This window comes from Clarias gariepinus, chromosome 13 (assembly GCF_024256425.1).
Source record: "Clarias gariepinus isolate MV-2021 ecotype Netherlands chromosome 13, CGAR_prim_01v2, whole genome shotgun sequence".
Lineage (NCBI taxonomy): Eukaryota > Metazoa > Chordata > Actinopteri > Siluriformes > Clariidae > Clarias > Clarias gariepinus.
The window spans coordinates 28,386,763-28,450,321 of record NC_071112.1 but is presented as its reverse complement, the minus strand read 5'-3'; the positions used below and the strand labels follow the sequence as shown (position 1 = coordinate 28,450,321).

The 63,559-nt window shown below is 41.5% G+C and overlaps 3 protein-coding genes across 3 annotated transcripts; all 3 read left to right on the top strand.

Annotated features, from left to right (window-relative positions):
• The first annotated feature begins 7,596 nt into the window (after window positions 1-7,596).
• On the top strand, window positions 7,597-14,610 carry nrde2 (NRDE-2, necessary for RNA interference, domain containing). The gene is made up of 14 exons (XM_053509689.1): window positions 7,597-7,713; window positions 8,972-9,086; window positions 9,345-9,530; window positions 10,007-10,141; window positions 10,227-10,683; window positions 10,877-11,255; window positions 11,410-11,543; window positions 11,684-11,807; window positions 11,893-12,071; window positions 12,203-12,607; window positions 12,686-13,551; window positions 13,711-13,852; window positions 14,037-14,108; window positions 14,228-14,610. The coding sequence occupies exons 1-14, from the start codon at window positions 7,647-7,649 to the stop codon at window positions 14,351-14,353; spliced, it is 3,387 nt and encodes a 1,128-aa protein (XP_053365664.1). The 5' UTR covers window positions 7,597-7,646; the 3' UTR covers window positions 14,354-14,610.
• Window positions 14,611-15,010: 400 nt separating this feature from the next.
• Window positions 15,011-19,365, top strand: efcab2 (EF-hand calcium binding domain 2). Its single transcript, XM_053510159.1, has 7 exons — window positions 15,011-15,295; window positions 17,285-17,369; window positions 17,472-17,544; window positions 17,638-17,717; window positions 17,965-18,007; window positions 18,465-18,531; window positions 18,716-19,365. Exons 1-7 carry the CDS (start codon window positions 15,271-15,273, stop codon window positions 18,832-18,834), a joined length of 492 nt encoding a protein of 163 aa, XP_053366134.1. The 5' UTR covers window positions 15,011-15,270; the 3' UTR covers window positions 18,835-19,365.
• A 3,911-nt stretch (window positions 19,366-23,276) lies between these two features.
• kif26ba (kinesin family member 26Ba) lies at window positions 23,277-61,458 on the top strand. The gene is made up of 15 exons (XM_053510293.1): window positions 23,277-23,597; window positions 28,915-29,304; window positions 41,266-41,772; window positions 44,467-44,603; window positions 46,751-46,934; window positions 47,239-47,448; window positions 47,560-47,653; window positions 50,314-50,576; window positions 51,054-51,237; window positions 51,562-51,724; window positions 53,027-53,198; window positions 53,453-56,825; window positions 58,492-58,694; window positions 58,877-59,027; window positions 59,177-61,458. Exons 1-15 carry the CDS (start codon window positions 23,544-23,546, stop codon window positions 59,323-59,325), a joined length of 6,234 nt encoding a protein of 2,077 aa, XP_053366268.1. The 5' UTR covers window positions 23,277-23,543; the 3' UTR covers window positions 59,326-61,458.
• The last annotated feature ends 2,101 nt before the right edge of the window (window positions 61,459-63,559 follow it).

Below are 63,559 nucleotides of genomic sequence, written 5' to 3'. Positions count from 1 at the left end.
AATTCATGTAATTTAAAACAGATTCAAATTTAGCTTAATTCATTTTTTTTTACAGTCTTGAAAATTGTTTAAATTTTGGGATTTATGAAATTTATGAGTATACTACCCACATTCATAGTAATTATATTTGAGTTCTATATCCACTTGTATCTTGTATATGTGCTCCACTAAACAAAAACAGAAAACAAGGTCAAAGGTCAGACTGTAGAACCCTGTGTACAGATCAAGTGTTGAGTTTCTGAAGCCTGAGAGGTGTGTGTGTGTGTGTGTGTGTGTGTGTGTGTGTGTGTCTGTGTGTGTGTGTGTGTGTGTTAGAGCTGTAGTTGCTTATGGAATTTATTCAATATTTTATTGACCGATTTATTTAAATAAATGAATGATCAGTTTTTGATTCAGAATCAATTCCTGCTTGTGTATGTGTATTTGACATCATTGACGTACTTCATATTCAGGACTTCCATTGGCGAAAAAGTGTGATTAATGAAAAATAACAAATCTGCATCAATCAAAACAGATTCATATTTAGCCTAATTGAGAATATTTTACAGTGTAGAGAATTTCTTTATTTTATTTTGGGATTTATGAAACGTATGAGTGGCAGCACTGATCACTTCCCACAATAATATTTCTTATATTTAAGGGGCCACTTGTATCTAATGTGCTTGGCTTCATGGCTCCAAATAATAAAGAGAAAATTAGAGATTTCGAGACTTAGGGATGCTGTGATACTGGACTTATTTATTCCTACTCTTAAAGCTGTAATAACACTTTAGCTCTGAAAGGCACCCTATGCAGGGTCTCCTCTTCCTCTTCTCTTCTTCTCGTGTCAAAACAGGGGTTGAAACTTTGATTAGGAGATAACATGGAACCCTCTTTCTGCCGGCCGCTTGTTGTAGAACTGTGCTGTTATTTATGACAGGTAGTGGTGTTACCGTAAAAACTTTATTCATTATTATTACACCACAGTAATGTGTTCAATCGTTACAAAATACCATACATCTTCTTCATTTACAGTCACAGTTATTGTGTTATATGTTGCTTAATCCTGACCAAGCAATCACAACATAGGAAACCTCCTGACAATGGAGACTCCTTTGCTAAATTAAATAATGTTTTCTCATTATATATATTTATTTATTTTATTTTATTTTTATTTTTTTATTAATGAAAATGTGCATGTGCTGAGTGTGCTGTTACTATGGGCACCATCAAAGCACCTCATATATAAAACATGCATTAATATAAAACTGATTTGTAGTTTAAAGGATTTTTATTATAGTAAGGATATAACTTAAAGGATTGTTTTCCACTCCAGTGTCAGGTAGCACGTAACACACACCCCATTCTTATTATCAACACATAACGGTGTGTACGAGGGCAGGAGACAGGAGATTGTCCATCTGTACAGAAACAGAATCCGCAGTGAGTTCGGATTGAGAGAACGCGCGCACACACACACTGCTCTCAACACTCATTCATATATGTACTCCTGCACTGCGAGGTCAGGTCACACACAGGCACACAAACACACACACACACACACACACACACTGATGCTGAATGGGGAAATTTGAGCAGACCCTGTGCTAAGTATCTGTTAGTGGATGAATATACACACACACACACACACAGGTGATGGTTTGGAGTCTTGCTGTTCAATGAATATTTCCTTGTAATTGTGTTTGTTTCCAAGGAAACACATACATTTTGTTTGTAAAACAGAGAGAGAGGGAGAGAGAGAGAGAGAGAGAGGAGGCAATAATTCAGCTAAACACACCACAAATGGCTCGTGTAGAAATAACTCCCCAGGTTAAAACCTTCCTACAGAGCTTTCAGTTTTACATTTACATTTAGTCATTTGGCAGACGCTCTTATCCAGAGCGACTTACATTTTTATCTCATTACACATCTGAGCAGTTGAGGGTTAAGGGCCTTGCTCAAGGGCCCAACAGTGGCAACTTGGTGGTTGTGGGGTTTGAACCTGGGATCTTCCGAACCGTAGTCCAACGCCTTAACCACTGAGCTACCTCTGATCCCCTCTGCTACCTCAGTTTTGGTGAGTCCTGTCTCCAAAACACAACACAACAACACTTCTCACCCCAGAGAGACACGACTTCAGTTGTTGTTGTTGTTGTTGTTTAGATTTTTGTCTTTATTTTATTTTGACTACATACAATTCACACACAACATTGGACAGGGTTAAATAAAACAGAGAGGTGGGTCAGGGAGGTGAGGAGAGCAGGAGAGCAGAACATCACTGAGTCTTCATCATTTCTACAAACTCTGGAAAACAAAAGCAGAAAACAGGGTCAAAGGTCAAACTGTGGAAACCTGTGTACAGACTGAGTGTCGAGTGGTGTGTGTGTGTACAGTATGTGTGAATGTGTGTGTGTGTGTGTGTGTGTACAGTATGTGTGAATGTGTGCGTGTGTGTGTGTGTGTGTGTGAGGTGCTAGAGCTGTGTGATATAATTGACTATACAATTTAATCAATATTTTATTGACTGATTTATTTAAATTAATTAATGGTCGGTTTTTGACAATTTAAGCTTTTAAATGTAAAATTTTCTAAAAAATTTAATTAACTTAATGGATTGAATGAATTTAAACCTATTCCACAGTCTTTGTTGAAAGCGCAAACCGCTTCCCTTTCCCACATTTTGCAAGAATATCACTGCGTCTTCTACATTTAGGTTTATGGCTGGTTGGTGCAATGCCACCACCTACTGGACTGGAGTGTGGTGCAGAAAATTGGCAAAAAAAGAGGAAATCACATTGCATGAGATATATTAAAAATCAACAGCATAGCATTGTAGTGTGTGTGTGTGTGTGTGTGTGTGTGATGCAGAGAGAGTGAGACCTTGGAAGTTGACTTGTCCATCTCCATCCTTATCTGCCTCTCTGATCATTTCATCCACTTCCTCGTCTGTCACTTTCTCCCCCAGGTTGGTCATGACTGCATGCAGCTCCGCCCCACTGATGAAGCCGTTCCCGTCCTGACCCAGAACCACAGACAGAACCAGAACCAGTAAACATAATAAATGAACAGGTAGCTGACAATGAGCTGTGTGTTGTGTGCAGGAGAGGAAAGTCAGTGCACACACACACACACACACAGACCTTATCGAACACTCTGAAGGCCTTGTGGATCTCATCCTCACCACCCGTATCCTTCATCTTCCTCACCATCATCATGATAAATTCAGGGAAGTCAATCGTACCACTACCTGAGAGAGAGAGAGAGAGAGAGAGAGAGATCACTAATAATTTGTAGTATTTAGGTTTAGGGTTTAGTGTGTAAGGGGAAACTGTAGTGTGTAGGGTGCAGTCATTAGTTTGTGGGGTGCGGGGTGAAGGGTGTATAGTCTATGGTGTACGGCCACACTACATGTAGGCCGTAGCATGTAGCGTGTAGTCTATAGTTTATAGTGTGTGGGTGGAGGGTGTTGTGTGCAGGGTGTAGCCTTTAGAGTGTATTGTGGAGTGTGTTGGGTGTAGTTCTTAGCGTGTAGCAGGTGTTATTTGTAGGATGTAGTGTGCAGGGTGTAGGGTGTTGTTTGTAGGGTGTAGGTGTGTTCCTCACCATTAGCGTCTACCTCTCTGATGATGTCGTACAATTCGGTGTCAGTGGGATTTTGCCCCAGAGAGCGCATCACTGAGCCCAACTCCGCAGTGCTGATAGAACCATCTCCATTCTTATCAAACAGCATGAACGCCTCCCTAAACTCTGACACACCCACACAGTATATATATACACATGTGCACACACATATACACACTCTACATATTTATATATGCTCTATATAATTTCTAATGATCATAAGACACACACACACCAGTGATCTGCTCCTCAGTGAGTTGGTCACCCTGATTAAAAAAAAACATAGAAAAACATCTAATCAGGTGGTGAGACAGTTACTACTCATCAACTTAGGTATAATATAATATAATAACTGTAAAATCTTTCGATATAAGCAGTATAGAGCAGTAGAGCTAAAGCCATTAAACTAGCAGTTATTGTACCACTGATTAAACAGCTGGGCATGACCCTTGACCCTTGCCAGCTGTCCTACATGCAGCCAATAATAGATAATAATATTAAAAGGCACTGGTTAAAGAAGCAAATGACAGAACACTGACCTGGAATCAGTGCTGTCTCCATACCTGTCTTTCTCTCTTGCTGTCTCTCTGTCTTCCCTTCTGACTGTCTATCTGTTTGTCTCCCTTTTTGTCTGTCTGTGTCTCTATTTTAATTGTAATCCTTCTCTTGGTCTCTCTCTCTCTCTCTCTCTCTTGCGTTCTCTCTCTCTCTCTCTCTCTCATCCTAACCTTTATATTATTCAGTTGGATATCAGTCAGATCTGCCACCAGTCTCTTGGCCTTCGGTTCGCTGGCCCACACCTCCAGGCTTTTCATCTCTGCTTTTTTCACGCCTTCACCTCCACCTGTCTCCATGCTCTCTGTTATCTTCTTGTCCTCTCCTTCACCCTTCCTGCCCACCATCCTCCTATCCTCCATCAGTCTGTGTCTCAGGTTGACAAGGCAGTGCGCAGTGAGGGCGGTGTGTCTACGGAGTCGTGAAACATCAGCATGAACCCTCTGTAGTCCGACCTTCAGCTCCTGGAGCTGCTTCGTTAGCCGTGCCGAGCTCATGTCCACCATCCTCTTCATCAGCGCGGCGACTCTTCGCTCCTGCTGCTCCATCAGCTCCACATAAAAACACTGCTGCTGCTCCAACATCTCCAACACCACCGACACACACACAGAGTCCTGGCTGGCCGCCATATACACGCGCTGGGGCATCATCTCTGCAGCTCCAGCCGTGTGTGTAAGTGTGTGCATTTGTGTGTGTGTAAGATCTGCTTCATCCTTTTCAGCATGTCACTGTTAACACTGTGCTAAGGTTACACACCGGAGATCATTTTACTGATTAAATGGGTCACAGGAGAGCCAAGGCCCTCACTGTAATGCACTTATACTGTATATTCTAAGATAAAGATTTTAAAACGGCTCTTGAAGCTGACAGCATATAAGAAGAATCTTTTTTTGTGGTTCTTTAAAGCAATTCCTATTCCTACATGGAATATTCATTGTGATATACAAAAAAATATTGGTTTATTGTAGTAACATTGAAAAACAGCCAAACAATCATGAACCGGAAGAACAAAAAAAATAATTCTACAGTATATGGACCAAAACCAAGTTTTTCTTCTACAGCAAAACACTGAAGAACTTTAGAACATAACTAACCATTTGCATTTTTGCAAGTTTACAAAATGATCATTCTTCGGTGAGAGAGCTGGTTCTGTCCAACATAGTTCTGATTCTTAGGCGGCCCTCAAGGGTTCTTTTTATAGTTCCTAAGGTTTTGTAGGTACACCACTCTCTCTCCCTCTCTCTCTCCCTCTCTTTATCTCTGTGTGTTGAGCTACACATGGTTTTGCTGAGCAGCCAATGATCTAGACCCCCTCTGGACCTGTCTAAAACATCCCAGTACTCCGCTTTTTGTTGGAGATCTCGTCGCATGGAGGCCCCTATGTTTTGCTTGAGATGCATGAGGTGACTGTGAACAGGCCCATTTGAATAGGAAGATGGTCTTGGGCTCAGCTATTGCTGACATATGTTCTCTGATGGCTTGTGACTGCTGACGCTCAGTAGTTCAGGATTGAAATTCCTACAAATAGTTTTGTACCCAAGAATCCAATAATGAATTGGACAACATATTAACTTAAACACATCTTATGTTATAGTTACCTTTCAGTATAAACTCCACAGTATAAATTATTAATACCGTACTGCTATACGGTATCACCCAAATGAGAATTGGTTCACTGTTGACTCTGGTTCCTCTCAAGGTTTCTTCCTGTTGCCATCTCAGGGAGTTTTTCCTTGCCACCAGCACCCTCCACTTGCTCATCAGGGACAATCTGATTATTTTTCTTAGTTTTATTATTTTATTTCCATTTTTTTAATTATTTTTATTTGCAAAGCTGCTTTGTGACAATGATCAGTGTTAAAAGTGTTATATAAATAAAACTGAATTGAGCTAAAGACTAGAACCTTTACCCTAATTCATGGCAGAAGCTTCCTACCAAAAACACCTGGGAATGAATTGTTGCTCTGTGATTTGCTGGAGCAGAGTGTGAGGTGTCTCTGATTGGTCAGTGTAATAAAACTCTGCACATCACGGCTTTCAAGGTCAGATGTGCTTTTTTTTTTTTTACATTTGTAAAACCGAAACGTCATATTGGGTAAGAAATATACAGCACCTTGCATTGGTGGCTCAACCAGTTAAGGCTGTAGATTACTCGGTTACTAATTGTATGGTCTGGGTTTGTTCTGTCCATGAGCAAGGCTCTTAACCCTATCTGCTCCAGGGGCGCTGTAACCTGGCTGACCCTGCACTCTGACCCCAGCTTCCTAACTGGGATATACAAAAAAATGTCACTGTGCTGTAAGGCACAAGCGACAAGTAATTGAATCAGATGTAACGGACAGACGAAGAGATAGACGGATAGATATATAGACTGGCAGACAGACAGAAAAATAAATAGATAGATTCTGAAGTTAATTCAAACATCCAGTAGCAAATGAAGAGACAATCTTTTAAAAAGTATTAAAAAAATATTTTTTTTAATTGAAGTTCAATTATTTATTGATAATAAACAGTTATAGTAGTGTGTATATCTGTAATTTCATTGTACATTTCATGTGTAAAGTGAATTGACCCCTGTTATGGTAAATAAATGATTAAATCATTGTGAGTTCACAAATCTTTTAAATTTGTGTTTAAGCCTCGCGGTCATGAAACAAGGTATTAAAAATAAATTAAACCAAGATAAAAATGACTAGTAAAATAAAAGGAAAAAATCAACAGAAAAAAAAAAACTGTAAAATGCAGCGCGAGCTAAAGGTAACTGAGAGAACTTTTTTTAAAGTGCAAGTGTGAATAATTAACTTCCACATTAAAGTAGGACATTATGATAGCAAAAACAATATAGGAGGACAATAAAGTATGAAAGTAAAAAATAATTATAATGCAAACTGAATATATAAAATAAAAAGGTACAAATGTCTTTAAAACATCTCATTTAACGTAGTATTCATCATGTCATTATACAATTTCACAAATTTGGCACTTTTTTGGTATTAATATTTTTGTGTGTTGTAGATAGTTGAGATTGCTAATATAATTTTGGGAATGTTAAAGAAAATGTACATTTATAAATATAATATTTTTCTAATAAAATAAACAATTTCCTATCTGTTCTAAGGTATGTTTACACTAAGAAAAATAAGTTTTGATAGTCAGAACAAATTATCTCAACATGGGGGCATTAAAAAATAATAATAAATAAATAAATAAATAAATAAATAAATAAAGATGATTAATAGATTCAATAGTGACATTACAGAAATTACAATTAAAATGAGGATTACCAAATTTGGATGTAATCTCATTGGTGGGGTATATTTTTACAATTTTTTTTTTTTTTACAATTATTTCAAACAAACAAAAAAAGACATTTCATTAAGTCAACAAGAGAAGACTTTTACACCTGAAACAGCTCGACGCGACGCTTCTGACGTCATATCTGTGCGACAGTGCTTGGTTAGCAAGTTAGCAAGCAGGTCTTAGGCAGGTTTATGTGCAGTATGTCGTTATTTCCTGCGTTTGGAGGAGGTTCAGATGCTGATAGCGCTAAAAACACAGGTGAGGTTAGAACCATGAGCTAATTTTAATATAACTTTAATCTGAAAGCGATAAAGTGATTAGCGAACCAACACAATGCTAATGCAGACATATTCATGACTGGATAGAGTTCAACTTACTTCTGTTTTTTGTTGTTTACATTGTTTTATTTGTTGTAAATGTGTGTTTTATTGTATTCGTATTTATTGTTATTTTAACATCAAGGCACGTTTTAATGTAATTCTTATATCACTAATTTTCTTTACTGTTAAAATGTGTGTGTATTGAGTAAATATATAGTGTTCATATGTGTGTGCAGTTACACATGTTTGACCTGTTTACAAATCAGAATGTGATGTAATTAGTTTATTAATTATAATTCACACAACAGCACGGATGAGTTCTGATTGGTTAAAAGTTTTTGATTAAATCTCTGTAACAGCAGCTCTGACAGTACAACAGGGACTACAGGTTATATTAATGCACTTGTATCATCTCTATAATAACACCTGTTTGCGTAACATGTATGTAAGGAGTCTCCAGTGTCAGAGCTTTGTAATAGCCAGTGGTAAAGCATCTTTAGGACAGGGGAGTTTCTCAGGAAATCTAACATGTGTTTCACCATGACTACTCCCCCTTGGTTGAAACTTAAAGTTCCTCCAGCTTTATTAAACACTAGCATAAGTGGTTGAAGTTGACAGTTAAAAGGTTAAAATAAGATGATCATCCTTACTGTAATCAGTAATATTATTATTTCAGGTTGAAGTCCATGTACATGTCTGTTTGTCCTTCTGTACGGCAGAACCACAGTATCTGTCTAACTTAATAATACAGTATTAGTATCTTATGCCTTGTTTACCCTAAGTTGTACTTTTTTTGTTGTTAGCCAAATACACTCCCTGTTGGGTAATCCGAGAATGAATCAAAAAAGTAGATCGGATAAAGATTACGTTTTTTCTTAAAACGACTCCAGCACATTAAAATTCACTTACACTATTTCATTGCTGTTATCTGTTGGTGCATGTGTTTGTTTACATTGAACAAGTATCGTATTAGCATCTTATTTCAGCATATTACATTTTACTTCAGGCAAATACCTAAGGACTGGCAAAGTTTCATTTAAAAGTCTTGCGTGATGTTGTGACAAAATGTGGCTGGACAGACATACAGACAGAAATTTTTCGGAGACTGGTTTCAGGTTCTGCAATGAATGAATGTTATTGTGCTTATTAAAGATGTATTATTTACTCTTTGTCTGTGTTTTTGTGTGTTTTTACAGACCTAGACTGGCTCAGTAATCACAGTTTCAGCAGTGCGAATGCGTTATCTCTACACCAGCGCACCATCCACACAGAAACGTCGGAGTCGCACACTCCACGCCCCACGCACACCAGGTCCTCACACACTGTACAAACACATGATCAGGGGATTAGCATTAGTGTAATGAAGACAAGAGGTGTGACAGTCATGATTGAGTGAAACAGGAAATGTGGTAGTAAAGGGGAGACACACACACACATACACACACCAACATATCAAGGGTGGGCCAGGGGTAGCCTAATTTAAAAATTAAAGTCGCTCTGGATAAGAGCGTCTGCCAAATGCCCAAATGTAAATGTAAGGGTCTTCAATCGTTTTTTGTGATTTTACAGTGAACAGAAATCTGAGGAAGATGATGGTGATGAGAATGATGACATCAGATCGAAGAAAAGGAGAAAGAAAGAAAAAAAGAAGAAGAAGAAGCAGAATAAGCGCAGCAGAGATGGTTCCGGGAGCAGTGATTCGGACACAGTTTACCCGAGTGACCTTCTGAACCAACAAGTAGAACCGTCAGAGAGGTGTGAGCACTGGTCACAGACAATAAGTACTAAGGGTACTTAAAGGGAAATAAAATAACTAGGGAAAATCATATTAAAATGTCATGAACAGCTTTGTATCCGAGTCTCCATTAAGGATGTTTGGTGACCTTAACAAAGTTGGCTTTATATTAACTTCAAATAAAAATAAAAAAAACACAAGGAAAAAGGGGTCGGAGCAGTCGTGATGGCAGCCGACCTCACTGGCGCCATCAACTTAAACACACTTCCTGTTATAGTACTGTTCTTTCCACCTTGTGACAGTTATAGACAAGATTGTTTTATGCATTGTTTTATCCGAGATTACAGAAGTGATTATAGGTTCCCTTTTTCAATGTCCCCGGTCACCTTGTTTCACCAGTTTCTCATCACCTCGGCTCGCTTATTAGCGACAAACTGATAAAACAGATATATATATTTTTTTATATCCAGAATTGTGTGTGTGTGTGTGTGTATAGACAGGAGGACTTAACTAATGTTTCTGGAGTTTTGTGGCTTGATGATCTTCAGTCAGAGAAGCAGTTCTATGTGGACAGGAAGTCAGACCCTGCGAACTGGGAGTACAAGTCACTGTACAGAGCTCACATTGCCAGGTACACCTGTCTGTCTGCCTGCTTGCCTGCCTGCCTGCTTGTCTTTTACTGGTTCCTTCATGTTTTCTTCCATGTATGTGTGCAGGTATAGGAGGAAGGGCAGCTCTGCACTCGGATTAGACAACAGGACTCAGATTGTGCGTTGGGAAGACTCCGCCCCAGACAAGAAGCATAAAGAAAAAAGAGACGAGCGTTATTTCTCTCCCTCCAACCGACGCCTACTCAGCTGCGAAGCTCCACCCATTCTATCAGCCCCTCCCACTGATTCCACCCTATCCACTGAGCCTGCTTCATTTATCCCCCTTTCTCCCTGTAAGGAGGAGTCTGACCCCACCCCTCAGACCGGTACCAGCACCGATCCACTCCGAGTGTACAACCCTGCAACCTCATTATGGTTGGAAGGCAAAGGTCAGCCTGAGGTCAAAGGGCAGGTGCAGGTTCCTGTGTCGAACCTGTTAACGATGCGAGTGGAGGAGTTTAACAGGAACCTGCGGGAAAACCCCACTGACGTGAACACGTGGCTGGAGTTCATACAGTTTCAGGTATATTCTTTTATTATTTATTTATTTACTCCTAGTAATGTAATTTGTAACATTCTCTTCAGGTAAGCACTCAGGAAATGAACTGAAACATTATAGACAGCGCGAGACAGGCAGCGCAAGACAGGCAGCGCGAGACAGGCAGCGCGAGACAGAAAGCACAAATTAAAATGACCTGGGTTGTGTTTGTGTTCAGGACGAGGTGGCCAGCTCCCTCTCAGGGCGAGGGGCGGAGACTGAGCGTGCTCTGTTGGACAGAAAGTTGAGTGTGGTGGAGCGCGCACTGGAGTTGAACCCCGGCAGCGTGGAGTTAAAGCTGCACAGACTCCGGCTGGGCCGGGAATTGTGGGATACCGCAACACAGCTAAAGGAGTGGAAAAAGGTGGTGTTCATCCACCCTAACAGCGCCCCCTTGTGGATGAGCTACATCCTGTTCACACAGAGCCAGTTCAGCTCTTTCTCTGTTCCCATGGTAATGGGCGTATACAGGAAGTGTCTGAGCACCCTCAGTGCAGTGCAAGACGGACAGCTGGTGTCTCACCCAGCGCTACCAGGGACAGAACAACACCTGCTTGGTGAGGGAGAATTATTCGCTTAACTGATTGATTGATTTCTTAATGAGTATCGGAGCAGCCGGCCAATCAGAAACTCGATTTCATTGCACACTGTCATCAGCCTCACATGCTGTCTTTTTCTCTCTTTCCTTGTGTGTGTGTGTCCGTGTTTCAGATGTGTTTTTGCGTCAGTGCCACTTCCTGCATCAAGCGGGTCACTCCGAGAAAGTTGTGTGTCTTTTCCAGGCTCTGATTGAGTTCACCTTTTTCAAACCTGACAATGTGAAAAAACTAACTACTAAACAGCAGGTACAAACACACACACGCACGCACAAACACTAGCATACAAAGATGTCTATGTACAAATTTTAGTTTATGGTGAAAACGAACATGTATCAGGAATGAACATGTGATCCACTACCCACGTGTGTGTACATGTGCCATTTCAGGTGGATTTCTTTGAGACATTCTGGGACAGTGGGGAGCCGAGGGTAGGAGAGGTTGGGGCCAGAGGGTGGAGTGCCTGGATGAAGCAGCAGGAGAGGGGAGGCTGGGTACAAACATCTGATACAGGTATACACACATCTAACCACATAACACACACACATCTGCTAACACACACTTGAAGCTGAATCCACAGTTTGTGCTGTTGTTCCAGAGGAGGATGATAACGATGAGGAGGACGATGAAGATGGAGAGATCAAAGATAAAAGCCAGCCCCGGTGGAAAATCTGGCTTGACGTGGAGTCATGGAGGGAAGCCAATCAGTGGTTACCGTGGAGACCAGACAAAGCCAAAGACCATTTAGAGGAGGAGTGTGAGGATCCAGACAGACAGGTGTGGCAGCTCCACTAGTCTATACCTGACCATAACATCCACAACCTCACCCACACATGTACACAGAGACTCTTCACGTATAAAGAAATTTACTGAATAAGACAGTAACGTGTTGTGTATTACCTGCGCAGGTGCTGTTTGATGACATCGGACAGTCTCTGATCCGAGTCGAGTTGCCGGAACTGCGTCTTCGTCTCTTGCTTTCTTTCCTTCACTTACTGGGCGTTCCCATTGGCTCCGCCTCCTCCTCCATATCCAGCCCTTTAGTGGATAACTCCACCTTCCTGGACGACTCTGCCCTCTTAGATGAGACTCTTGACCCTGAGAGACCTTTGACCTCTTATGAACTCCCAGTTACTGGTGTCAGTGCTATGGGTCACATGTCCTCTCACCGTACCGCTAGGAGGAAGAGGGCGGGGCTATGTAAGCAGGGGGAGGAGTTTGTCAGGAACATTCTGGAACAGACCCTCCCACTGTTTCCAGCTCAAGACAGAGCAGAAGTGACTCTCTGCTGGATGCGCTATGAAAAACTCAAGGTCTGATCTTGTATGATCTCTTTTGATCTTATGTAATCTTATCTGACCTCTGATCTCACTCCTGTGTGTGTTTTGCAGGTGCTGCAGTGTGTGCGTAGTGGCAATAAAAAGTGTGCTAGGGTGCAGGGGAAGTGCACTAAGCGTTTATTGAAGCGTGCACTGAAGCAGCAGGAGAATCGTAGCTCCCTGGCGCTGTGGCGTGAGTACGGCCATGTCGAGTGGTTGTTAGGAAATGTCGATGAAGCACGCAGGGTTTTTGACTCTGCCCTCTCTTTGGGTGGGGCCTCGGGTCTACGTGACTCCACCCTCTGCAACCTCAGTCTCCTGTACGCACAATTAGAAATGGAACTCATGTGTCGGGGAGGGGCTGAGAGTGTGAAGACCACACCCACTTCTGCGACTTCCTCTCGGGCAGTGTACATCCTGACCAAGTTAGCAGAGGGCGCCACCTACAGGCCTTTCACAGGAGAGATCAGCGCCGTAACAATACTGAAGGCACGCAAGGCATATGAATGTGCTGTATCAGAGAGCGGAGCTGGTGAGAAAGCCTGCGCTCTGTCTCGCTGCTTTGGACTTTTCCAGTATTTGACTGTGGGCGTAGACGCGGCTGATACGGTGCTCACTCAGGCCAGAGAGCGTATGAATTGCGATCAGCAACGTGAGGCTGTATGTGTCCTGCATGTGGCGCTGTTACATCACCACTCGAGCATCAGGGCCTTCCCTCTGCGACGTGTGAAGTCAGCATTGACCGATGCACTCACCCTACTGCCGCACAGCATCGCTATCTGGAGGCTCTACCTACAGGCCAACACCCGCTACCACAATGCTCCCTACACCCCCCGGTTTCTTAACGCCCTCGCCAAGAGCACCGACAGCGTCCTACCCCGGCTGTTCACCTTAACGACCGAACAGCAGAGAAAGAGCCGAATAGATGCTGTGCTTCGGTAACGTATTGGCGTCCTCCAAACCACACATACTTAAGCATTATGGGTGTTCTAGATAGTAAATATGATGTGGCTTTTAATGGGGTTTACTGGTATTTTATATAACATTTTAATTAAAATATTTTGTGAACCTCTGTGTGTGTGTAATTGTGTTTTCAGGTCGGGTTTTCCAGGAGATTCTCTTCCTGTCTTTCCTGAGACTGGACTTTGCCATCGCATCCGCTCACTGTTTGAGGTTGCTACAGCAACGGAGCATGGTGCTCACTGCCCTCTGCTGTGGAGACGCTACATCCACTTTATGGTAAAGAGTATTTCACTTTTACAGTAGAGCTAGATAAAGATATAAAAAAAGCAAAATGTGATGGCAATGGTTTGCTGATTATATTCATGAGGATAAATATTATTATGGTGACGATGGTAAAAAGTTTATGAATTTATGTACGATGAAGAAGAAAAAACTAATGATGACGATGATGTCTTTACAGGTCTGTAACAGGGACGTAGAGAGAGGAAGAGGAATCTTCTACAGAGCCCTACAGCATGTCCCCTGGGTGAAAGTGAGTACTTTGTCTCCACTCGCTTGCACACCTGATGAATAACGTTCGTCATCACACTGACCTGTCTGTGTGTGTGTGTGTGTGTGTGTGTGTGTGTGTGTGTGTGTGCGCGCACGCAGGTGCTGTACATGGACGCTGTGAGCTTGTTCCCTGATCATGTGCAGGAGGTTTTGGATCTGCTGATGGAGAAGGAGCTGAGACTCCGGACCCCGATGGAGGAGCTGGACATCCTGCTGGAAGACTAAAGAACTGAATATCTTCCCACGATGCACTGCGGCGCCCAACACATCTCCACACCACAGACTGTTTCTATCCATCAGATTATTTATTAACTTTTATTTTGGAAAAAAAGATAATTTTGTAATAATAATAAATGTAACATAATGGTTGTTTTGTGGACAGTAGTGCGTGTGGATACGTTTCAGGTTTGTGTGTGTTGCTGCACTGACACTCAGTCTAGTACACTGATGAAAAGGGGAATGTGCGATGATCTCAATAACACTGGTGGCCTTGTCCCAATCCAAATGTCCCGCTGACTACTAGTGATGTGTCGTTCATCAACGATTCGTCCTTTTTGAATGAATCTTTAACGTGACTCAGCAGAATGAGAGTGATTCGTTCATTTTCTACTGGGCGCGCATGCGCAAAGCATCGCAAAACCTCCGTAGTTTATGTACTGTACAGGAAACAGAATTGAACGGTTCCAACGATTCAAGTCCAGAGTCGTTCGTTCTTTTTTTTTTTTTTTTTTACGTGACTCCCATAGACACTATGCAGTACAATAGATTCAAAAGAACGAAGACCTTAGACTGGAAGATATAAGAGGTGAGCTACTCATTCTGTTTACTATAATATGTCCTTAGCTGCACTGTAATATTTTCTTTACTGGAACTATAGCCAAAATGTGTGTATGTAGACGTATTGGGGGTCTTTTTGTTGAAAATTCAACATTTTATTTTATTTCATATCAAAAGAACGAAATGAACTAAATGGCTCAAAAAAAGATTCGTTCATTTTAATGAACGAGATTTAAAGAGCCGAGTCACTAAAATGATTCAAACTTCCCATCGCTAGTACAAAATATCGCGAGACTTATCGCGGCTTTGATCTCGCGAGATCTACCGCTGTGTGATTCTGTATCCTAGCAACCGAAAGCTCGGGCATGGCGGACGATAAAGCCTCTGCAGGTAAGAGCGCCACGCGACAAGTGTGTGGTTTATATATCGTATTTTCTGAGATATTAATTAATGCATTGTATCCTATACTTATTTATTTTATAAGATGAACGAGCGCTCCGATTTTAGCCAACATGCTAACCGGGGGTTTATAGTTACAGAGGTAGCGGTTATATTCAGAGTGACGACACCTTTTACTAGGATGAAGTAATTCAGTGTAACAAAGTGTTTCTTATCAACACATGGGCTTTTTTTTTTTTTACCGTAGTACGCAGGTCGTTGTCATGGCAACGCGTGTGGTGTTTCGCGGTTTGTCCTGCGAACACACAATTTCTGCTTTTTCTGATTTCTGCTACTGTACCTTAACTCCCCTGTGCGGTGTTTGCACAGACAAGCTGGACAGAGAGCCTGTCAGAGGATCTCTATTCCTGGGCTCTGGAACGAGAGTGACATGGGGGTGGTTGTAGGTGACTTTGGGGTAGGAGTGGTGCCCTGGGATGGAGTTGACACAGAAAGGATGATGACTCATTCCTCTGTGCTTTGTAAGCACAAGGGAAACATCATTGTGGTAGAGGACTGTATGAACCTTCCGATGTCAGTTATTCAACTAAGAGCAGACTAGTTCTCCAGCATGGAGATGGCCACATGGTGGACGACCTGACTCAGTCAGTGATTGACTACATCCTGCAGAACCAGCTCTAGATCACCACCTCTAGATAGGGAAGAGGATGCAATCAGATCCCTATCTTTAACCTCTTTAACTAATGTGTGTGTGATTAACAGTACTCCTGCCACACTCTTACTCATACCATCGCTTTTTACATATAGAAGTTTTAACCTATCTTTCATCAACTCGTCCCTTATGCCGAATACATTTCATCAATACATCGTCCCTTATTTATTAATATGACTTTGTGTGCAGAAGAATTTGGTTTGCTGTAATTTTTGCACCTGCAACTATTCTGCCACACAGTTCTGTTCTTTTCTTTAGTGTGCATTCATGCATATGAAATTTGTATTTGGTTGCACAAAAAAGAATATCCATTACTTTTGTGCACTTTTTCAAATGTTTAATACAATGCTTTGAGTAAAAGCTAATCACTGCCATGAAAAAAAAAACATTCAGAGTGACAAAATACCTGTGTTTTATAAAACAAAAGCTCCTCAGATCACAGTACAGTTTAATCAATATATTTAATAAAATAACTTATTTAATAAAATGTGATAAATTAACTCTGTATAATCATAGACAGGGGTGATAATAATAATGGTTAATATTTTAATATTGTAACAAGACATTTTTTTAAATAATTTAATAAGAGAATAATTAATCATTTAAATAGAAAAAAAATCATGCTCACTTTAAACATACAGTAGTTGCAGCTGTTAAAATTGATATAAATGTGAATAATAATAATAATAATAGCAATAATAATAAAAGGAACATAAACTAGAATTGTTAAAGAAGGCATTTTACGTCATTAATATGCTGCCTGTTTATTGCTGTTTGTTTGGTAAAATCTCAGTAAGCTGGTAATTAATTAAATATGTAAAATGATATAATAATTAATAGAAACTGTAATTTATATAACATCCTAGATAAGGATTATTATGGAGCCCCTCCTGTGGCATTGGGGAAAAAAATATTCTGTAGCCGCGACTTACAAATGCATAAAAATGAGATGTTGTGGCCACGACTTACTCAGGCATGGGACTTATTAATGTGTGGGAATGAGATACTGTGTTGTGGCCACAGCTTAAGATCGTGTGCTAATGAAATCATTCATATCCCAGATATGACAGGATGATTGTGTTTTTGGAGTTGTGCTGTGTGTCAGTAAGTGAATAAAAGTAATCATTCATCTATACTAAGTACGGAGCCCCTAACATTAATGATTTATTAAAGCTTTGTGTGGATTTATTGAATCTTTTTATAAAACAGTGGAAGAAATTATTTTAAAGCTGTACAATGTGATACAGGTTCTGTGTGTGTGTGTGTAGGGGCTGTAGTGTCAGAACTGCACAGGAGAATCAGCTCTGCATTCGATGTGTTTGATCACGAATCGAATCACACTGTGGACGTCAGGTACAACACACTCTCCTGCATTTGAATTATTCATGACTCTTTTTGATTATTATTGTGTTAAAGCACGTGCAGCATGCAGTAAAACAATTCGTGTGTGTGTAGAGAGATTGGCACTATAATTCGTTCGCTCGGCTGTTTCCCCACAGAGGCAGAGCTACATGACATCATTGCTGAGGTCAGACTGATGTTTCTGCATTTGTAAAAATAAAAAATAAACGTTTATTATAGATCTTGTTAGACCATTAACTCTGTGTGTGTGTGCATGTAGGTAGAAGAAGAGGAGGCAAGTGGATTTATCCGCTTTGAGAAATTTCTCCCTGTCATGACCAAAATATTAATGGACAACAAGTGAGACATACACACACACACACACACACACACACACACACACACACATACTCTTACAGTGTTTACTGTCAATAAAAGTGTGAGGTTTATAACAGAGAACATTGCTACTGTTCCAGCAATATTTAAACTATTTATTAATATTTGCTTGTTTAATCACACTTTTATCTGTCTCTCTGTCTCCATGTCTGTCTCTCCATCTGTCTGTCTCTCTATTTGTCTCTCTGTTTGTTAATTTCTCTGTATTTAGGTTTCGTCCCATTCCTGAAGATTTACTGCTGCAGGCATTTGAGGTAGCAGTTATGTACAGTCTCACATACACTCTTACAGCCCTTTTCACGTTCACTCTATGTACACACTTACATCTGCCACAACATTGACTCTCAGATTCATTATCACATGCACTCTCATGTACACTTTTACATGCACTCCCATGTGCGCTCTGGCATCCACTTTCACATATAATTTCACACCTGCTCTCATTCACTATCAAATTCACAATCACTCTCATGTACACGCTTATGGCCAATTTCACGTCCACTTCCACCTCCACTCTCACCCACAAACATTTCAACATTCACTCCCATGCGTCTTTTTGGTGGTTCACATTTTTCTACATAAAATCATATGTACAGTGACTCCTTTTTTTTATATTGAGCACATCTGTGTTCCAACAACAGACTTTTGACACTGATAATAAATATTTTCTGTGTGTGTGTTGCTTTTATTCACATGTGGGTGTGGGTTCAGGTGTTGGACCAGCAGAAGAACGGATATCTGGAACCAAAGGAACTCGTGAAGTATCTTACACAAGAAGGTAAACAATGTGTACCACCAATGTGTTGACGTCTCTTTCTGCCTGGTGGCTTCTCTCTAAAGCAGTGCTGGTGTTCTTCAAAGAACAAAGCCTTATCAACACATTAATTATGAACATGGTCCTGGTCTCCACTCTGCCTTTGTGACTCTCTCCCTCTCTTTTACCCCCCATCACACACACACAGGAGAACCCTTCTCTCAGGAGGAAATGGATGAAATGCTCTCAGCTGCACTCGATCCTGATAAACGGCGTATCTTCTACAGAGACTTTGTAAGCATGTTGACCCTCGATGACCCGCAGTAACTGGAGTCACAACAGAGACGGTGTTCTCCACATTAACTTACACTATGTTGCGTTTATAACTCAGTTTTTCAGACATAAATGTCGTTTCTGTTGTTGAATTAGACTTCTACTCAGTTTTATTTCTGCTTCATTTATAAGTGATGTCATTATTAATGTGCCATTAATCACACATACACAAACACACACACACACAACTATTTTTTCCTGTCTGATGTTTATTAAAAAACTCAAAACTGTATTTAATCAGTGATTTTATTTTGACTTCTGATAAAAAGCCGAGGTGCACTTAAACACTGTGTAGTGCACTTAAACACTGGTGTACTAGATTAATCTGCTTTATGTCCTTTTGTTCTTAAGTAAAATTGCAATTCTTTATAATATGTTAAAATTAGTTTAGGGCATTGAAATTCAGTTTTTTTTTATTTATTTTTTTGCTGAAGCTGTATCCTTGTAGAAATTAATTAATATACTATACTATGTCACAAGTTGAAGCTAGAGCTAAAAAAGCAATGCAATAAAATGTAATGATCATAAGCATTACTGATAAGAATTCTGTTATTTAGTTTTGTAATAAATACATTTTTGAGCATTGATGTCATGTGAAACAATACATTGGGTTTAACATTATGTCACGTCAGGTGATATTACAGAACCGGGGATGGATAGAAAGTATCCCTTGGTTTTCTAAGGTCGGGTCATGAGACATAAGATTATAAAATGAGGGAGATCAAGACCAGAAAGAGATGGTAATGCAACATAGTGGAACAAAAAGTGGTGACAAAATTCTTAGAAATGTGGGTTTTTTCTAGGAATTCTCCATTAAAATGAAAGAGTCGAGCCTACTGAAAATCTTAACCTTTAAAAGAGCTAATATAAAAACTGTTAGAAGTAGTGAGGAGGACTTTAAGAGCCTTAGGAGTTTAAGATGTTCAGCTAGAAGTTTTAAAGATAAGTTAGGAGCTCTCTGAGAGGGTTCTTAGAAGCTTTATGAATACGATCCCTGAGGATTAAACATTTAGGAACTAAACTTGGATATTAAATATTATTTTGCTTATACAGAAGTGCACGAAACATTAGTTTACTTTAACATTAGGGCACTAAACATTAGATGGCTTAAACATTGCCAGAAGTTGTGACATCTTGAAACATGATCATTCTCCAAGTGTGAGCTGTGTTCCTTTTTGGCAGGAATAACAAAGCTACCTAAATGTATACTCCAATGACAAGTCAGAAAAAAAGCAGTCACACAGTCTAATATCTCATTTGATTGCCCTATACTTTGATTACAGACATGGCATTGTACAAGCTTATGTATAACATTTCACAACATTGTCACAACATTCCACTCTTTCACTATGTGTTCTGAGTTTGTGATCTTTAACCATTTAATTCAATTTTTAAAAAAATGTTCATATAGTATTAATATTGGTGATTTCTACAAAGAAGCATTACAGAATAAAACAAATATATAAAAGTTTTAATAAAAAAAATATAAGAAGATATGTTTAACTTGTAATCAGATTTTTAAACATGCAGCTAGCTGCACTATATCCTGCAACACCATGACTGCCCAGTGATATATGCATGCATTTTGTTTGTTAGCTTTTAATAATCCCACAAATCCTCTCCTCTAAAGCCCTACAGCTTTCCATACCCCCTACCATCTGTCAGTGGATCACCAGCTTCCTGACAGGCGGGAAACAGCAGGTGAGGCTGGGAAGAGGTCCTCCTAGTATACAGATAGTAGCACCGGTGCCCTCCAGGGATGTATCCTCTCCCCACTACTATTCTCCTTCTATACTAATGACTGCACATCCAAGGGCACAGCTGTTAAACTCCTGAAGATGGCAGATGACACCACACTCACTCGATCATTTATGATGGCGACGAGTCTGAAATCGACAGGAAGTGGGGCAGCTGGTGATCTGGTGTAGTAAGAAAAATCTGGAGCTTATCACACTCAAAATTGTGGACATGTAGATGGACTTTAGGATACACCCCACAACATTACGTACTCCTTAGCATCTCCTTAGTTGTTTACATTTGTTGAACGACATCAGAGTCAAAAGACAGGACCCTGATCCAGGTAGTATGTACTGTTGGAAGCCATGATGGAAATAGGTTTTGTTTTGTTGGTTTTTTAAAGCTCAAAGGAGCATGCAAGTCATAAGCGAAAGAAAAATATTGATCTAAACCGCATGTCTCCGGAATCAGAAGGAAACTCCATGGAGACAATCGTTTCACACTGTAATGCACACTGAGATTTTTAAAATACCTTGAAACTAAAGCTTGCAGAGAGCAGCAGACAGGTGTTTGTTTGTCTGTCTGTCAATAAAGGCAGTCCTGTGTGTCCGAGTTTCAAATATAATCTCTCTCTCTCTCTCTCTCTCTTTTCTCTCTCATCTTGAAAGCAATGGATGCTTAATACTTGCTGTGTTGGAATATCACCTGCAGAGCATTTCCTTTCTGGTACAAAACAGACTTGCTTAGAGAACAGCAAACATAAGGGGACAAAACTGGAGTGAGAATGTGTTATGTTAGTTTATTAGTATTAAAGTGCTGTGTGTAATATTTAAACTGCTGGGAATCTTTCTTTTTACTGCAGTTAGTCACACAGACAGCAGATAGTGCTGAACATTACACTGATTATTAGAGGGAGAGAAACCTTCAGCTAGGAAAAAAATCAAATAAATTAAAATTAGTGTTTCCTTGTTATATATATATGTATATATACTCAGCAAAAAAAGAAACGTCCCTTTTTCAGGACTGCGTATTTCAACAATAATGTTGTAAAAATCCAAATAACTTTACAGATCTTTTTTTTGAACCTGGGCCTTACACATAGCAGGCAAGAAACCTACTATATATATATTTGTCTGTGTCTGTGTAACTGGAGACAATACTTTATCTAAAGACTACACAAATTATTTGCTTTTAATTTTATTATCTTTTTATTGTTTTGATTAATTCTTATGCAAAAAAATTGTGGCTGTCCAATTAAACGACCTTCAGAAGATGTGGGCGCATGTCACACATTTTGGACCTGTTGATTCCCTATTGTAGGTAACCCTGGGTTACCCTTATAGTGATTTATCCCTATTAACACACATTTATAGGTCAAATTTATTATATAAGGGAAAACCTTTTTACCAACTTTTTACCAACTTGATCTATGCCTTAATTTTCTCTTGTCTAGATTACTGTAACTCATTATACACAGCGATCTGACAGTCTTTCTTTTCTCATGTCCAGCTGGTTCAGATTGCTGCTGCTGGTCTCCTGACTGGCCACACACAAACACAAACACATTTCCCCTATTCTATTGTCTCTTCACTGGCTCCCAGTTTATGGTCATTTAATGGTTTAATGTCCTCTTACCTCTCTGAGCTCCTACTCCCCCTACATACTCTCTAGGACGTTTAGATCCTCTGACCATATGCTCTTTTTTTTCACGAGGTTCAGACTCATGTTCATGCTCCAAAATTATGGAACACTCTACCCCTCTACATTAGGGCTGCACTATCACTAAATTAATAGTCCTCTGGTGTGTTTTATGATTGTCATTTAGCATTGCATGTCTCACGTCTTTCAGCTATAACAGCTTTCACTCACCTTGGAAGGCTATCCAGAGGATTTTGAAGTGCCTATTTATTCAGTATAGTATTTTTGAGGTCAGGCACTGATGTTGGACGAGTGGGCCTGGCAATCTCTGTTCCAGTTGATCTCAAAGCTTGATGTCTTTATAGTCATCATAGGTTATCAAACCATGTCTCTATAGTCCTTGCTTTGTTACAGCACAGTCATGTGGAATAAAAAGGACCTTTTCCAAACTGTTCCAAAGTTGGAGGCACAGCATTGTCCAAGATGTCTTGGTTTGACGGAACATTAAGATCACTGAGAATAAGGAGCCCCATTGAAACACCTGAATTCAATTATTCACAGGTGTGGTCAAATACTTTTGTTCATATAGTTAGTGTGTGTGTGTGTGTGTGTGTATTTTTGAAGAATGTCAGTAGGGGGCGCCGTATGACCGTGTAAAACATACACGGTCATACGGCGCCCCCTACTGACATTTTGTACACACACACACACACACACACACTGCATTATTACAGGGTGTAAATGCAAATTTGTGACATTTGTAGGTGACATGTCGAGTTTAAACACGGTCACGCGCTATTCTAAATGTCACTGTGTCCAATAGATCACCTCTTGTGTGTGTGGGGGGGGGGATGCGCCCGTGTGTGTGTGTGTGTGTGTGTGTGGAGCGTAAGTTTACGCCTACACATCATTTAATAAGCAAAGGGGCAGGAGTCCCCGCCCACATCCAGATGTGCGCCTCTGGGTTTAAATCGGAAAGAGAGAGAGAGGTAGACTGACTCTGCGTGCGCGCGCGTGTGTGCGCGCGCGTGTGTTTCGCATGCAGCAGAGGCGCGCGCAGAGCCGTCTGCTGTTCGCGCTCGTGGCACCGTTACTGCACGCGCGCGCTGATCCCGGGAGCTCGGGATTCTGTTGACGTTTTGGAATATTTTGGGGAAACGGGACAGAGCAACAGCGGTGTGTGTGTGTGTGTTGATAGACATGCGTAAAGATGATGGAGAGTTTTCCCGCATGGCACTGAGACCGAGGCGCGCGCAGGAATTCTCTCCTTCACGCGCGTGGATGTGATGTTAATGATTTAGTGAGAATATATTTGGGAGAATCTCAGCATGACCTCTGTGAGCGGGAATAAAGACAGGAGCGGCAAAAACCGGAAACACACGGTGAGATAAGGGGTGGTAATTAATTAATTTATTTTTCTTTTTCTTTTTTTTTTTTTATTTCTGCGTCACGCGCGCATGGACATTAATGGAATAATGCGTGCAGATGGATGCGCGCGCGAAGCCGAAATGCATGTAAAACAGTAGTGGAATTAAAGAGAGGTGAGACAGGTGACAGCGAGACAGGTGACAGTGAGACAGTTTGTTGCATTACACACTTTACACATTGCTCGTTTTCCCCTGGTAGAGCTTTTAATTCTCCTGAAAGAAAAAAATATATAAAAGTAAAAAAAAAGGTTTTGTCTGTACACTGGTCAGAATCCACTCTTTAATGATATCTTTATGCTTCATGCATTGGAGGACCAGAAACTCAGAAATAAAAAAAAAAATCTTTATGTCTGTATGAATTTAATGAAACTTTGCCAGTCCTTAGTTGTTTGCCTGAAGTTAAACCTGTGCCATAAATGAAATCAAAAGTTGAGTAGAAGAGAAGTTATGAGCAGTTTTGTGCCAGATTATAAACGGCAAGTTTCGACAGCGTACTGCTCAAATTTAAAATGTGGGCGAGTCTTAAATTTACCTCTGGACAGAATTGAATTAAACTTTTGCAGTACTTACTGTAGATATCTGCCTGACGTTTACCCTGACACTAATAAGCTATTTGCTCAATGTAAACGCCTTTTACTAACAAATATTAATTAGAAAAGCGAAACTGAATGTTTTTACTGTGATTAGTTCATATTGTCACTAATGAAATAAAAGCGCTGAATTTTAAGACAAAACTTAATTTTTATCCAATCTACTTTTTCAATTTCTCATCTGTCATTCACTCTCCGATTACGGAACAGGGAGTGTATTTGACTGACGATGAAAGAAGTACAACTTAGCGTAAATAAGGCGTAAGATATTCAACCTTACAAAACGTTATTTCTTTGTATTAATAGGTTAGAGAGTTCTGCTGTACAGACAGACAGACAGACAGACATGTACTGTACATGGGTATCAACCTGAAATAATATCATTGATTACATTAAAGCTGATCAGATTATTTTTCAGCTTTAATCCATTTCTACAAACTGTTTATCTGTCTGCGACGGGTACTTATGCTAGTAATAAATAAATAAAAGCATCACACTTAGTTTAGACACAGTGAAATTAATGCTAAATTCAGATGCGCTCTGTTAATAATGTAACCCTGAGACAGATACACACTTCACACCCTGCTGAGGTTTCCGTGAAGTGCATGAATTTCAGGAAGCTACTAAACTCAAGGTCCTTATTGCTAGTCTGGTACCATCCAGTGCATGCCTTAAGTACCTTTAATGTCTTTTTTTACAAACATGTGTATTGTACATGCAGGACTTTACTGTGCTTTTACATGCTCTTTAAATGTCACCTTGTCCTTGTGTCCAGCGAGTGAGAGACGCACCTTCATGCAATCTGTAGATGGAATAGAACTGAACCTGTTACACAGTTTTGCTGTATTTACCTCTTAATCTGCATAAGTTCAAAAATGAGATGTAACCTGTAGCTGAACGTTTATAGTCTCTTCTGTTTCAAGCTTAGTATCGCAGTGATCACCAGAAAACCATTACATTTCTAATCAGGTGCAAGCTGAGGGTCTATAAAGACAGCCTGCTTAGCTTGTGGTACAGTACTAGTGTTCCTTATAGTATTTCTGGTACTCACGTCCAGCCTGCATCAGTGTGAGAGCTATACAGCAACGAGATACCTGAGAGAAGAAGCAGCGAGAATGTGTTTGGAAATTGCAAGATTCAAAATCCAGTGTGTCATATCGATGCACGTGATGCTGAGGCCTGCTGCTGAATGTTAATGGTGTGTGTGTGTGTGTGTGCGGGTGGATGGGTGTGTGTGTGCGTGCTGTATCACACTGATCTGCTGTAGGTGACAGATTGAAGCCATATACATTTCCAGGCTGCAGTTTTATTGTGCACTTTAAAGCTGCTACAGAAACACAGAGAGAAAAAAGGGTACTAAAGGTACTGAAGGTGTAATCTCTGTTCTGTGACCCTCAGGGCTTCTCTCTTCCACATAAGAAACCTTTCCCTCTTTAATGTTCGCTGCTTTGATTCTGTTATTGCGAAATTTCTTTTTTTCCCAAAAAAATATTAGCCCCCCACAAGTGTTCAACGTATAGCGGAATGGAACGTATATTTTTTTTAAGCATTTAGAATTTAAAGCTTTTAATCCTCATTTAAGGTACAAATTTAACTAAACAATGTTTAAAAAAAAAAATTTAACCAACCATCCCATGTGTATACACACTGCATCAAGCTTTCAGTTTCTTTCACCTTTTTCACATTTTGTTATATTTTACGATTAAATCACTTTTTCTTTTTTCTCTACACACAGTACTCCATAATGACAAAGTAACAAAAGGTGGTAGGAGTGTTTTGTTATGTTAATTGAAAATAAAGACTAAAATATCCCATTTACATTAGTATCAGACCCTTTGTTACAGCACTTGCGGTTGAGCTGTGGTCCATCCTGCTCCTATCAGTGGTCCTCGAGACACTTGTGTGTGTGTGACGCCTCTGCCTAACTGACTTCATTAGACATAATTAGGAAAGGCAAAAACCTGTCTACCTAAGATGTCACCGTAAATGGTGTTTGTCAGAGCGAAAACAAAGCCATGAGGTCGGGAGGACAATCTGTACACCTGTGAGACAGGATTGTGTCAAGACACAGATCTGGGGAAGGAGAGAAGAAAATGTCTGCAGCACTGAAAGCACCCAAGAGCATAAAAGCCTCCATCATTCTCAAATGAAAGAGATTTGGGACAACCAACGGTCTACACAGATCTGGCAACGTAGGCAGACTGAGTGATCAGGGATGAAGCGCCTCGGTCAGAGAAGGAGCCAAGAACCCAAGGGTCAGTATAAATGTGATTCTGAGTTCCTTTGTGGAGATGGAAATGACTTGAAGAAGGACAACCATCACTGTAGCTCTCTACCAATCATGTCGTTATGGTACAGTGACCAGACAGAAGCCATTCCTCACTATAAGGCATATGAAAGCCAGGTGGGCGTTTGCCAAAAAGCACCTGAAGGAATCTTAGACCATGAAAAACAAAATTGGGACCCAAAAGGGAACTACAGCCGTTCCCTCGGCATACGAAATTTCCTATTGCGAATTGCATTTTTCCATAAAAAATAATGTAAATGCAGACGGTCTGTTCCAGCTGCCCCCAAAAAATTACTAATTTCCAATTATATAAATGTTTTTGCATATAAAAGCAATCCAAACATTTAGAAAAAAAAACATGTAAATTAATTAAACTATTAAATAACCCATTTAACCTCTTAATTTATGATTCCCCTTGGCACCGGCTGCTTTTAAAACAAAACTGAACAGTGCAATGTAAACTCACTTCACTTGGCTTTCCACAAGTTTTGAACGGCTCCCGGACATACGCACGGCTTAGCCAGCGCACACTTCAACGCGGTTTGGCCGCTCGTATGTCAAAATGCTTTGCATGCCGCATGCAAAATGTTACTTCTCAAGGTGATAATTATTACGGCTTTTAAGGCTAAGAAAATTATTAAGTTTGTATGCCGAGGTAATACTGTATTTGGATGATGAAATGAGGCACTGCACATCACCTTATTAAAACCATCTACAGTCAGACACGGTGATGGCAGTATCATGCTGTGGGGATGTTTTTTCTGCAACTGGAGCTGGGAGACTAGGCAGTACAGAGGGAAATATGGATGCAAAAATAAATATATCCATTGTGAAAACCTTCTCCAGAGTGCTCATGATCTCAGGCTCAGGCGACAGTTTACACTTGAACACAGGACGGGTTTAAGAGGGGCGCAATAGGTTTTCCAGAAGGAAATATGTTCTTAAACCATTGTTCCCACAATGTTCATCCAAGTAAGGTTACACTTAGCGATATGAAACAAACACGCAGGACGGTTTCTCACAATACAGTATTAAACACAGACATCTGGCTCTGCAGTACAAACTCTTGTTCTACACTGCTGCTCATTAAGTCAAATCATATGGGGTCATCTTAGTGCCTCGTTATTAAACAGAAAAAAATGTTTTTTTTCCACTAACACGAATTGTTTTCTCTCACTGAAACCAACTTTCTTTCCATCAAGATCTCAGATGAGCTCACACAGCTTGACAATGTGCTACATAACCAGACAAATCAGAGACTGGAGGAAGGCCAATTCTTACTGGCTGATCCTGATTGGCAAGGAAACAGTTAATCAGAATTAAGCTGTCATCCAGCATGTTGAGAATAAACAAGGATTTGAGCCAAAATACAATTGTACAAAATAGAAGTGTGTATCTGAAAAGTATTTTCGCTTAAAAGTTCCAAACTATTATAACTAATTGACTTGGCAGAGCTTATGAACACACTTATACATGACTTGTTTGTCCCGTCCATCCCATGGGTGCTCAATCAGATGGGGATTTGGGCAGTTTGAAGGCCGGGTCAGTGGCCTTAAGTTGTTTCCCTCTCGAGCCCAGTGCATTGTGGGCGGTGGTGCGCTGGGTGTTCTGGTGCCTTTCTATCACAGCCAGCATTGACTTTTTTCGCCGATTTGTGCTGAATTGGCTTTTCTGTGGGATCAGACTGGACAGGCTGGCCTTTGGTCCCATGGGCATGGGTAAGACTTGAGTGTCCATTATCCTGTCACCACTTTACTGGTGTATAATTGATAATCAGTTTAAATGTGTTGTGTGGTGTTAATATTATGGCTGATTGATATCAGCAAACATTGATCAAAATTGATCGACAGACCCTTTAATGCAGATTGAATTTCCTGTAAAGTTGCGGTGTGTTTCCTGATGGTTTGCTGTAACAACATTGTGTGTGTGTGTGTGTGTGTGTGTGTGTGTGTGTAAATGCAGTATAAGTTACCGAACACTCCCAAGGGTTTAATTAACATGAAGTTTACCATGAACTCTAAAGCGTCTGTGTTACCACCAGGGATTTTACACTTTATTATGATTTTACTCACTGAGGCTCTTCCTTTATTGGAGGAATTAATCTTGTTCAGAATCCACCACTGAGTAGTTTATCATTTTTATTGTGTTTTATTTTGACACCAGTGAGCACTGACAGATTAAAGCACATCGGGCAGTTCTCATACCTGTGTGTAATAGTGATTATTATAGAGTTGCTCAGGCAATGTGTAGAGCGTGGGGGGTGGGGGGGTATGTTTGGGAGCTGATGAGGGGAGTTTGGAGACTCTGACATGAATGACAGCTGGAATGAAAACACAATAAATTTACATGTTTCAGCTGAATCTTTTTGTATATATTTTTTCTGTTGTTGTTTTAGATGACGGATTGTTCTCCTACCAAATCGGCCTCGTTCTCTCCGGACTCGTGGTACCGTAAAACATGTGAGGAGTCTCGCTCTGGGTTCCGCCCGGTTCCTGAGGGAGCTCGCTCTGTTCCTGGTTCCTCAGGGGCCCCTTCCCCCGGCTCTGGAACCTCCTCTCCGGGTTCATTCTCCAGCTCTCCAGGCACCGTGTCTCCAGGAATCGGGACAAGTTCTCCTGGATCTCTGGGAGGTTCTCCAGGGTTTGGTACTGGTTCTCCGGCCTCAGGCAGTGGCAGCTCCCCAGGATCCGAGAGAGGAACATGGTGTGATACCTGCACCTGCCGTCTGGTGGAGCTAAAGAGGCAAGCAGCCAAACTGCTCCTCCCTGGACCTTACTCCTCCAAGGTAGAATTCAAACACACTCTTTAGGGTCTTTGTGTGTCTCTGTGTGTGGTTTAATCATCTCAGTGTGCTGATGACTCACCATCTCTCTCTCTCTCTCTCTCTCATTCTCTATCTCTCTAGATTTCTTTCTGTCTCTCTGTCTATCTCTATATCTATCTACCTATCTATCTATCTATCTATCTCTGTCTCTCTCTTTCTCTCTTTCTCTCTCTCTCTCTCTCTAATGCCTCGGCTATGCTTTTAATTCCGCTCAGTGATAGATGATGAGATCCATCAGTCCGTGAAGAACATCTGCAATGTGTGTGTGTGTGTGTGTGTGTGTGTGTGTTTTCTCAAGTGAATGAGGGGGGCGACTGAAAAATAAAATGTTTGCCTCAGCAGGAAGACTCAGTGTTTCACCTCATTAATAAATGATTACTGACTCGCCCCCTCCTGTTCTTCTTCCTGCCTCTTCCAGTCAAACACTATCCGATGCTCAGGCCCCGCCCACATATACACACACACTTTCTATGAATGTGTTTAAGATACTTAACAATAATAATGTTCTCGGACTAAAGCACCCTTGCTTTCTTGTGCATGTGTGCATGTGCGTGCGTGTGTGCTTGTGTGTGTGTGTGTGTGTGTGTGTTAAAACAGGACATTCGTTTGAGCTCATAAACTCTTCTGTAGACCCCTCTTTACTTTTACTGACCCCTAAAGGCAAAATGTTTACCCTTCCGTAAGGAGTGAGTCACGCACAGGATGTTTTTATTAACTTAGGATGAAATCACTTCTCTGTGCACCCTACAAAGTACACTAGTCTGTCTATCCCTATGCAGTGAGCTGCTTATACGAGTGCACTAGTTGAATATTTGATATCAACAATGACTTGTACACTCTACGTGGTGTGTGTCAGTGAAGCACAGAAAGCACAAGAGAGAGAAACAGACAAAAAGAGACAAATGCAGACACACACAGGCATGTTTAGTGGGTTCCTGCACTGACTCAGAGATCTTTAATAGGTGAGACAGACAGAGGATGACAGGAAGTTCTGTTCTGACCTTTTTATCTCATAAAATTAGAGGCCAGAGGTTACATTACTCCCTACAGAAGTGTGTGTAGAGACGTAACAGCAGGTAGTAATGGCAACCAGGATATATTTACTGCGGCTGGTTTACTACAAACCCAAAGTGTTGTTAGACTGAGTTCTTCTACATACCACTACAGTATATTCCTATAGTACTGTATGGAACCATACGTCTGTAGTAATAGATCGAACTACACTCCTATGTAGAACTAGGACTCTTATGTTACCAAACAGAAACATATCCCTATATATGGAACTATATTTTTATAGTATTAAATAGAGCTATAGTCTTAATTAACCATATTACTGTATAACTGCGTATATATACTACTTTAATACTATGTAGAACTACCCATATACCCATATTCATATACTACTGTGTAGAATAACAACATTATATACTACTACATAAAACTGTTTCTTTTATGGTACACTATACCATAAATAGAGCTATACTTCTATCCTACTAAATTAACAATGTTCCTATATAACTATTCCGCTATATTACTATGTAAAACTAAACTTCTATACTTCTATAGTACTGGATAGAACCATCCTCATATACTACTGTGCAGAATAATAACACTATGCTACAATATAAAACTAGTAAGTAGAACTATACACTCATCTAAAGGATTATTAGGAACACCTGTTGAATTTCTCATTAATGCAATTATCTAATCAACCAATCACATGGCAGTTGCTTCAATGCATTAGGGATGCGGTCCTGGTCAAGACTGAACTTGAAAAACTTCAAACTGAATGTCAGAATGGGGAAGAAAGGTGATTTAAGCAATTTTGAGCGTGGCATGGTTGTTGGAAAATGCCTTGTTGATGCTAGAGGTCAGAGGAGAATGGGCCGACTGATTCAAGCTGATAGAAGAGCAACTTTGACTGAAATAACCACTCGTTACAACCGAGGTATGCAGCAAAGCATTTGTGAAGCCACAACACACACAACCTTGAGGGCGGATGGGCTTCAACAGCAGAAGACCCCACCGGGTACCACTCATCTCCACTACAAATAGGAAAAAGGGGCTACAATTTGCACAAGCTCACCAAAATTGGACAGTTGAAAACTGGAAAAATGTTGCCTGGTTTGATGAGTTTCGATTTCTGTTGAGACATTCAAATGGTAGAGTCAGAATTTGGCGTAAACAGAATGAGAACATGGATCCATCATGCCTTGTTACCACTGTGCAGGCTAGTGGTGGTGGTGTAATGGTGTGGGGGATGTTTTCTTGGCACACTTTAGGCCCCTTAGTGCCAATTGGGCATCGTTTAAATGCCACGGGCTACCTGAGCATTGTTTCTGACCATGTTCATCCTCTGATGGCTACTTCCAGCAGGATAATGCACCATGTCACAAAGCTCAAATCATTTTAAATTGGTTTTTTGAACATGACAATGAGTTCACTGTACTAAAATGGCCCCCACAGTCACCAGATCTCAACCCAATAGAGCATCTTTGGGATGTGGTGGAACGGGAGCTTCGTGCTCTGGATGTGCATCCCACAAATCTCCATCAACTGCAAGATGCTATCCTATCAATATGGGCCAACATTTAAAGAATGCTTTTAGCACCTTGTTGAATCAATGCCACGTAGAATTAAGGCAGTTCTGAAGACGAAAGGGAGTCAGACAACGTATTAGTATGGTGTTCCTAATAATTCTTTAGATGAGTGTACTTACACTACAATATATAGTAGATCCATACTCATATACTACTTTATATAACTATAGTCATATATTACTATATATACCTATACAACTATTCTATTATATAGAGCTTTACTTGATACACTGTGTAACGGGTTCGACCGTATGTGCACGGGGGGCACCATGAAGTACGGAAACAAGGCAAGGTCTCATGGGAAAAAGGGTCATTTTATTTAGGTAAAAATGGGGAAGGAAAGAAGTGAAAGGTGCACGTGCAGGTCCGGAGGAAGGTCCGGTTCTTCTCCCGCTGTTGATGGCCGGCCTGGCCCCTCTCAGCTATCTCTGGACACTGCCTCAGTTGGAAGTCCTCGCTGACGTCTGTCGGCTTGGCGGCTTTCCCGGCTGGGATCGGGGGCCTTAACGCAGTCTTCCTAGCGGCCTTTTCCTCTTTGGCGGCGGGGACGTGAAGACGGGTTTGCCGCGGGAGTGAAGGTGCCGCCGGAGCTCACGCAGTTCTTTCCAGAGATCAAAGGGGCGGAATTATCGCCCCACTCGCATGCCACTCTCTCATGCTCCACCACATTACGTACTTCTCGGACCAAACTCCGCGCCTTGCTTTTATAATGCGGAGCAAGCCCAAGATCCAATTAACGTTAATTATCGTCAGTCGACTCGAATAGGCGCATACCTGCATACCTGCAGAAGGGGGTGCCGCCTACTTAGGGAGCCGACGGAGTGAGCGAGGAGCGATTATAAATTTGGGCACACGCCCATCACAGGCGCACGCCGTGACAACTGCTAATCAAAATTATACCCCTAAACTACTAAATAGAACTTTAACACTACATACTGTACTATACACAGCTGACTTTCATGTCTTAAAATAATAACTGACTGATGTAGGTTGTTGTTTTAGTTGTTTATTACTTAATAACATAATGGCATCCAAAATTTTGACTGGTGTGACTGATGGAACTGTAGTTATATGCTACTTCTATAGAACTACTGTATACTGCTCCATAGAACTATACCACTGTCCTGCTAGTATAGTACTGTACCATGTTCCTGTATCGTACTACACTTTACTACTTTATAGAACTGTACGACTATACTAGGGTTAGAAGTATATGAATATGGTTCTATCTAGTACTGTAGGAGGGATTAGGGTATAGGGTGGATGGTTTGAACAAGTGGTTAGGGTGTATGGTGGAGGGTTTGAGTGAGGGATCAGGGTGTATGGAGGAGGGTTTGAGTAACGGCTTAGGGTGTAGTGATTGAGTTAAGGGTAAGGGTGTAGGGTTTCAGTGTGGGGTTGGGGGTTAGGGTGGGTGGTTTGTATAAGTGAATAGGGTGTATGGTGGAGGGTTTAAGTGAGGGATTACCGTGAGGGATCAGGGTGTAGGGTTCAAGTCAGGGGTTAGGGTGTAAAGTTCAAAGAGTGGTTAGGATGTACTGTAGGGTTTACATAAGTTGGGTTATAATTAAATCAGTGATTAGGGTGTAGGGTTTTAGTAAGGAGTTAGGGTGTAGGGTATGAGTAAGGATTTGGGGTGAAGGGTTTGACTCAGGGATTTAGGGTGTAGGACTTGAGTGAGTGGTTAGGATGTAGGGTTTAAGTCGGGGGTGAGGGTATAGAGTGGTTAGGATGTAGGGTTTATGTCAGGGGTTAGGGTGTAGGGTTTGAGTTGTGGGTTTTGGTGCAGGGTTTTATTGAGGGGTTAAGGTGTAGGGTTTGAGTGAGGATTTAGGGTGTAGGGTTTAAGTGAGGGGTTAGGGTGTAGGGTTTAAGTGAGGGGTTAGGGTGCAGGGTTAGAGTTAGGATTTAGGGTTTAGATTGTAGAGGTTCAGTAAAAGTGAGTGACATCAAGAAGACTTTCTTTTTAACCCAATTCAATTGCAGGTTAGATGGAAGTTAGTCTGAATCTCAGTAAAAAGAAGAGAAACACTGAGAAATAAATTCTGGTGTTTATATTCATGAATCATTAATGTATTGTAGCTACTCTAGCTGTGTCCATGGTTCCAGCGTCGCTATGGTTACAGCCAAAGTTGAGTTTATTCCTCATATCAACACCAAAAGCACTTTTCTGTACAAAGTGTGATGTCCTGTTTCACCCCAGCTGTCTGTCTCTCTGTCTATTTCTTCATATCACACCATCTGTCTGTTTCTCTGTCTCACAGTCAGTTATCTGCAGCGTTGGTAAACTCAGTCTCCTTGAAACGAAGGGGGTCAAAGTGAACAGGGTGAAGTCAGAATGAGAGAACAGAGCGAAAGAGAGAAGAAGAGAGAGAGTGAGAGAGAGCAAGCAAGCTTTTGGACCTGTGAGTGTGTGAAGATGGATTACCAACCCAGCACAAAGCAATTTATCACTGTCAAAGGGAGAGAGAGAGAGAGAGACAGGGAAAGACACAGGGAGGGAGACAGAGACAAAGCGAGGACAACAGGCCAGGAGAGAAAGACAGATGGAGACACAGGTAGAGAGACAGGTAAGGAGAGACAGGATGGTTGCTTAAATTTGTTCTAAACTGTTTCTGTGTGTGTGTGTGTGTGTTTGTGTGTGTGTTATGTTAAGGAGGGATGAGTGTAGTGTAGACTGTGATGACATTTGTCGAGGTGGAAGATGTTGAGGTTTATTAGCCTGTCAGTGTGCGTTGTTTATGAGTGTTTTCATGTTATGGATTGCTGTGTGTGTGTGTGTGTGTGTGTGTGTGTGTGTGTTCAGTGTCAGTGTGAGCATTTTACAACTTAAGGTGAGCAAAATAGATGGTCTCATGTACAGTATGTGTGTAAATAAAAACATCTGTGTGTGTGTGTGTGTGTGTGCGTGTGTGTGTGTTGCCAGTATGTCTACATGAAAGTCGTATTAGAGTCGGATCGTTGTCATAGTAACCATCTTAAGTAATTAGGCTCAGAGTGGCATGAGTCTGTATCTAAATAATCATAGATTAACAATAGATTTTACGCACACACACACACACACACGAACAAACACACACACAGACACACATTTTGAAACACTTGTGCTATATTTGTTAATGTTGATTTGTCAATTAAATAAGATTAAGTCTGTGTGTGTGTGTGTCAATTTGATGCGCCGAAAATAGTGTGAAGGGAGTCTGAGCGAGTGATCGTCTGCGACGCTTATAGACAAACTTCATCTTAGTTCAGCATTATCACCATTAAATGTTCTAGACCAACTTCGCCCCATCGTAACTCTTACTTACTAGGGACAAGAATCACTGGGGGACGAGGCCGATACGTTATTATGACACCTGGGCACTGGCTTGATTTGTATTGCGATTGTATTAGTACCATGATTTTATAAATATCCCTATACAATATTCAGTTTTTTAGACTTTGTTGCAGTTCTAAACAAACAATAACACGAAAACACGTAGGATACTGTGCTGCCTGCCAATGTGGGAATAGTTAAAGAATGGCAACGTTTTACCATCTCAAATGCAAACGTATATGAATTAAAAATGAACCCTCGAGTGGCCCTATCGTCTGGAGATTATGAGTTTGAATCCCGGGTGATGCTGTAGCCTGGGAGGAACTATAGTGCTCTCAGATCAGTAGTGGCTCCAACCAATCCTAGGTGTCTGGGAGCTCAAGCTAAACCCTAGCTTTACACAATCAAAAGAAATTATGGAAGTTTGTAATGTGAATATGCATGAATCAAAATGATTAGATGATTGACTAGATGATAGATAGAATGATTAGTTACTGATGAGCAAGCCGAGGGGCGACGAAGAAAAAACTTCCTTAGATGGCAATAGGAAGAAACCTTGAGAGGAGCCAGGACTCAACAGGCAACCCATCCTTATTTGGGTGAAACGGATAGCAGGGATTGATCTGCAGTCATACTGTGTGTTAGAAGGCTGGAAGTTCAATATAACAGTGGATGTCTTTAAGTTAATATGGAGTCCAGTTCGTTATTGGAGGCTCATGTAGACACAGGTAGGAAACAGTCCTGACCTATCAGGCGACTGCAGTTACGAGTCCTCAGAGAACAGCTGTCTGCTTCAGCCGAGGCCAGGACCGTCTTCATGCTAAAGTGGAACCGTCCCCAGTCACCACACGCATCTCAAGCAGACCACACGGGGCATTCATGCGACGAGATCTCCAACCACGAAGAGTCAGAGAGGTCGAGAGGGCAGAGGGGGTCTGGATCACTGGCGGCTCAAGAGCTCCATGTGTAGCTCAACATAAGGACAGAAAGAGGGGAAAGAGAGAGAGAAGAGAAGAAAGCAGAAGAGACTAACTATGGCAGCTCAATTTAAAGGGAGAGACAGAAGGAAACACAGACATGAGGGCTCCCTGAGATGTAACAAATGGTGTGTAATGGTGTGTAAGCAAGCAAGTTCGAAAAGACGCAGTTGGCTGGCATCACATGTCTCAGAGGAAACACGTGATAGCCTTTGCCCTCCCTAATTGGTAGTTGTAGCCTAGACGAGGTTAGGCCCTAATGACGGATGGGAATTGGCTACGGTTAAATTAACGAGAAAATCTGGAAAAAATATATCAAATAATTTAAATATATATATATTTTTTTGGAGTGTGGTGATGCATGAATTGCCACACAAAATATTTTTCCCCCATCTTTATTGCAGGTGTTTCAGCCACACCCACTCCTAACAGGTGAGTACAATCCAGCACATGATGCTCCATGGATTTTTATTCACTGTGCACAATGCCGAATCAGCTGGAGCAGTGTAGATCTTTTTGGAGCAATGGATCACTCCTTAATGATGGACGAGTCTGGGTTTGGAATGTCCACAGACATTTGGACATATAGTGTAACTTATAACATAATAACGTTTAATTAACACTAAATCACTAACCTCAGTTACGCCTGAGGCCTGAATACTGATGTGTGTGATTCTAGTATTAAATCCTAACTTCCTCCAAAGTCTGTTTTTTATCCTTCCTTTCATCGTACTTCAAAGGAAAGACACAAAGAGAAAGGGATGCAGAAAAAAAGAGTGCCAGAAAGGAGGAAAGAGAATGATGGAAGCAATGGTCTTAAAAAAAAAAGGAGAAGGGGGATTTGGGATGGAAGAAAAACGGAAGAAGAAAAAAACAGATATACAGTAAAGATGTGAAAGTGATAAATGGAGGGTGAGAAGGAGAAAGAATCAGGGAGATAGAGAGGGACCAAGCTGGGAAATGGAGGCAGGAGAAAGAAAAAAATGAGCAGAAGATGGAGAGAAGGTGTGATGAGGGGATGAGGTGGGGGAGGGTGAGAGACAGAGAGAGAAATTGATAGAGCAGTGAGGGTGACGACACACACACACAGAAAATAGAAAGCACAGCATAATGAGACTGTGTGTATGTGTGTGTGTGTGCGTGTGTGTGTGTAAGAGAGAGAAAAAAAAGTGTGTGTGTATATGTGCGTGGTAATGAATAATGTATAGCAGGTCCACTGGAGTGTGAGACGTCCGTTTGTCCCTTCACACTAATACCTCCGAAGAGAGCGGGTGAAGCATTAGAGATAAACCCTACAGCGGCTGTGTTCCAATCCTAACCTGTAGTGCACTTTAAACCCTGGACACGCAGACAGACAGCTGTTTATTTAAACACAATCGGTTACAAATCAACGCTGTGTAATGATTCGCCGTTATGTCTTTAATCTCAGTGTTAAATTATGTGAGTTTTTAAAAAAAGATGTTGAGTGTTGTTAGTGTGTGTTGTGTGTCAGGTTTCATCGACGTGTCCCTGTATGTCCCTTGTGCATATGAATCCACATCAGCACCATTCTTTCTCACATCGACACTTTAACACGCTGCATTAACACCGACCACTAACACGCTACATTAACCGGGTTCTCGCCGGACCGTGTGTAAGCAGCGTGGAGCCGCCGTGTCATTTTTCTCACACACCAGCACATCTGCGGGAAAAGGCGATGTTCCGGATGGTTCCGTCTCAAATCCGCACTTCTTCACTTCTATGTGCAGTCTAGCTAAACTGTCATTTTGTCCGTGTGTCCCAGTTGCCTAGCAACAGTGTTCTCCTGACCTGCACCATGTTAACAGCGTAACTACAACCTTCCAGTCGTTGCAGTCTGCCAGTGTGGACACCTGTCTCACACCCACACAGACATGGCAGTGAGACAGCGCATAGACGAATGTAAAATAACAAGCACCCTGACTCTATCCTACCTGAGATGTAGAGATCAGTACAGACTCTGTGTGGCCTCATCAATAGGTGCCTGTGTGTTTCCCTGCACAAACGTGTGTGTGTGTGTGTGTGTGTGTGTGTATACATTGTGGTATGAATGAAATCTCTCATAAACCAGGATAAGTTGGCCAGGATAAATATTAACTGTATTTGTGGAGAGAGTAGGATATTCAGCACATACACTCACACACACACACACACACACACACTCGGGTTTTTACAAAATTTCAGCTCTGTGGAGTTTTTGTTGAAACCTATGATGTGTTAAGGCAGGAAACTCAGCAGTAAAAACAGCGATAGTAGACTAAAGCTCACAAACACACACACACACACACAAAACTCTAAACACACACAGTTGTGGTAGAGCGTATAAAACATCTGGATATACTTACACTGACCCGAGTGTTTGTGTGTGTGATTGTGTGTGTGTGTGTGTGTGTGTGTGTGTGTGTAGTTAGCTGGATAAAATCTGGTTTATGTTAACAATGATGATGAGCGCTCAGTGATGTAATCAGAATTTTAAAGGACAAAAAGTGGACCCTTACTGTGAGATGAGTAATGAACTGTACTGAATTAACTCTCCTCACATGTGCTGATTTATGTGCCTACAGTACTGACATAACACCTATACTACTGACATAACACCTATACTACTGACATAACACCTATACTACTGACATAACACTTATACTACTGACATAACACCTACACTACAACCAGCTCAACAGCTACCCTACTCCACCTGATGTAAATCGTTCTGGAGCGATTAAATACCTACAGCACATATGAGGTTTCAGTCGCAGTCTCTAGTGGTAGAGAGGAGAAGGAGTCTGGGAGGGATGATAGGGTGCATAAAGACACAGAGGAAGGGGAGACAGAGTGAAGGTTTCTGCGACAAACTTAAATAATTCTTTTGATTGCGTAAAGCTGCTTTGCGGCAATGAAAATTGCTAAAAGCGCTATACAAATAAAATTGAATTAAATTGAATTGAATTGCGGGAAAAAGAGAAATTTTAATGGTTAGGTTTACATAGAATAGGAAGGGTTATGGTTAGAGATACCAGGAATTAACACCTACACTACTGTCTTAACACCTACACTACTGACTTATCACCTACACTACTGTCTTAACACCTACACTACTGTCTTAACACCTACACTACTGTCTTAACACCTACACTACTGATTTAACACCTACACTATTGATTTAACACCTACACTACTGTCTTAACACCTACACTACTGGTTTAACACCTACACTACTGGTTTAACACCTACACTACTGGTGTAACACCTACACTACTGGTTTAACACCTACACTACTGGTGTAACACCTACACTACTGGTTTAACACCTACACTACTGTCTTAACACCTACACTACTGGTTTAACACCTACACTACTGTCTTAACACCTACACTACTGATTTAACACCTACACTACTGATTTAACACTTACACTATTGATTTAACACCTACACCACTGATTTAACACCTACACTACCTAACACCTACACTAAAACCACCTCATTGGTGGGTACGAGGAGCCACATCCAAGGCTGATTTAACACCTACACTACTGATTTAACACCTACACTACTGATTTAACACCTACACTATTTATTTAACACCTAGACTACTGACTTAACACCTACACTACTGACTTAACACCTACACAACTGACTTAACACCCAGACTACCGTCTTAACACCTACACTACTGATTTAACACCTACACTACTGTCTTAACACCTACACTACTGATTTAACACCTACACTACTGATTTAACACCTACACTATTTATTTAACACCTAGACTACTGACTTAACACCTACACTACTGACTTAACACCTACACAACTGACTTAACACCCAGACTACCGTCTTAACACCTACACTACTGATTTAACACCTACACTACTGTCTTAACACCTACACTACTGATTTAACACCTACACTACCTAACACCTACACTAACACCACCTCATTGGTGGGTACGAGGAGCCTCCTCCAAGGCTGATTTAACACCTACACTACTGATTTAACACCCAGCCTTCTGTCTTAACACCTACACTACTGTCTTAACACCTACACTACTGACTTAACACCTACACTACTGATTTAACACCTAGACTACTGTCTTAACACCTACACTATTGATTTAACACCCAGACTACTGTCTTAACACCTACACTACTGATTTAACACCTACACTATTGATTTAACACCTACACTACCTAACACCTACACTAACACCACCTCATTGGTGGGTACGAGGAGCCTCATCCAAGGCTGATTTAACACCTACACTACTGATTTAACACCTAGACTACTGTCTTAACACCTACACTATTGATTTAACACCCAGACTACTGATTTAACACCTACACTACTGATTTAACACTTACACTATTGATTTAACACCTACACTACCTAACACCTACACTAACACCACCTCATTGGTGGGTACGAGGAGCCTCATCCAAGGCTGATTTAACACCTACACTACTGATTTAACACCCAGACTACTGTCTTAACACCTACACTATTTATTTAACGCCTACACAACAAACTTAACATCTATACTACCAGCCTAACACATACACTACTTCCACTGATGTAAATTGCTCTGGAGCGCTTTAATACCTACACCACCTACACTACTGACTTAACACCTACACTACTGACTTATAAGAGCGTTATTATTTTTGTACAGTTACATGGGTCTGTACTGTGTGTATATGTGTGTGATGAGAAAAACACAACCTTCAATTTCTTCCTTTGTTGATGACTTTTTGTGCCTTAGTAAAGAAAAAGGTGATCATTTAATTATGACCCTCGTCTCCCTCGGGGCTCAGCTCCGCCCAGTAAATGCCATTTTTATTTTGCCCATGACAGTCTGTAGAGAGCTCCAGCATGTGACAGTTAAAAGCAAGGCACAGTAAAAGCTCTGTAGTTGGCTGTAAACAAGAACACTAAGCTCTCTCTTCACTCCCATCTTCTGAATAAATAAAAACCCCCTTTAAACTACTCTCTCTCTCTCTCGTTTCCTTTTCGCAGGACCCGTCTCTCTCTCTCCTTCTCCATGATAAGTTGCAGATTCCCAGCAGCCCAAGGAAAGCCTGGAACGAGCACGAGAGCCGCTGCGAAGTTTGCTTCACACACCTCAGCCAATTAAAACAGGAAGCTGTACGGCTGGTTCTCACCTGTGACGTGTCTCCTGGGTCTCCGCCCTCTCTTGCCTCATTGGTGGGTACGAGGAGCCTCATCCAAGGCTCCACCCCTACCCACCTGTCAGGATCGTACCATCCTGTCACTCCATCATCCTCTTCTAACAGCGCAGTCCCGGCCTCCAGCGTCTCATCAACGTGCAGTGCAAACACAGCCCCTAGCACTAGCATTAGCAACCCTAGCCTTAGCAGTCCTCATCATGCCAAACACGGCAGCAAACCCAACACGCTCGGTGTGGAGAGGAAATCCGGCTCTCCGGCACACACGCACCCTGAGAACACCTGGTCACCTGCACACGTGTCTCGCTCCAATGGAGTCACGCTCATCCCTTATCAGGTACGACATGCACTACATACACGTCAGATAGACGGGGGCAGCGTCCCAAACCAATCACACTTTTGCAATGCAGTGCTTTTATCACATTTTTATCATATTTATGCAATGCAGACGTCACAGTTTTGTAAACTTCCACTAAAGTGTTTGTAGCGAGGGTGTCATTCAGCCTCTTTCTGTCTGTCTTGCTCATTCTATCTGTCTCTCTCTCCTTCTTTCTGCTCTTTCGGACAAAAAGCCACAGAATTCTAGCTGTCAGGGTCAACTTTAGGGCTTCCAGCATTATAAGTTAGCAGGAGTTTCACATTTTTCATGACTTGTGTAGTCAGCACCATGATGTGTGTGGAAGGAGCACTTTACCAGTCTGATCCTGTGTTCTGGTGTTCCTGGACATCTATGACAGTCATCACTTGTCCAATAATGTCTCCATCTCAAAGCAGCTTGGAGCAGAGAGCAACTCTGTAATCGTTTACATCAATCCCAAAAACAAGGACCCTGTACACACCTCCGTAGACCCAGTGGACAGTGAAAGCTTCTGGACTGCAAACCAGTGTGGCAGTGCTCAAGACTTATTGCATGTCGTGCGCTTCTGTCTGATAGAATGATGGTAAAACCTTAGATTCAGGTGGATTCAGATTCAAGTTTGCACATTTAGGTTCTCCAAAGTGTAAGGGGAATGGGATATCTCCTGGACAGTTTTTATCAGTGGCTGTGAAGGGGTTTACGTATGGTGTTGGAGAGGTTTACATCAACTGATGGAGATTTTACCATCAAGTAGTGGAGAGGTTTACAGGAGTTGGTGGAGAGGTTTTCATAAACTGGTGGAGATTTTACTATCAAGTAATGGAGGAGATGGTGGAGAGGTTTACATCAAGTGTTGGAGAGGTTTACATCAAGTGGTGGAGAGGTTTACATCAAGTGGTGGAGAGGTTTACAGGGGTGTTGGAGATGTTTACATCTAGTGGTGGAAAGGTTTACATCAAGTTGTCGAGAGGTTTACACAAATGGTGGAGGGGTGTACAGGAGGTGGTGAAGAGACTTCTCTTGCTACAGGGGTAACTCATGGGTAAGAGGTTGAACTACTGATTGGAAGGTCTGAGGTTCAAGTTTTAAACCTCAGACCCCAACCTTTTATCTCCCATCCAAGTTGCCACTGTTAGGCCTTTGAGCAAGACCTGTAACCCTGAACTGCTCAGATGTAAAATGATCCTGAGATAAGGGCATCTGCCAGATGCTGTAAATGTGTTGAAGAGGTTTAAATAAGTGATACACATGTTTTCATTGGGAGGTGCTGAGGTTTACATCAAGAGGTCGAGATGTTTACAGGAGGTTGCAATTGCAGGAAGTAGTAAAGAGGTAATGCAGATGCACATTTTCAGGTTTGAACTTCTGGCTTTCTTCAAAGGAAGGAGGAGAACCTACTCCCAATAGGAGGAATTTGGATATTGGTTGGTTTTGGATGGAGGTGTGTGGTTGTGGGTTCGATGACAGGATCACTCTTTCAGTGTCAGTACAGGTACTGCTCTGACTCATGGATTTGAAGGCATCTCTTGAAGGCTGTTCTCTACCATCACTGGATTTAACTAAAAAATGAAAAATTACGTTGATCAAAGCAAGGCTTCTCAGTAGGGCACGTGGGATCAGCAGTGACTCCATGTGGAGAGGAGCCCAGGAGCTCAAGACATGCTGGGTGGATGATGGATCCTCCTGCTGGCCTGCAGATCCCTCAGGTGGAAGATGGTGGGTGATGCTGAGGGCTCTGCAGCTTTGCAGGTGAGGATGAGGTGATGTAAGGCGGGATATTGATTCAGTACTGAAGATGATAAAAGCAACGGGAGGAGACGTTTGGGATCTGGCAGAAGAAATCTAAATCCGAATCCTGCGGAGAAAAATAATGACATGCTGCAAACGCAGAGTGTGCAGGGTGTCTCAGATCTCTCACGCTGACGTACACATTTCTCCATACTTATCTTCTTCACCGTCCTCTTCGCTCGGTGGTGTATGAGGTGGTGTGTAAGGTGGTGTGTATGATCACAGAGAATATATCTCAGACATAAAATGATTCATCAGTACATTTGCAATAACTCAAGTTTAATTTCCTGATCTAATAAACTTCACTTCTGATTTATTCTGTAGAAGCTGCAGGGGCTTCCTTCCTTCCTTCCTTCCTTCCTCTCTCTCTCTCTCTCTCTCTCTCTCTTAATGTGTGTCTGTGTGTGTTAGAGAGAGAGAGAGAGAGCGAGAGAGAGAGAGAGACTCAGTATGTTTTCGGAGCAGTGGCTGTTGAAGGGAGGCATGTTTCTATTTTAATTAAAATGTATGAGCCAGACTGTTTGTGTGTGTGTGTGTGTGTGTGTGTGTGTGTGTGTGTGTGTGTGAGAGAGAGAGAGAGAGAGTCTGGTGGGAAATTATACTCCCATAGACTTGGTTGCTGCGTTCTACCATCCATCACACCTTTACCTGGGGCAGACACACACACACACACACACACACACACACACACACACACGCACATCTGGTTATCGTCCCCAACACTCCAGTCTTATCTGTGTAGGTGTGTTTAAACCTAGTGTTTTAGAATGAGGTGGTCATGCTCCTCTCCTGTTTACACTCTCCAGTGCAGAAGAGTGTAAGCTCAGGGCTTAAACTGTGTGTGTGTGTGTGTGTGTGTGTGTGTGTGTGTGTGTGTGTGTTTAGATGTCAGACAGCAATAAAGAGTGCACGAGTGAAGCTGCACTAAACCGCTGTAACATGGATCGCCTGATTCCGCCCCTGGCTCCGCCCACCACAGCGCCCTCTACAGGATCATCAGCTGCTGCCTCCTTCTTCGCCAGGTGAGAACCTGAAATTAAATATTCATTAGACAGAAAGATAACGATTGGCTCTTTCTGTGATGATGTCATAAGCCCTGCCATAGTCCTTGGTCCTTGTGTGTGTGTGTGTGTGTGTGTGTGTGTGTTTGAGGATATACATTATTACACTCCTCAGTGCACCGATGAGCAGTGCACTGATGTTGGACCCATTAGTCAATATTCACTTCACACACACACACACACACATAAACTTCAACCCATTCTGTTATAAAATACTCCACTCCATCACTTCATTTCTCCCTCCAGCCATAACATGATGAAGTGCTCACTTAAAGGAGGAAGGGAATGAGGGATGAAGGGAAGGGAAGAGGTAGCAAGCCTTCATCAGCTCTCCTTCCTAACTCCTCCACTTCCTCACCTTCATCGCGCCCAGCATTTTCTCTGCTTCTTCCTCCGCCTCGCACATCCTCCTCTTCCTCACTCACTGCTTTGTTCTTCCTCCGTTTTCCTGTCCCTGTGTTCCTCTCCTCTTTTATCTCCCATCAGTTTCTTCACCCTCCTCGAACTCATCTTCGTTTTCTCTCTGCTCCTGTTTCATCCTTCATTCCTCCCGCTCTTCCCTAGCTTTCCCTCCCCTCCACCCAGCACTGACCTTTTGCTCCAAACCCTCAGAGACATGATGGAGTGCAGAGAGCAGGAACGAGAGAGGGAGAGAGAGAGAATAAAGTCTTCATTAGCTCTGACTCAAACACACAGACACAAACACACACACACACACACACACACACACACACACACACCAAAACCCCACATGTACAGCGTTATAAATAACTGCTTAACATGTCTTTGTCTCTTTCCATCTGTGTTTCAATCCGTCTGTCTGTCTGTCTGTCTGTCTGTCTGTCTCTTTATATATTTAACAGTTTATGCGACATTTTAACTACAGTTCCCATGATTCTTTGCCACCAAAAAGTATGCAGTGTCAGTCACTTGGCTAAAGCAAAACTGTGAATTTGTTAATCAGAGTCCTTATGGAGCGTGCACACACACACACACACACACACACACACCTCGTCTCCTTGGCTCGACACTCAGTGTGAACTCACTTGGAAGACATTCAGGTTTTTAATGAGAGCGACTCAACTTGAGAAAACTCTCTCTCTCTCACACACACACACACACACACACACACACACCTTCTCTTGGTAAAGTTTATAGGTTCGGCCCACCCCGAAGAACATAAAGTTTTTTTCAGAAAATTAAGTCTGCTTAGATATACTGTATGTACAAAGTTATTAAGTGAGAGACACATCTTTAAGTTTATTAAGTTTTTTAACTCATTAATTTCCGTCACTGTTTTAATCATTAACGATGTGGATTAATAGACAGAGATTACTCTCTTCATGAGCAGAGACGTGGAATCAACTGCAACTGTAACATCCAAGCTGAAGATATTTGTGTTTTCCTGTGTGTGTGTGTATGTGTGTGTGTGTGTGTGTTTGGGAGAGAGAGAGAGAGAGTGTGTGTGAGATATTTGGTGTGTGCTATTTACGTAGAGACAACTGGAATTCAGCTCTGAGTTTCTTTTCTCTTTTTTAATTATGCTATTTGAAGAAAAGCTCATTAGCATCTGTGGGAAATAACATGCACGCACACACACACACACGCACACACACAGGAGACAGGAGAGAGTGTTTCATTCTGTAATAAACACAGTCTTACACTGATGGAGTTTAATGTTTAATGCAGTGAGATGACACGTACAGAACACTTCCTCATTAATCTGAGTTATTTATAAAGAACACGTTAAAAACCTCTGCAGAGAGAGAGAGAGAGAGAGAGAGAGACAGGAGATCAAAAAAGACTATTATAGAGACAGAGTAAGGTCCTTAAAGAACAAGAATGTAACAGAGAAAGAGACAAAGAGAAAGAAGGGCAGAGATAAAGAGACAGCGATATAGAGAGAGAAAAAGATAGAGACGGAGAGAGAGATAGAGAGAGACAGAGAGATAAAGAGAGACATGGGATAGGAGAAACCGAGATGGAAGACACAGTTGTAGAGAGAATAATGAGAGAGAATGATGAGAGAGAGAGAGAGAGAGAGAGATGTGTTGTGTGTTGTCTGTAGCAGTATTATGGATCATGAGATTAAACACTTCTTCCCTTAGAGCGGCACAGAAACTGAACCTGTCCTCTAAAAAGAAGAAGCAGAAGCCGACGCCCACTGCTCCACTGGCCCCACCCCTTTTCCCAACGAACTTCAGCGGGATCCTGCAGGTCACTCCGCCCCCAGCCCCACCCTGTCTCCTCAGAGCTGTCAGTAAAGTCAGGGATAATCCAGGACTCGGCAAGGTGAGTCTCATCCCTTCTGGTCACATGATTACCTATTTCATAAGTGCCCTAATGACTCCGCCCACAAACATTATAATCTCACTAAGACGTGAATATAATATACAGCGCGCGTGTGCGCGAGTGTCTCATCATCTCGTGTGTGATGGAGTGTGAAATGTGTGTGTCCGTCTCCGAGGGGACAGCAGATAGAGAGGGACAAATGAAGACAATAAGTGCAGCACACACACACACACACTGCAGTGTGATTTCCTGAACAGGCCAAGTATATATGTGTGTGTGTGTGTGTGTGTGTGTGTGTGTCTAGGTGAAAGTGATGCTGCGTGTGTGTGCAGTTTCCCACGCCGAGTCCAGCTCCTTCCTGAAAGTGGACTCTCGTAAGAAACAGGTGAGCATTATGGACCCGGCCGCTAACTCCGCCTCTCAGCAGAGCTCCAATCAGAAACGAGGAGTCCCCACCCAAGCCCCGCCCAAAATGTTCACCTTCGACTCTGCTTTCTCACACGATGCCTCACAGGTGAGCGTCCGCTTCCTCTTTCAACTGTGTGGCATTAGCAAGACAGGAATATAACCTTTAAAGAGGTGTGTGTGTGTGTGTGTGTGTGTGTGTGTGTTTATATGTGTTCAGGCAGAGGTGTGTGCAGGTACTGTAGCCGAGGTGATCCAGTCAGTGGTGAATGGAGCAGATGGATGTGTGTTCTGTTTCGGTCACGCCAAGCTCGGTGAGAAAATTCACAGCTGTGTGTGTGTGTGTGTGTGTGTGTGTGTGTAAGGGTGTGTATTTTTACTAAACAGTAAATTCATTTGTTTTAATAACAAGATAAAAATTCGACTTTTACGCTTACACACACAAGGTTTGTCTTACCAAAAAATACACATTATGGCCAAAAATATGTGCACCCTCCTGACAGCTGGATACAATCCAGCACATGACCCTGAGACTCCACGGACACACACGAGCAATATTTAGGTCAAACTGAAGAGTGAAATTTCCTGAAATGTCTCAAAGCATAAGCATCTCTGCTACGATGCGTTAGAGCACACAGACTCAACTCACAGAGCGCTCAACGCTGCCCAGGGCTGAATTCTTTGTTATACCTCTCACTACAGAGCTCCAAACCGCCCCTGGGAGCAACATCAGCACATGACCCGGGTTTCATGGCCTAGCAACTGCACACACACTTAAGATTATAATGCACGATGCCGAGTGTGAGCTACAGCGGTGTAAAGCTTCAACAATCATGAGCAAGTCTGGGTTTGGTGGATATACAGTATATAGGACAGTGCTACCTACCAGAACACATGATGGTGATGGGACTGTTCTTTAGTGTTCGAGGCTCTTGATTGCAGAATTAGAACCTTAACTCCAAACTTGACCCCAAATTAACTATAATGGCGTTTACATTTCGCTCGACCCTCGGGGACAAACCCCTCAGCAGCACTGAGTCCTATAAGGTTTCAAGAATTCTCCTTGTTTTGTTCCAAGCCCTGAGTGATTGATGGCAATTACACTTAGGTTCCTCAGAAACGAGGACGGAGTCGGTCCCGCAGCGAGCGCAGGTGAATTTACGAGCTGCCGGGCCGTGTGCCGTGTTCCGCGTTAGTGTGTAAGCGTGTGCTACTGCTCGTAAAACACGTCTGAACGAGACAAGGTGGAAGAGTTACGACCGGAACACGACACCTCCGAGACAAACGAGCATCTGAGAGAGACGTGGACACAAAATTAGAAACAGGAAATGGAAGGGCTCATCACAGGGGGTGCTAAATCAGAGCTGCTGACACTGCAGCCATGTTAATGTCACACGCGTCCTGTAGTAAAGATATAAGGAAGCTTTAATACTCAAGGAACAGACCACAGCTTTATTTCATTTGGTAGAAAGAAAAAAAAAAAAAAAAGAATTATTTCTTTGATGCTTCACCAAAAAATATGTTTTGCATCTGTTCATATTCAGCAAAACCGCTTTACACAAATAAATACAAATCATTCAATTAATCAATTAATTGTACATCAGGAGTGAACACTTATTAATGTAATTTGTCAGGAAAACTCCTGGTCTTAAATCACATAAAAAAGCATTTTATTCTTCAATCGCTGTTTATTACTGAAATCTTTCCTGAAGGTTTTTTTTAAAAACTGATTCATGTTAAGAAAAAGAAAACAGAATGAGACACACTTTAACACATCCCCAATGCAACCATATCAGTAAATAAATAAAATAAAAATAAAACGTTTTTTTTAACTGGCGATACGCCCCTTTTACATTACACTTTGATCCTCTTGAACGATTCATTTAAAGGAATCAAATATTTTTGTACCATTCAGCCTCACTCTGTGGATTCCGTTAGTTCATAATTGTTCATACGAAACTACAAAAGGCGTTACCATTTGAATTAAAATTGTAATTAAAATGTCATTTAAAGCGTGTGCAGGCATCATTCACTGTAGAGTCAGCTTCAGAACTGTTGCAGCTTTGTGTTTTTGTTTTGTTTTGTCTACATTTAATCATGATCATACTGTCATTCCAATTAAATGTCCGTGTGGGTTTAATAAATATAGCAGGAATAAGAAAGTGTCTCATTAGCCTTTGATCTGCAGTTACACAGTTGCGTTAACGCATGAGATAATTAACAATCTCATAAATGAAGCCCTGTTTGTGTAATTATCTTTTACGTTTTTATTTATCATTCAGAGGATTGTGTGTGTGTGTGTGTGTGTGTGTGTGTGTATGTGTGTTATCATAGGCACTGCGTTTAACGTTAATTGAATAAAATGCACCCAGGAGAAATCTCATACCATTTTATTCATCACACTCGCATTAACACACGATTCTGTTTTTCTCTCTAAGTGAAGAAGAGAAAAACGGCTGCGGTCGAATAACGTCTTTACTTACATGTTTACTTACACTACAAGAGGCTTTCAGTGTGTGTTGGTATGACATACAAGTGCTCACACGCACACACACACACACACACACACACACACACACAATGTTGGGGAAATTTGTGTTTAAATCTGATGAAGGTCTCACTGTGACTTCCAGCAGAGCAAAGCTGTAAAGCCATCTGTCACTGTTTGTGTGCACTGTGTAGTGAAGAGAGTGTGTGGTTTGGGACACATCCTCTGTAAAATAAATGTGTGTGTGTGAGAGGGTATGTAATAAAACAACAGATCCCAGCTTTAGTTGTCGGCTTATGGTGTAGAACTTGTTGTTTTACAGAACAAAGCTCGACCTCTTGTGTCATTTAAACTGAAAATAAAATTTGTGTTGAACTGTGAATATTTGTAAGAATATGTTAAGGTTATACGTTTTTGTGTGACGGCTTTCTTCCAGCCAGTGTGAGAAAGAGTCTAACCGTAGTGTGTGTGTGTGTGTGTGCGTAGGAAAAACCTACACCATGATTGGGAAGGACGACTCCATGCAGAACCTGGGCATTATCCCCTGCGCTATCTCCTGGCTCTTTAAGATCATTACGGAGCGGAAGGAGAAGACAGGCGCTCGGTTCTCCGTCCGCGTCTCCGCAGTGGAGGTCTGGGGGAAAGAAGAGAACCTGAAGGACCTGCTGTCTGACGTGGCCACGGGCAGCTTACAGGACGGCCAGTCTCCTGGAGTTTACCTGTGTGAGGACCCCATCTGCGGGATGCAGGTGAGGAGACGACTGTGTGTACGTCTGGTCCACAGGACGGCTGTGTTCTTCAGGGTCAGACGCAGTTACCAGTGTCAACCATCTGATGGATCTGATGTGAATTTAGCACAGAGGATTGTTACGTGAGGAAGGCGAACTGTGTGTCTGTTTGTCAGCATCAGATTCACAAACAAAACCTCAGACAGTCTCAAACTCACTTCACTTATTTATTTATTTGTTTGTTTATTATTAGAACCAGATGTGTTTACATTATTATGCTCATTAGCGCTGCTAGTGAGCCAGTGTGAGAGAGACTTAATAACACTTCTGACTAACGCTGCTTATTAACACTTCTTATTAATGCTATTTATTAGCACTACTTATTGGCATTACTTTTAAACACTGATTATGAAAACTGCTTATGAACAATGTAATAAACCCTGATGTTACAGGCTGATGTATAGTTTGCTCTTTAAAATGTGAGTTTTCGTGATGTAGCTGCAGAATCAGAGCGAGCTGCGAGCGCCAACAGCAGAGAAGGCTGCGTTCTTTCTGGACGCCGCCATCGCATCGAGGTACAGCAGCCGAGCCGAGTGTGACGAGGACGAACATCGCAACTCGCACATGCTCTTCACACTGCACATCTACCAGTACCGCATGGAGAAGAGCGGGAAAGGAGGAAGTGAGTGTCCGTCTCCTGGAGTCTGTCTCACAATACAGACGAGACAAACTTCACATTCTTTTTTGGTTTTGAGGACAAAACACGCACGCCAGCATCGTGCACCATTTGTTATTTTAAAACCATGGCTTTTATTTAGTGATGTCATAAACTACACTGAACTGTAGCTCCGCCTCTGAGTCCATTAAGTACAGAAATAAAGTCGTAATAACAGAATAACAGAAAAATAAGAATTAGTGATTTTTAAAGTTTAACAAGTTTAAAATTAACATTGTTGTTATTTTGTTTGTGTGCGTGTGTGTGTGTGTGTGTGTGTGTGTGTGTCAGTGTCCGGAGGCCGCAGTCGCCTGCACCTGATAGATTTGGGAAGCTGTGTGAAGGAGTTGGCGAAGCCCCGTGAGAGTGCCACGCCTACTCAGTGTCTGTCTCTCTCGGCCCTGGGGAACGTCATACTCGCCCTCGTCAACGGCTCCAAACACATCCCCTTCAAGTACGACTCAATACTGACTGTTTACTTTCACTGTCGTCTTCCATATTTAAGCCATAATATTAAGAATTTAAGCTCACATAAAGCATCAGTAAAATCTCACCTTTCACGACAGTGAAAAGGTTTAAATGTGGTTAGAACGTGATGTACTGGGAGGTCTGTCCATTCTGGCACGGTCTGTGTTGCCGTAGTAACCGATAAGATGAAGCGCCAAGAGCGTAATCTACATAGGATATAAATCTAATGACAGTTTAAATCAATTTAAATCCATTTAAATCATAATAAACAACTCTGTCCTCTAATTTTATAAAGGAAACTGCGTCAAGAAATGCAGCAGTGCATGCTGGGTAAGCTGTGCTTCTGAAGCCACAGTGACGCCAGATCTAATCTGATCCTGCCACCTCTTCTAGTTTAGCCAAAGGGACTTAATATAGAAAAACACTTAAAGTAAGACTGAAAATAAGACAAGGACGAGGTAAAAATAAATTAAAATCAGGATGGAACCCGAAGAACTGTAGAACATAACCTCAAGAGAATTTCTTTTCGGGTTCTAGAAGCTAAATGATTATGTTCAGGGGGGCTTCAGAAACAGATGCTGATTTATATACCCATTTTCATACTTGTCTTGTCCTGTCTCGTTCCCGCTGCTTGCTCCCTCGCCCCCTCTCGGGTTAAACACTCGCAAGGCGACAGCGCACAGATTGTGTTTTCCTCCTGCAAGGCAACTGTGTTTTTTTTTAATGCTAATTTAATTCACATTGCAGAACTAGCGTGTGGGTTTAAGGTCCTAAATTCAGCTCTGCAGAGATGATACGAGGAGAGATGTAATTAAGTTTTAGGGAGATTTTAATTGAATAAATTAAAGAATTTAAATGAATAAACCTTTATCATGAATAAATTAGAAATGCACAAAAATGTCAATGGTCGTAATGTGATTTAACGAGCAAAATGCTCGTTGCTGGGTTCTGGATGAGGGTCGTGTAAACACTGAGAGGAAAAAACAAGGCTGAAAAACAAAGCAGACGGTGAGTCAGAGCCAGTAATGCGATTATATTTCTAAAGTTGGCTCATTTAGATCACACACAGGGAAAAAACAATGAGCTCTAATAAATAATCAGAGCTTATTATCTGTGCAACGATCATTATCTTCTTCTTCTTCTTCTTCTTCACCATCCTGTTCTAAGTCTGAAATGTTTCGGGTTCAAATTCCAGTCCCGTGTCAAAGAATTTAGGTGGGTTGTTTTTTTCTCCAAAAGCTGGCATCTTCAGTGAGTAATAATTTTGTGGTTATTTTGTGGTTTACAGGGACAGTAAGTTAACAATGCTGCTGCGAGAGTCGCTTGGAAACATGAACTGTCGCACCACCATGATCGCACACATCTCCTCGTCTCCCAGCCACTTTTCAGAAACACTCTCTACACTACAGATCGCTTCTCGAGTGCTGAGGATGAAGAAGAAGAAGACCAAAGTAAACGTGGTATGAGCCATATCTTTCTTTTCTGTTAGAATCTTACTGCTGCTTGTCAAAGAGATTTCATTGGATGTTCTCCAGTTTAACATTTTCTGCAAGGTCTTCTTAGGATTTTTGTATTTTATTGCCTGTATTGATTTTAGATCATTTATATGCCAGTGTCAATGAGACATCCACAGTATTTTTTACAACAATTTAGAATTAAGTGATGCCTTGGGATCAGGAAGTCCAAATCTAATTTCTAGTCGTGTCTCTTGCAGCAATACACTTCCAGTTCCTCTGGTGGAGAAAGTTCATGTGAGGAGGGCAGAATGAGACGTCCGACTCAGCTTCGAAACATACACTCCAGGAACGTTAGAGACCCTGAAATACCACTGCTCCACATTTCCAGCGACCCAGATGATTATTCTAGCAGCGAGCAGTCCTGCGATACTGTAATCTATGTAGGTCCAAACGGTACCGCGCTTTCGGACAAAGAGCTCACAGATAATGAAGGTCCTCCAGATTTTGTACCTATCATCCCATCTATACACAAGTATAAAAGCGACCAAGGCAAACTAGCACAACCATCTCAGTTGGGTGATTCTCTAATTCAGCCTTCACAAACTGTCCAGTCAATTCAAACCATTCATGCTCAGACGCTGCCTCCTGTACCTGAAGAAACTGCAGAGTCTAGCAAGCAGGAAAAGGATTGTCTCAAATGCAACACATTTGCAGAACTGCAGGAGCGACTGGGGTGTATTGACGGCAGCGAGGAGGTGAACACGTTTCCTTTTGAAGAAGTTCCAGCCAGCAAACTCAAGAAAATTGAGCCTATTTCATCTCGGACCATCACAAGCTCTCCCAAGAGGATCTCTAATGATCAGCAGCTGGAGGAGATCCGTGAAGTGGTGGAGGAAGCAGAGATTGCGCAGTCCATTATAGAAAATCTGACAAAGTCTTCAATAAACAATTGTGTTCTTTCTACTAGTCGGAGTGTAACTGGAGGTAGTGGTGTTGGTCAGCTCACATCCCTTCAAAGGGCCAACAGCTCCAGTCTTCATAATAGCAGAGAGTCCATTAGTGGAGGAAGCAGCAGTGATGGCAAACCTCGTCCCATGGGTTCCCCCAGGCTAGGAATTGCTAGTTTGACCAAAACATCAGAATACAAACCTCCCTCCTCACCTTCTCAGCGCTGCAAAGTTTACACTCAGAAAGGAGTAATGCCCAGCACACCTCCGCAATCCTCACAAAATCTGTACAGAGATTCAGTAAAGTCATCCACTGAGTCCTTGCTTCAGGGTGAATTTAGAACATCTCCAGTTGGGATGGGTCCTCAGGTACTTAAGCACTCTTCTTCATCAAACAGTTTGGGATCAGTAGATACACTGGGTGACGATGTTCCTCAACTCCCTCTGGACAACAAGAACAGCACAACGATCACCTTGCAGCAGTTCACAGAGCCACAGGATGAGGACGAGTTGGTATTTACTCTTGTTGGGGAGCTAACAGTAAATGGGATCATAGAGGATGGCAGGCCCACCAGTATTATTAGCTTCAACAGCGACTGTTCAGTTCAGGCTCTTGCATCAGGTTCACGGCCCATCAGCATTATCAGCAGTATGAGTGAAGATATGGAATGCTACAGCAGTACAGTCTCCACTACCAATGCCACCATCTCAGAAACCAACATTGCTAGCTTCCTGCCTCTTAGCAAGGTTGAAGGAGAGGTCATCATGAGCCGATGTTCTTCAAAAGGTTTATGGCAGACTGAAATGAGCACAGGAATTGGTGGAAAACAGTCTTGCCATAGCTTTGTTACGCAGCAATGCTTTGGGCAGGGTGAGGGACTAGCTGAGGTTCAGCTTCTGGAAATGAGTGAGGAAAGAGCAAATGAAGAACTCACGGAACACTTCAAGGAGGCTGGGAAGGATTTCTGTGTAATTGAAACTTCTAACCAAACATCTCCAACTGTGGGAAAAACAACAGTGACCATTTCCAATATTCAGACATTATGCACTTTAAACAGCTTTTCCCCTAATAAAACTAATATAACTGCCCAGCCTTGTTCTGCTGTAAAGCCGATCATGCATGAACCACCAGCCAAACACGCTTTAGTCAAAGATTCCAGATCTCCACCAGTTCCTCTCTCAAGTGAGATCATATTTGATGATCCCTGGATGAAAATGGATTCCTCCAAACCCGAGGAACTTGTCTGTGAGGTAAATCTGGAGAATGGAACATCTAATAATATAAAGAGCAAACGTGTGATTAACAGAAACAGTTCAAGCAGCGGTGAAGCAGTAGGATCTCCAGATTCCTTTAAGAGAGTTGTAGATGGTTGTGAAATGGTTCTTAATGCTTCAGAAAGCATCACTCCAGTGTTTTCAGCTAACATCCTCAGAACTGGCAGCCTTCCTAGGGCATGGCATCGATTAAACAAACAGGATGAGTTTGATGACTCTTCCTATCACTATACAAGTGGAGAATATAAAACCCTTGGAGTTACCACATCCACTCCATGCAGTCCTCGAGCCACACTGGAAAGGCGAGGATTATCTGGAAAGCAAGGGTTCTTTACCCGTCCAAAAGGAATTCCACCCTTACCACCTGTGAGGAAGTCAAGTCTTGACCAGAGAAACAGAGCCAGTCCCCAGCATAATCCGACAAGTAACCAGAGTTCAAACCTTCACTTATCCTTCTTTGGCAGCACACCAGAGGATTTGGGTATAAATGGTAAGCAAACAGGAGCAAATTTTGAGAGCAGTAGGCTGTTCAGTGCGAAACTCGAACTGTTAGCAAACAGAACCAATTCTTTGGGACGATCTCATGGTGCCCGCTATGATTGTCATTCCCTGGAGAGAGGGGAGAGCCTTATGCTTGCTGGGTCTAAGGCAGCTGTAGTGAGAGATAGCACCATGCCCCGTGTGGGCAGAAGCCTTACACGTAACTTAGTTTCCTCTCCAACAAATGGATCAAACTCCAGTGTACCACAGTCACCCAAATCAAGCCAATCCAAAATTTCAGCTGTTACCAAACTTCTCATGGCCAGTCCTAAATCTCGAAGCCTTTCTACAACTACCACCAAGACCCTGAGCTTCTCCACCAAATCGCTTCCACAGTCAGTAAACCGGAGCTCCAGCCTGCCCCCAAATGGAAAGAACCCAAATTTAAATGCCTGGTCGACTCAGTCGCTAAGCCGCAACAGGGGATCAGGGTTTGTGTCAAAGCTGCCCTTCAGAGCTGTAAACGGACGAATCTCAGAACTTATGCAGGGCAGTGCTGGCCAGGCCGATCACGGACGAGGAACATGCAATGTCGAAGAAAAAGCAGTACCAGTCCAGGGTGAGGAACGGCCAGGGGTCAATACTTTACCGTCCCCTTACAGTAAGATCACCGCTCCACGCAGGCCACATCGCTGCAGCAGTGGGCATGCTAGTGACAACAGCAGTGTTCTGAGTGGAGAGCTACCTCCAGCCATGGGGAAAACTACCCTTTTCTACCACAGTGGGGGCAGTAGTGGCTACGAGAGCATGATACGTGATAGCGAGGCCACTGGAAGTGCATCCTCAGCTCAGGACTCTATGAGTGATCACAGCAGTTCAGTTAGTGGACGGAGGAGTCTGAAAAATGCAAAGAAAAGAAACAACACAGGTAAAAAGAATACGTTCTCTAAAGCTTCTTCTGGTCACGATACTTACATACAGTCACATGATTATCGCTAAATGCTGACAGACTAAAACACACTAATCCTAAACTAAACTCTAGCTCCGCTTTCTAGGTAACAGAGATTTTACTTTACATTTAATTTCAGTACACACACTGCTTGGTGCATTATGGGTAATACATACAATCCCTCACATATCTCAGCGCTCACAGTACATTATGGGTAATAGACACAATCCCTCATGTACTTATGCAGGTAATACACATAATCCCTCACGTATTCATCATTCACACTGCATTATGGGTAATACACACGCCCTTAAATACGCATTACTTATAGTGCATTATGGGTAATACTCACATTCTCATTGCTCACAGTGCATTACGGGTAATATACACAACCCCTTACTTGCTGATTGCTTACAATATATTATGGGTAATACACACACTCCCTCACATATCGCTGATAGGGCATTATGGGAAATACACATTCTCCCTCACATACATATTCCAAGACGTCCCTATATGGCCAGTGAGCAGTAGATCCATGGGGCAGTCTGTTACTTATTTTATATCTCTAAGGCTAAATTACCAAAATGTAGTATAAATGGAGACTAAACAGAACCCGCAGGTTCTCTAACTGCCACCCACGCATATCTGTCTGAGTGTTTATGATTGCGATCTCAAAATAAACAGACTTTTAGTTGTCAGAGAGGATCGTGGGTGGTCTTTCGTTATTTAGAGCCCCACTCCTCCTCCACTTTGCCTAAGGGCAAAAACATTCTCCTGCATTTTACTCTGCTGAGTTTTTTTTTCTGTCTGAGAATTTAACTTAGTGTGTGCTAAAATACACGTGGAGCTTTGAACTATATGTATATACATATCGCATATATATACTGTATAAATAAATGGGCTAAATCCCTGAAATGCCAAATTCCTGAAATAAACATTACTTACATTACAGCATTACTGCGCTGTTTAATCTAAAAAGAGCAAGGGGACGGCTGAAGTGCACACTACGTGATGAGTAAGAGCACTGAGCTGAGGAGAGAAACAGAGTTATAATCATGTTTTAAACGCTTGAGCGATCAGGCGAGAGCCAAGCCACGGAGAGAGCGGAACACACGATTGCCCATATCACTGCTGGCGTAGGCTGTGTTCCAAATTGACTTTAAATCCAATAAAGCTAGTCAGAATCTTACCATTAGTGCATGTTGACATGCATCAACACACAGTGAGTCTGAAAGCCAAATGTCTCTCTGTAGTGCACTCAATAGGGTGCAGAGTCCATTAATCCGTTTCCACTGAAGGGCACTAATGCTAATGGGTGGAAAGCTAAATGGCTCACAATCGTGCACTACATAGGGCAATGCATGCAGCTAAATCCCTATAGTGCACTACTTGGTGATTATATTCTGTAGTTGCTGGGTCACTTCCTAATAAGGATGTCAAATCAACTGATGTATAGTTCTGTGTAAAAAGGTAATTCTAAGAAAAATCCTATCTTTTTTCTTAAATGTGCCTAGCCTGTGTAATGCACTACATGCAAACTGGGAAAGACTTAACTCTGGTTCATGCAGGTCATTTTGTTAAACTAAAAAATGAGCATAGTGATACGGAAGTTTGTACTTATTTTGACTTTCATTTCTCTTAGGCACCCAGAGGAGGCGTCTCATTCCCAATTTGACCCTTGACCCCACTTCCCCAGTGAGGAAGCCAGTCCTGAGCCCTGGAGTGCGCTGGGTCGATGGTCCTCTCCGCCCCCCTCAGAGGGGCGTTGCCGAACCCTTCGAGATTAAAGTTTATGAGATCGACGATGTGGAACGTCTGCAGAGAAAGCGGGCTGCCGGCCCTAAGGTCACATGACCTTTCTTATTTTATTTTATATTTATTTCATGTTTTATTTACATTTCTTCTTTACGATTTCCACTTCCTGTGGCTCCACTATCAGAGCTCTATGGAGGTTCTCTTTAGGGGTTGATTAGGGATTGAGCCCTGGTTCACTGCAGGGATGTGACGAGTTCTTTTCCTGGTTCTAGGGCGTGGTGTACTTCAGCGCTAAACTTAAGATTCTGGAGCATCGACAGCAGAGGATCTCAGAAATACGAACAAAATATGACTGGCTGAAGAAAGAACTGGAACAAACCAAACAGCATCTGATGCTCGAGCCCGAGAAGTGGACCTCAGAGTGTAAGTCCTTTTATTGATAAAAGATTATGACATCCCCATGACAGTATTTTTTTTATTTTATAGCTCTTGAATTTAATTTATTCTGCAGTTTAAAACAGATGCTGATGATCTGTTTGTGTGTGTGTGTGTGTGTGTGTGTTTCCCCTCAGTTGATGTGGAGCCGGTATTCGAGGTCGACTCTCTAGAGTATTTGGAGGCGCTGGAGTTCGTCACTCAGCGGCTGGAGAATCGAGTAAATTTCTGTAAAGCTCATCTGATGATGGTCACATGTTTCGACGTCACCTGTCGCCGACGGTAACCGTGCAGGAAAACAGAAAGTTCAGTAGTTTCAGCGTATGCGTCTGTAATTATAATATAAGGGGATCAGAAACAGGTCATAAATTAAACAGACAGGAAACCTAAATGTCATTTTTAAAAAGTGGATTTCTTTGAATGTAAAAAAAAAACAAAAAAAAAAACAGGGACTTTAACATATATTGACACAGACAATGTTAATGTTATAAGTTATTAAGCAGCTGTGTCACATGACCTGGGGTGTTTTCCTAACACTACTTAGCTTATTAGCTAGCAAAGGTATGATGTTATGGTGTCAAACTGAATATTCTTTATTTATGATTGAGGTAAAAAAAAGCAACTCACATAGACCTTTAAATGGGACTAGAATAACAGGATCGTTTCCCAAATCTCATAAAAGTGACACAAATTCCGCATTAGCATGTGCAGATCTTCTGCTTTGTTGATATAAAAAAAAGATATTTTACCAAATCTTTAACAGAAACAGGACGTGCAGTTTGGGGATAAAGTAGTTTGCTTGTAAATAGTTCGCTTGCTTGTTTTATTCGAACGAGGCCTGATTTGATATGAAACGAGGCAGATATGAATGAAATGAGAAAAAAAAGAACAAAGAAGATTAAAAAGGAACAAAGTGCCTTGAGAATAATTTTAGTATTATGATGATTTGTGTACAGACGGTGCTCGCTTAAAACAAAACAAGAGAAAAAGCAAAACAGAAAATAGAACAAGAAGAGCTTGGTTAACTCTGTGTTTTATTTGTCAGGTTATTTGTACTAAACGTATTTGCAACTTGTTACGTGTTTTTTATTTTTGAGTTTGAGATTTATAGTCAAAGAGACCACACAGAGTCGAACCATATTTCACTGCTTTTTAGCATTTAAAAAAAAAAATCTGTAAAAGAATAAATGTCTGAAAAAAGAAGAGGGAAAAAGATTTTTGTTTAACATGAAGTAAAGCCATAAGTTTAGGAACCAATCAGTGATTAATACACTGAGACGTACAGCACACTCCATTCCAGGGTTAGGGGTCGGGGCTAGAGGTTTAGGGGTTTAGAATTGGATTATAGGTTTAGGGGTTTAGGTATTAGGGTTATTGTTTTAGGGGTTAGTGATTAGGGCAAGAGGTTTTTGTCTTAGGGATTAGGGTTCGAGGATTAGGGATTTTGGATTAGGATTAGAGGTTTAGGTCTACAGAATTAGAATTACTGTAGATGTTTGGGGTTTAGGCTGAGAGATGTAAGGATTATTTCTTAGGGTCAGAGGTTTAGGGATTAGGGATAGGGTTAGAGCATTTGTGTTAGGGTGCTTACTATGTTGTGGAATTGGATGAAAGTCTCTGATACACAATCTCACTCATCAAGTATTTAAATTAAGAATTATAAATATTTCTCATCAAATGGATTCCCTCTGTCTCCTTTATTGTTTTTATTAAAGGTGCTCCATTTTTTTCCCCTTTAATTTACCCAAGATATAAATCTTTGTGAAGTCCTGCTGGTGTTTTGCTGCATGCTGTAGATCCTCGCTGTGTGTTCTCCCTCTGTGTGGTCTCACCGTCGTGCTGCCAGTTATTCAACTTTAATAAAATGAAATGTTTATATTCGGTGCTCGAGTTTAAATGTTTGTATACTAAAACTAAAGAAAGAACAAAAGAAAAAAAGAAAAAAAAAACATTTCATCATGCTTTTTTTTATGAAGGATATTATTTATTTTATATCTCAGAGCTGTGTGTAGTGTATAATTTATTTTACGCTCCACCAAATACTATGCATTTAATCTGTACATCATTTACAAGTATGTATGTATATAATATTTTGCTCTTTATTTAGCATTTTTCATGCTTATTCATAAAAAAATATTTTCTCACCATAAATTTCTGCTTTTAAGGTTAAAAAGGCAACACATCGTCTTTATGTTGTACAAACTGTCTTTTATGCACTCTTTTTTTTTTCCTGCTTGAGTCGTTGTTTCTGCCACTCCAGATCACAATTCTTAAACATTTCCTGGTCAGAAAAATGAGCGATTCAGGAGACAAAGTGTTTATGGAGATAAGCGGCACAATGTCGGTGTGTTTGTGTCTTGTGGAAAAAAAATAATCTGAATGAGAATCCGAGACGGACGTAAATAAAAAATGTTTCAGAGGTGGCATTTTCTCTGCCTTTTTTTTTATCTAAAGGTCACGACGGAAAAATCTCATTAGACGTTTAACATGACTGATAGGATTATATTAATAATATACACTGAGCACATGTAAACATTGACAAAGTAAACAAGTCATTTTCCTGGACAAACTGGCTAAAGGGCTTTTTTTCACTCGCTGACTTTTAAATTAAGATCTTAATGAATTTTTAGGGGAAGTCAGCCTTCCTGTGTATTGTTAAAGGAATGATTTCTGTTTGACTTGGGAATAATTATAAACGTACATGTGTGTGAAATCTCCACTCGAGGCAAATCAACAAGCCTCAACACAAAAGAGCTGATGGGTATTGTCATGCAGTCAGGTAATAGATATCGGGATATACAAATCAGAATAAAAAAGATCATCAGGACTAATTACACACCTTGTGAAGTTCCTTACGATTGGAATCATGTCGTTGTGTTCTCAGAAAGCAAACGCTTAGTTTGTGACTTACTGGGAACAAAAGGTATAAGGCTGAACCCAAGTCAAGTCCTGTGGCTTTTATTGTAGTTTCTGCTGAATACAGCAGGTAAAGTACACAATCACAGCGTTCCTTAAGGACCACGGCGCTACAGAAAACAACACACACCTACCCGAGGCTGCCCAGAAGTAAATAAAGCTGCTTTCACACGAGGAACTCAGGCACAGAGCCGAGTACATTTGACCCAAATGTTTGTTTAGTGTTTAGTCAGTACCACCAAGTTCCCATTGTTAGACCCTTGAGCAAGGCCCTTAACCTTCAAATGCTTGCTCTGGATAAGGGCATCTGCCAAATGCCATGAATGTAAATGTGTCATTCAAAACAGCCTACACCTACCCAAACGTGCAAAAGTGCAAAAACATTATATACCAGATGGCAGCAAACATGTACTGTAGTTACTCACCACAGTGTGTGAATGAGTGGAATTGGTGTACGTCCAGTGATGCTTTGGGGATTTTTGTGGCGCTTGTGATGAAATCTTGGATCCTAGGACCGCTCAGCAAAACCTTGTTGGCTCTGCCAGGAGGTTATGACTTGATCGATCTTTCAACAAGACAGTGAGCCCAAATACACACGCCCAACAAAAATCAATACAGTAGCAGTTGTAAAGTCGATATTACACTCTCAGAGTATCTGGATTTAAACACCGTGCTCTGAACTATGGAGAATGAGTAACTGAAGGTGTTTTATGTGCACCAAGTTTGGGAATATTACAGTGATAATAATACTGTTCATGGAAAAAAAAACAAGATTGTACAAATATGAAAATAATTAGGCCATGCAGAAGGCCTGGATTCGATTTCCAGCCAGTACCAAAACCCCAGCTATTGACTGCAGTGCTGGTGCTATTCAACATGAGCTATAATGTTTGGTGGGTTAGATGTGAAGTTTTAAATGTCTTCATGTCCTATGATCCGCAATAGATTTGTCAGAATGTAATGCCATAGTAACTTGAGGTCTGCCAATGTATTTGGATGGGTATAGGGTATGGAAGGTAGTCTTAAATATGTTAGGTTATGTGGTGTTTATGGAGTTTAGGGTGTGTGGACTAGTGTGTAGAGTTTAGGATGTGGGTGTATTGTGTAGAGTTTAGGGTGTGGGGTCTATTGTGTAGAGTTTAGGGTGTGGGGTCTAGTGTGTAGAGTTTAGGGTGTGGGGTCTAGTGTGTAGAGTTTAGGGTGTGGGGTCTAGTGTGTAGAGTTTAGGGTGTGGGGTCTAGAGTATTTATGTCATTTTAGTAATGAACAGTGTTTAAATCATGAAAAAAATATATTTTTGTATTAATTTTTAAAATATTTTATTTTAAGATTTAATTTTAAAATCCTGGGTACATGGTGTGATGTAATGATTGTGGATGTTACGGTGTGTAAAGTGATGATTGTGGTGGATGCAGTGTGTAATGTTAAAGCCAAGCTGCAAATCAGCATCATCATGAATCAGATTTTCACAAGCACATCTTCTCTCTCTGAGTCTAAAACTCTGCCAGCAGCTTTCCTACCCGGAGCCAAGACTCTTCAGCACCACAGGAAACATTTGTGTGCGAGTATGTGGGTGTGTGTGTGTGTGTGTGTGTGTGTGTGTA

What these genes read in the sequence shown, in the direction of transcription:
- nrde2 (XM_053509689.1), top strand. Translation starts at nt 7,647, where the DNA reads ATGTGCAGTATGTCGTTATTTCCTGCGTTTGGAGGAGGTTCAGATGCT. An exon ending in CAAGTAGAACCGTCAGAGAG is followed by an intron (nt 9,531 to 10,006) that starts GTGTGAGCACTG and finishes GTGTGTGTATAG; the next exon opens with ACAGGAGGACTTAACTAATG. An exon ending in CGAATAGATGCTGTGCTTCG is followed by an intron (nt 13,552 to 13,710) that starts GTAACGTATTGG and finishes TTGTGTTTTCAG; the next exon opens with GTCGGGTTTTCCAGGAGATT.
- efcab2 (XM_053510159.1), top strand. Translation starts at nt 15,271, where the DNA reads ATGGCGGACGATAAAGCCTCTGCAG. An exon ending in GGACGATAAAGCCTCTGCAG is followed by an intron (nt 15,296 to 17,284) that starts GTAAGAGCGCCA and finishes GTGTGTGTGTAG; the next exon opens with GGGCTGTAGTGTCAGAACTG. An exon ending in TACTGCTGCAGGCATTTGAG is followed by an intron (nt 18,008 to 18,464) that starts GTAGCAGTTATG and finishes GTGTGGGTTCAG; the next exon opens with GTGTTGGACCAGCAGAAGAA.
- kif26ba (XM_053510293.1), top strand. Translation starts at nt 23,544, where the DNA reads ATGACCTCTGTGAGCGGGAATAAAGACAGGAGCGGCAAAAACCGGAAA. An exon ending in TCCAAACACATCCCCTTCAA is followed by an intron (nt 51,725 to 53,026) that starts GTACGACTCAAT and finishes TGTGGTTTACAG; the next exon opens with GGACAGTAAGTTAACAATGC. An exon ending in AGAAGACCAAAGTAAACGTG is followed by an intron (nt 53,199 to 53,452) that starts GTATGAGCCATA and finishes TGTCTCTTGCAG; the next exon opens with CAATACACTTCCAGTTCCTC.